This window comes from Oncorhynchus kisutch, linkage group LG17, assembly GCF_002021735.2.
Source record: "Oncorhynchus kisutch isolate 150728-3 linkage group LG17, Okis_V2, whole genome shotgun sequence".
NCBI lineage: Eukaryota > Metazoa > Chordata > Actinopteri > Salmoniformes > Salmonidae > Oncorhynchus > Oncorhynchus kisutch.
In genome coordinates this window covers 22047215-22119303 of record NC_034190.2, presented here as the reverse complement: position 1 = coordinate 22119303, position 72089 = coordinate 22047215, and the positions used below count along the sequence as shown (strand labels likewise).

The 72089-nt window shown below is 43.3% G+C and overlaps 2 protein-coding genes across 3 annotated transcripts; one reads left to right on the top strand and one right to left on the bottom strand.

Moving 5' to 3' along the window:
* Positions 1–19826: 19826 nt before the first annotated feature.
* trak1b (trafficking protein, kinesin binding 1b) lies at positions 19827–58528 on the bottom strand. Of its 2 annotated transcripts, XM_020505243.2 has the most exons (17): positions 58113–58528; positions 47914–48204; positions 47538–47732; positions 34911–35104; positions 34507–34610; positions 33265–33446; positions 32765–32895; positions 32588–32662; positions 32349–32486; positions 32150–32226; positions 31754–32002; positions 31262–31536; positions 30012–30130; positions 29732–29927; positions 29138–29243; positions 23658–23789; positions 19827–23426 (listed from the first exon to the last, which is right to left on the bottom strand). In XM_020505243.2, exons 4-17 carry the CDS (start codon positions 35076–35078, stop codon positions 22727–22729), a joined length of 2652 nt encoding a protein of 883 aa, XP_020360832.1. In that variant the 5' UTR covers positions 35079–35104; positions 47538–47732; positions 47914–48204; positions 58113–58528; the 3' UTR covers positions 19827–22726. The 2 variants fall into 2 exon arrangements, with proteins under 2 accessions (XP_020360832.1, XP_031649147.1); XM_031793287.1 differs by lacking the exons at positions 47538–47732; positions 47914–48204; positions 58113–58528 and adding an exon at positions 39001–39192.
* A 2306-nt stretch (positions 58529–60834) lies between these two features.
* si:dkey-166k12.1 (solute carrier family 22 member 13) lies at positions 60835–69869 on the top strand. The gene is made up of 10 exons (XM_031793286.1): positions 60835–61987; positions 62222–62325; positions 63922–64076; positions 64463–64631; positions 66538–66652; positions 66731–66831; positions 67866–68077; positions 68948–69056; positions 69163–69375; positions 69674–69869. Exons 1-10 carry the CDS (start codon positions 61610–61612, stop codon positions 69765–69767), a joined length of 1650 nt encoding a protein of 549 aa, XP_031649146.1. The 5' UTR covers positions 60835–61609; the 3' UTR covers positions 69768–69869.
* The last annotated feature ends 2220 nt before the right edge of the window (positions 69870–72089 follow it).

Here is a 72089-nt window from a genome sequence, read left to right as displayed (position 1 = left end):
TTGGAGATAGACTGTAACATGACTGGAACGCTGGTGTTCTAACTGGTGGAGATAAAGACTGTTGGAGATAGACTGTAACGTGACTGGAACGCTGGTGTTCTAACTGGTGGAGATAAAGACTGTTGGAGATAGACTGTAAAGTGACTGGAACGCTGGTGTTCTAACTGGTGGAGATAAAGACTGTTGGAGATAGACTGTAAAGTGACTGGAACGCTGGTGTTCTAACTGGTGGAGATAAAGACTGTTGGAGATAGACTGTAAAGTGACTGGAACGCTGGTGTTCTAACTGGTGGAGATAAAGACTGTTGGAGATAGACTGTAACGTGACTGGAACGCTAGTGTTCTAACTGGTGGAGATAAAGACTGTTGGAGATAGACTGTAACTTGACTGGAACGCTGGTGTTCTAACTGGTGGAGATAAAGACTGTTGGAGATAGACTGTAAAGTGACTGGAACGCTGGTGTTCTAACTGGTGGAGATAAAGACTGTTGGAGATAGACTGTAACGTGACTGTAACGCTGGTGTTCTAACTGGTGGAGATAAAGACTGTTGGAGATAGACTGTAAAGTGACTGGAACGCTGGTGTTCTAACTGGTGGAGATAAAGACTGTTGGAGATAGACTGTAACGTGACTGGAACGCTGGTGTTCTAACTGGTGGAGATAAAGACTGTTAGAGATAGACTGTAAAGTGACTGGAATGCTGGTGTTCTAACTGGTGGAGATAAAGACTGTTGGAGATAGACTGTAACATGACTGGAACGCTGGTGTTCTAACTGGTGGAGATAAAGACTGTTGGAGATAGACTGTAACGTGACTGGAACGCTGGTGTTCTAACTGGTGGAGATAAAGACTGTTGGAGATAGACTGTAAAGTGACTGGAACGCTGGTGTTCTAACTGGTGGAGATAAAGACTGTTGGAGATAGACTGTAAAGTGACTGGAACGCTGGTGTTCTAACTGGTGGAGATAAAGACTGTTGGAGATAGACTGTAAAGTGACTGGAACGCTGGTGTTCTAACTGGTGGAGATAAAGACTGTTGGAGATAGACTGTAACGTGACTGGAACGCTAGTGTTCTAACTGGTGGAGATAAAGACTGTTGGAGATAGACTGTAACGTGACTGGAACGCTGGTGTTCTAACTGGTGGAGATAAAGACTGTTGGAGATAGACTGTAAAGTGACTGGAACGCTGGTGTTCTAACTGGTGGAGATAAAGACTGTTGGAGATAGACTGTAACGTGACTGTAACGCTGGTGTTCTAACTGGTGGAGATAAAGACTGTTGGAGATAGACTGTAAAGTGACTGGAACGCTGGTGTTCTAACTGGTGGAGATAAAGACTGTTGGAGATAGACTGTAAAGTGACTGGAACGCTGGTGTTCTAACTGGTGGAGATAAAGACTGTTGGAGATAGACTGTAACGTGACTGTAACGCTGGTGTTCTAACTGGTGGAGATAAAGACTGTTGGAGATAGACTGTAAAGTGACTGGAACGCTGGTGTTCTAACTGGTGGAGATAAAGACTGTTGGAGATAGACTGTAAAGTGACTGGAACGCTGGTGTTCTAACTGGTGGAGATAAAGACTGTTGGAGATAGACTGTAACGTGACTGTAACGCTGGTGTTCTAACTGGTGGAGATAAAGACTGTTGGAGATAGACTGTAACGTGACTGGAACGCTGGTGTTCTAACTGGTGGAGATAAAGACTGTTGGAGATAGACTGTAATGTGACTGTAACGCTGGTGTTCTAACTGGTGGAGATAAAGACTGTTGGAGATAGACTGTAACGTGACTGGAACGCTGGTGTTCTAACTGGTGGAGATAAAGACTGTTGGAGATAGACTGTAACGTGACTGGAACGCTGGTGTTCTAACTGGTGGAGATAAAGACTGTTGGAGATAGACTGTAACGTGACTGGAACGCTGGTGTTCTAACTGGTGGAGATAAAGACTGTTGGAGATAGACTGTAACGTGACTGGAACGCTGGTGTTCTAACTGGTGGAGATAAAGACTGTTGGAGATAGACTGTAACGTGACTGGAACGCTGGTGTTCTAACTGGTGGAAATAAAGACTGTTGGAGATAGACTGTAACGTGACTGGAATGCTGGTGTTCTAACTGGTGGAGATAAAGACTGTTGGAGATAGACTGTAACGTGACTGGAACGCTGGTGTTCTAACTGGTGGAGATAAAGACTGTTGGAGATAGACTGTAACGTGACTGGAACGCTGGTGTTCTAACTGGTGGAGATAAAGACTGTTGGAGATAGACTGTAACGTGACTGGAACTCTGGTGTTCTAACTGGTGGAGATAAAGACTGTTTGAGATAGACTGTAACGTGACTGGAACGCTGGTGTTCTAACTGGTGGAGATAAAGACTGTTGGAGATAGACTGTAACGTGACTGGAACGCTGGTGTTCTAACTGGTGGAGATAAAGACTGTTGGAGATAGACTGGAACGTGACTGGAACGCTGGTGTTCTAACTGGTGGAGATAAAGACTGTTGGAGATAGACTGTAACGTGACTGGAACGCTGGTGTTCTAACTGGTGGAGATAAAGACTGTTGGAGATAGACTGTAACGTGACTGGAACGCTGGTGTTCTAACTGGTGGAGATAAAGACTGTTGGAGATAGACTGTAACGTGACTGGAACGCTGGTGTTCTAACTGGTGGAGATAAAGACTGTTGGAGATAGACTGTAACGTGACTGGAACGCTGGTGTTCTAACTGGTGGAGATAAAGACTGTTGGAGATAGACTGTAACGTGACTGGAACGCTGGTGTTCTAACTGGTGGAGATAAAGACTGTTGGAGATAGACTGTAACGTGACTGGAACGCTGGTGTTCTAACTGGTGGAGATAAAGACTGTTGGAGATAGACTGTAACGTGACTGGAACGCTGGTGTTCTAACTGGTGGAGATAAAGACTGTTGGAGATAGACTGTAACGTGACTGGAACGCTGGTGTTCTAACTGGTGGAGATAAAGACTGTTGGAGATAGACTGGAACGTGACTGGAACGCTGGTGTTCTAACTGGTGGAGATAAAGACTGTTGGAGATAGACTGTAAAGTGACTGGAATGCTGGTGTTCTAACTGGTGGAGATAAAGACTGTTGGAGATAGACTGTAAAGTGACTGGAACGCTGGTGTTCTAACTGGTGGAGATAAAGAAATGGCTGCAGTGTAAACAGATACTGCTCATTCATTTCCTAATAAATAAACCAATTAATAACCAAATCACATCATCAATAAGACAATCTAGAGACAATCTCATGAGCACAGTAAACACAATTTTGACAGAGATGTGACAAAGAATAACCAAATCACATCATCAATAACCAAATCACTTCATCAATAACCCAATCCCATCATCAATAAGACAATCACCATACTATCTCCTGAGCACACTAAACACAGAACGGGTACATACTGACAGAGCTGAGACAGAGAACAGGTAAATATCTGGTAAATATTGACAGAGCTGAGACGGAGAACAGGTACATACTGTATCTAGTAAATATTGACAGAGCTGAGACAGAGAACAGGTAAATATCTGGTAAATATTGACAGAGCTGAGACAGAGAACAGGTACATATCTGGTAAATATTGACAGAGCTGAGACAGAGAACAGGTAAATATCTGGTAAATATTGACAGAGCTGAGACAGAGAACAGGTACATATCTGGTAAATATTGACAGAGCTGAGACAGAGAACAGGTAAATATCTGGTAAATATTGACAGAGCTGAGACAGAGAACAGGTAAATATCTGGTAAATATTGACAGAGCTGAGACAGAGAACAGGTAAATATCTGGTAAATATTGACAGAGCTGAGACAGAGAACAGGTAAATATCTGGTGAATATTGACAGAGCTGAGACAGAGAACAGGTACATATCTGGTAAATATTGACAGAGCTGAGACAGAGAACAGGTAAATATCTGGTAAATATTGACAGAGCTGAGACAGAGAACAGGTAAATATCTGGTAAATATTGACAGAGCTGAGACAGAGAACAGGTAAATATCTGGTAAATATTGACAGAGCTGAGACAGAGAACAGGTAAATATCTGGTAAATATTGACAGAGCTGAGACAGAGAACAGGTAAATATCTGGTAAATATTGACAGAGCTGAGAAGAGAACAGGTACATATCTGGTAAATATTGACAGAGCTGAGACAGAGAACAGTTAAATATCTGGTAAATATTGACAGAGCTGAGGGAATTAAGAGAAATGGACAGAGATGAAATGTGAAGAACATATTCACTTATTCACCTCAGGATAGAGAGTAGTCCATGACAAGTAGAAGAATAGACAGAAGTACAGCACATCACTGCTATAATAGATATTCAGCAATGGGTATTACAGCCCAGACGTTCCCAAACTTTTTTGCTTCCTGACCCACCAATTGAGGTGTCTTTCGAGTCGCAGTCCATCATAAGGGTTGAGAGGTGAAAAAACATACACAGACCAAAGAATAAGTAACAAATATTATCTAGGCAGTGGAGAGAACATTCTGCCCTTTCAGAGCTAATCTCCTGCAATCCTATACATCCTGCCATGTTGCAGATTAAAATATCATTTCATACAATTCTACGGATTGTACATGGCTAATGCTTTGTTCTTATGCTCAAACATAACAAAATCAATGGAGGCCTGATGGTGTAGCTGCAATTTTGTTGATTGTAAATGTTCAAAGATTATAGGCTATTATTGAAAAATACATAGCTCCATTATCTTTTCTACATAGTTTCTATTTGGTTTTAGTCATTTAAGGTTACACTGAAAGGGTTTTTCTATCCTGAAAATGTATATATTAAAACATGTGGTTAATGTCATCCCACAACCCACATGGACACCTTCTGCGAACCACAAGTGGGTCCCGACCCACAGTTTGGGAACCACCGCAATAGGCCTACATTGGTGGTACATGGCATGAGATTAAATGCTTCAGTGATAATTGTTCAGATGTCCAAGAGAGAATTTCAAAGAAGGGCATTTCCATGTAAAGAGCCCTATGAGCAATAACGTGAAGTTCATAAGAGAACATTACATTTGGTTGCAAATTAAAGCTAAGAGTCTGTTTTTTGAATGTTTTATTAAGGCATAGACGCATGTCTACTTTCCACAGAAAGTTAGGAACAGGCAAAGGCTTTGGTTATTGGTCAAAGCGATGGAAAATGGTCTTAGAAAACAGCTAGCAGCAAAAGGTATTAGAAATACCTCCAAACACAATGTTGAAGTAAAAACTCCTGACAACTAACAGCAACACTTTGCAACACAAAAATGATTTGCCTTCTGTAAGTTTAAGAAATATAGCCTAGTGTCTTTTCATTTTCAAAATACAGTATTACTTACTGTATTGTGTACTGTATTGTGCTATACTGTACTCTACTGAACTATACTCTACTATCAAGTCACAAGGCGAGACCCAGATGCAGACACAGGAGACAGATAGTTGGAGTCTTACAAGGTTTATTAATCCAAAGGGGTAGGCAAGAGAATGGTCGTGGACAGGAAAAAAGGTCGAGACCAGATCAGAGTCCAGGTGGTACAGAGTAGCAGACAGGCTCATGGTCAAGCCAGGCAGAATGGTCGGTCAGGCAGGCGGGTACAAAGTCCAGAAACAGGCAATGGTCAAAACCGGGAGGACTAGAAAAAGGAGGATGCAAAAAGCAGGAGAACAGGGAAACCCGCTGTTTGACTTGGATACATACAAGACGAACTGGCACAGAGAGACAGGAAACACAGGGATAAATACACTGGGGAAAATCAGTGACACCTGGACGGGGTGGAGACAATCACAAGGACAGGCGAAACAGATCAGGGCCTGATATTACATTGTACTGTACTGTGATGTCTTAACTTGTTTGGGAGCAGAGCTCCTTACAATAATAGCCAGTGTGTAGAATAATACCCAAACATGCAAAGGAGGATAGGACATATTTCTACCTTTGTGTTGCTATTCAGGATACATCACCATGAAGAGAACGACATGCATAATGATGCATTTCTTTACAGTACAGATCAGAGAATCATGATGTCATTCTGTTACAGCGTTTTAATCCACTTCACTTACTGTAGTTCAATATGTGAGAATGCTATTCATTGACTACAGCTCAGCGTTCAACACCATAGTACCCTCAAAGCTCATCACTATGCTAAGGATCCTGGGACTAAACACCTCCCTCTGCAACTGAATCCTGGACTTCCTGACGGGCCACCCCCAGGTGGTGAGTGTAGGTAGGAACACATCTGCCAGACGACTGATCCTCAACACTGGAGCTCCCCAGGGGTGCGTGCCCAGTCCCCTCCTGTACTCCCTGTTCACCCACGACTGCATTGCCAGGCACGACTCCAACACCATCATTAAGTCTGCAGATGACACAGTGGTGTCACCGACAACGACAAGACAGCTTATAGGGAGGAAGTCAGAGACATGGCCGGGTGGTGCCAGAATAACAACCTATCCCTCAACGTAACCAAGACTAAGGAGATTATTGTGGACTACAGGAAAAGGAGGACCGAGCACGCTCCCATTCTCAACGACGGGGCTGTAGTGGAGCAGGTTGAGAGCTGCTCAACGACAAAGCCTATTTCCCCTCAGGAAACTAAAATGATTTGTCCTGAGATCCTCAAAAGGTTCTACAGCTGCAACACCGAGAGCATCCTGACTGGTTGCATCACTGCCTGGAACGGCAACTGCTCAGTCTCTGACCGCAAGGCACTAGAGGGTAGTGCGTACGGCCCAGTACATCGCTGGGGCTAAGCTGCCTGCCATCCAGGACCTCTACACCAGGCGGTGTCAGAGGAAGGCCCTAATAGGGTCAAATATCATAACTCTAAGACATTAATTGTAGCATGTCTTGGCTGTATGATCTTTGAACCTCTGTAACTTTCTCATTCATCATTATTCACGATTAATTCATGATTATCTGTACTTATGGTAGCATCCACATTAATGTAGAAGTTTTTAGAAACATATCCTATACAATACAAATGACTCCAAAATGACATAATCAGTTATTTATTCGGCACAAAACATTTTAATCTCTTTCTCTGAGCATTTGTGTTAGTATAAAATACATGCAATATAGCTCAGTATTTGAATTATTTATTTTAAACAGTCATTTTATACACTCCCCAAAGCACACATATCATTGGGTCGCTCGTCTTTTCAGTTTGCTGCAGCTAGTGACTGGAATGAGCTGCAACAAACACTCAAACTGGACAGTTTTATCTCTTCATTCAAAGACACAATCATGGACACTGACAGTTGTAGCTGCTTTGTGTAATGTATTGTTGTCTCTACCTTCTTGCCCTTTTTACTGTTGTCTGTGCCCAATTATATATATATATATATATATATATATATATATATATATATTAATTTTTCTTTTCAAGGGGTGGATCAGCTTTAATATTGCGGATATATTGTTGCTTCCATCAATGTAATTATCTGCATAATTTCCAATCCCTCATATATTTTTTGGGTAAATATATATATCTAAATACACATATACATACACATACCCATATACATACAGTGGGGAGAACAAATTAATTACTTAAAAATCATACAATGTGATTTTCTGGATTTTTGTTTTAGATTCCGTCTCTCACAGTTGAAGTGTACCTATGATAAAAAATTACAGACCTCTACATGCTTTGTAAGTAGCAAAACCTGCAAAATTGGTAGTGTATCAAAAACTTGTTCTCCCCACTGTATATATATACACACATAAACATTCATATATATTTATACATACATACACATACATATATACAAACATGCATACATATACACAACTTTTGTTTTAGAATATACCTTTATTGTTCCCTGCGAACCTACCACCCTCCCCCAATTAGAGGAAGGTCAGGACTAAAAACAAACAAAATGTAACTATTGTAAAATGGATTGTGTCTATAAAATGTGTATAGTATTTACAAACTAAAGGTAGAAGCCCATGTGTTATTGTTTATTAGTTTACTCCATTTCTATTTGTGTTATTTCACAAAAGTTCTGAACCTGTATACATGTTACAGACCCCGTATGTTTTAAATGTGTTATCTTGTTATTAGTCCCACCCTTCAGCTCCATTCATCCCCTCCCATCCATCTCTTAACACCATCCATTTTGGATTTCTATTTGCCATATATTGTTCAACTGTGCTGTGATGCTTCACAAAAGTACTGAACCTTTCTATTATCATATCTTCTACAGATTGTAAATTAAAGACAAGCATTTTTGCTAAAATAATGATTATATTATTAATCAATTGACTATGACTTTTCAAATCACCCAGTATTGCTATCTGCAGCGTTAGTTCTAGGTAAATGTTGCAATTCTTCAGCCATTCCTGGACCTGTATAATACCAAAATAGATGATCTAATGACTGCCTCCTCGCAGCAAAATCTGCAGAGCTGGAAAGATTGTATCCCCCATGTGTATAACATTCTATTGGTTGCAAGAATTTTGTATAATAATCTCAATTGAAAAATTTGAAGTTATCTGTGCCCAATAATGTGTGTACCCTGTTTTGTGCTGCTACCATGTTGTGCTACTGACATGTTGTGTTGCTACCATGTTGTTATATGCTGCTACCATGCTGTGTTGTCATGTGTTGCTGCCATGCTGTGTTGTCATGTGTTGCTGCCATGCTGTGTTGTCATGTGTTGCTTCCATGCAATGTTGTTGTCTTAGGACTCTCTTTATGTAGTGTTGTGTTGTCTCTCTTGTGTTTTGTCCTATATTTTTTATTTTAATTTTAATCCCAGCCACCGCCCCACAGGAAGCCTTTTGGTAGGCCATCATTGTAAATAAGAATTTGATCTTAAATGACTTGCCTAGTTAAATAAAATTAAATAAACAATTATTGCTAATATTTATCAAGGGTGTCAACAATTTCAGACCCCACTGTAGTTATTTTGTTTGTTTTTTTGTTTTTACATTTAAAGTGAAAAAGTCTCAGGGTCTTTCTGTTACTGAGGAATTAGTTAGGTCTCCTCTGAATGCAAAGTGCTTTGAGAGCTTTAAAGTGTGATACGGTACTGTACAGCTCAACCAGTCCAGTCAGTATCACATGCTCTGACTGCTGCTGTCAAACCCATATAGCAGAGCAATCTAGACCCTATATCTAATCAAAGGGTTTAAAGACAATTTGAGATGTTTTAGAGAGAATTTCTGATTTGACAGTTTGACATCTCTTTCAGTCATAGGCTAACATATTAAATAATTTAATTGAAGGAAAATATGTGTAGTGTGTGTGTGTGTGTTGGTAAAACTAATGAATTATTTAGGTGGTGTGATGAGGTCTTTACAGAGAGATGTGAGGACTGAGTGTAAACAGAATTCCCTGAGGAGCTGCTAACAACAGATCTAGGATCAGTTTACCCTCCCCAATCCTCACCTCAATCATTAGGAGAGGAAACATAACACACTGATCATCGTCTAGTGGACACTTCATCCTTCTCCCTGAGGAAGTTTGTACTATCACGATTCAGGATAAGACCCAGATGCAGACACAGGAGGCGGATAGTACGATTCACACAATATTTATTATAACAAAGGGGGACGGGAAAAGGCAGGTCGAGACAGTGGTTCATAAACCAGGTCAGAGTCAGGCAGGTACAGGACGGCAGGTAGGCAGGCTCAGGATTGACAGACAGACAGACAGACAGAGGTCAGAACCAGGAACATTAGAAAAGAAAAGCTTGAGAACAGGAAAAACGTGAAACACGCTCGTACGACTTGACAACAGGCAAACTGAAAACCCAGCAGTAAATACACAGGGGATAATGGGAGACACCTGGTGGGGGTGGAGACAAGCATAAGACAGGTGAAACAGCCCAGGGAGTGACAAACTCCTAACATTAGCCCTAACCACTAGAGTTAGCTAACATTAGTGTAACATATTGTACATTTAGCATATTCAGAACATACATTATTTTGCCTTTATTTAAATAGGCATGTCAGTTAAGAACAAACAGCCTAGGTGGGTTAACTGCCTTGTTCAGGGGCAGAAATACATATTTTTACCTTATCAGCTCAGGGATTTGAGCTTGCAACCTTCCAGTTACTAGTCCAACACTCTAACCACTAGGCTACCTGCCGCCCATATCATACGAATTGTAATTCGTAACATATCATACGCAATGGATGATGGAGATCCACAAATTAATATTGTACATACCATACGAAACATGACACATAACATATCATACTAAAGGGAGTGTCTTGGATTGACGTAGAGAAAAATACAAAATGCTCTGAGACCAGGTTGTGAGACCACATTGGCAGGGTATGCCGTGCTTATTTTTATTTTTTAAATGTAATTAAAAAATGTAAATAGAAATAATATTTTTTTATTATCTAAGGTTTTTTCTCAATGATTCTGGTGGCTTTTATGGTCAAAATAAATGTTTAAAAAAATCTAAAACTGCATCAGAACCTCAGGAAATGCGACAATGTATTCATGTCTTCCTTTTCATCCATGCAAATCGTTGACACGCGTGGCCGTTCCTGACTCCAGTCACTGTTAACGGACATGGTCAGCATAGGCATCACTGCTTTGCCTAGCTTGAAGTAGCTTCATTCGTTGCATTGAGCGGTTTTTATATTTTGCGCATGCATGCAGCCTAAACGTGAAGAGGGCACGACAAAGCCTTTTCCCCCTCAGGAAACTAAAAAGATTTGGCATGGGTCCTGACATTCTCAAAAGGTTCTACAGCTGCAACATCGAGAGCATCCTGACTGGTTGCATCACTGCCTGGTACGGCAACTGCTCGGTCAGCAAGGCACTACAGAGGGTAGTGCGTACGGCCCAGTACATCACTGGGGCTAAGCTGCCTGCCATCCAGGACCTCTACACCAGGTGGTGTCAGAGGAAGGCCCTAAAAATTGTCAAAGACCCCAGCCACCCCAGTCATAGACTGTTCTCTCTACTACCGCATGGCAAGCGGTACCGGAGTGCCAAGTCTCGACAAAAAGGCTTCTCAATAGTATTTACCCCAAAGCCATAAGACTCCTGAACAGGTAATCAAATAGCTACTCGGACTATTTGCATTGTGTGCCCCAATCCCTCTTTTATGCTGCTGCTACTCTCTGTCTATCATATATGCACAGTCACCCTAACTATACATTCATGTACATACTACCTCAATTGGCCCGACCAACCAGTGCTCCTGCACATTGGCTATCTGCATTGTGTCCCGCCAACCCCTCTTTTACGCTACTGCTACTCTCTGTTCATCATATATGCATAGTGACTTTAATTATATCTACATGTACATACTACCTCAAGCAGCCTGACTAACCGGTGTCTGTATGTAGCCTCGCTACTTTTATAGACTCGCTAATGTATATAGCCTGTATTTTTACTGTTGTTTTATTTCTTTACTTACCTATTGGTCACCTAATACCTTTTTTTGCACAATTGGTTAAGGCTTGTAAGTAAGCATTTCTACTACACTTGTTATATTCAGCGCACGTGACAAATAAACTTTGATTTGACTTGAACATGTTATGTAGTTAACCTGGGGTAAACTCTGCACACCTGGGGGTGTCTACATAATTTGGCATCCCTTGAAATGAACAAAGGTGAAGCTAGCTAGCTAGGAAAAACAACCTGGCAAAATGAAAACTATACTGCACCACAAACTATAATGTAACATTACATTTAGAGGGTTCGTAGAGTGAAACGTCAACTACACTGAGAATACCAAACATTAGGAACACCTTCCTAATATTGAGTTGCACCCCCCTTTTGCCCTCAGAACAGCATCAATTCTTTGGGGCATGGACTCTACAAGGTATCAAAAGCATTCCGCAGGGATGCAGGCCCATGTTGATTCAATGCTTCCCACAGTTGTGTCAAGTTGGCTGGATGTCCTTTGGGTGGTGGACCATTCTTGATACACATGGGAAACTGTTGAGTGTGAAAAACCAAGCAGCGTTGCAGTTCTTCACACAAACCGGTGCACCTGGCACCTACCATACCCCATTCCTGGATTCACCTGGTCAGTCTATGTCATGGAAAGAGCAGGTGTTCAGAATGTTTTGTACACTCAGTGGATAATGAAAGGGAAGGCCAGACAGGGGCTGCATACAAGAGCTCTACAAGACATTATTATATTTATGACTGGCAACCACCATCTCCCTCACTGCTAGCTGTCGGGCAGGGGAACAATGAGTGCTGGACTGTGCATTTGTCTGAAACGTAATACTTTTTACCCTGACTTTAATACATTGACATTTACTTTTGCTTTGTGGACATTATGGGAATGGGGCTTCTCCCACTACCAAATGCGGCCTTGAGCCTTGGCTTCTACAAAATGGATACGACTAAACATGATTCTATGTGTATTGCTGCATGGGGGCGCACTCGGCGGGAGGATTCTGCTCTCTGACCGGCTGGATGCCCTAATGGAGGTAGCTGCCTATCTGTGTGCTGAGTGGGAGAACTGTGCTACCAGCTACTGTTTGTGTGTGTGACTTGTGTCAGTGTGAAACTGGAACCGAAGGAGGCCTTAGGGATGCATCTCCAGTCCCACATCTCCAGTCCTACACGACTGTTGGCCTGCTCTGTGCATTCCCAATAAAATAATGGAAATAGTGTTTTACTGTGACTTCCACAACGCTGTCCCCGAGAGCTTTACCCTGAAGGACAGATGACTGCACTTAATTTAAGGTAGGCCGAAATGCATTTTTCTTTGCAATTTTCTGGTTACTGAACATGAGAATAGACAACATTTATTTGAATGCATTTAATATAGAAAGCTAGCATTTTGTTTTCATGAGACAGTTTTCATTTACAGCCTTCTTGGGTATAACGCCACAAGCTTGGCACACTGGTATTTGGGGAGTTTCTCACATTCTTCTCTGCAGATCCTCTTAAGCTCTGTCAGGTTGGATGGGGAGCGTCCCAGCAGAGCTATTTTCAGGTCTCTCCAGAGATGTTCGATGGGGTTCAAGTCTGGGCTCTGGCTGGGCCACTCAAGGACATTCACAGACTTGTCCCGAAGCCACTCTTGCATTCTCTTGGCTGTGTGTTTAGGGCTGTTGTGCTGTTAGAAGGTGAACCTCAGTCTGGAGGTCCTGAGCGCTCTGGAGCAGGTTTTCATCAAGGATCTCTCTGTACTTTGTTCATCTTTTCATTGATCCTGACTACTTTCCCAGTCCGTGGTCACTGAAAAACATCCCCACAGCATGATGCTGCCACCACCATGCTTCACCATAGGGATGGTGCCAGGTTTCCTCCAGACTTGATGCTTAGCATTCAGGCCAAAGAGTTCAATCTTGGTTTCATCAAACTAGAGAATCTTGTTTCTCGTGGTCTGAGAGTCTTTAGGTGCCTTAAGACAAACTCCAAGCGGGCTGTCATGTGACTTTTACTGAGGAGTGGCTTCAATCTGGCCTCTCTACCATAAAATCCTGATTGGTGGAGTGCTGCAGAGATGGCTGTCCTTCTGGAAGGTTCTCCCATCTCCACAGAGGAACTCTGGGGATCTGTCAGAGTGACCATCGGGTTCTTGGTCACCTCCCTGGCCCTTCTCTCCCGACTGCTCAGTTTGGCCGGGCGACAGCTCTAGGAAGAGTATTGGTAGTTCCAAACTTCTTCCATTTAAGAATGATGGAGGCCACTGTGATGTGGGGGACTTCAATGCTGGAGAAATGTTTTGGTACCCTTCCCCAGATCTGTGCATCGACACAATCCTGTCTTGGAGCTCTACGGAGAATTCCTTCGACCTCATGACTTGGTTTTTGCTCGGACATGCAGTGTCAACTGTGTGACCTTATGTAGACAGGTGTGTGTCCAATCAATTGCATTGACCACAGGTGGACTCCAATCAAGTTGTAGAAACATCTCAAGGATGATCAATAGAAACAGGATGCACCTGAGCTCAATTTCGAGTCATTATGGGGTATTATGTGTGGATAGATGAGTTTTATTTTTTGGGGTCAATTTTAGAATAAGGCTGTTACTTAACAAAATATGGAAAAAGTGAAGGGGCCTGACTTCTTATGAAATCCCTGTATATGTGTGGGTAATAATATTTCACGTAATAATATTATTGTGTGTGTTTGTACTGTGCGTTTCCCGGCCTCTGCTATTATCCTATTGCTAGTTACCCATTCTAAAACTGGGTATATGTTAAAGGTGTCAGTTATTTATTTTACTGTTGCAGCTGAAGTGTATAGTGTTGAGTTGTCAGCATACATAGACCCACAAGCTTTATTCAAGGTCAGTGGAATATCATTAGTAAAAACAGAAAACAATAATGGCCCTAGTCAGCTGCCCTGCAGTACACCACACTCAACTCAATTTGTATGAGAGGCTTCCATTAATGAAAACCGTCTGTGTTCTATTAGACAGGTAACTCTCAATCCATAATAAGGCAGAGGATGCAAATCCGTAACACCTACGTTTTTTAGCAATAGATTATGATCAATGACATCAAAAGCTGCACTGAAGTCTTACAAATCAGCTCCCACAATTATTATTATGATGGTGGCAGAATCTTTGGATAACATTTTCCACAACACAATCAATTTCTTTCAGACAATTATCAGTCATTTGTGTCAGTGCCGAGCATGTTGAGTGCCCTTTCCTATAAGCATGCTGAAAGTCTTGTTAGTTTTCTGTAAAACACCTTTATATTTGATCAAACACAATTTTTTCCTAAAGTTTGCTAAGCACTTGTAACAGGCTGATTGGTCAACTGTTTGAACCATTAAAGGGTGCTCTGCTATTATTGGGTAGTGGAATGACTTTTCCCTTCCTCCATGTCTGAGGGCACACAGTATTCTAGGCTTAAATTGAAGATGTGGAAACAGGAGGGTACCAACTTCAGCAATTTACCATCCAAGTTGTCGGTACCAGGTGGTTTGTCCTTATTTATAGATAGCAAAAAAAGATATACCTCTTCCACACCCACTTTGTGGAACTCTCCACTACAGTGCTGGTCTTTCATTACTTGGTCCATTATGCATGAACATGAAGGATCAGCATGTTGTTTGCATGTCATGCCCAAATTTGCTAATCCTGTCAACAAAAAAGTTACTAAAGTGGTTGGCAATATCAAAGGGATTTGCTATGAACAAGGCATCTGCCACAATGAAGGATGGAGCTGGGTTGGCTTTTTTTGCCTAGAATTATTTCAATAACTCCAGAGATTTTTTTATTATTTCATTTTTTATATCATTCAACTTTGTTCCATAGTGTAGTTTCTTCTTCTTTTTGTTTATCTATGTTATTTCTCTATTGACTGTATGTGTGCCAGTCTGCTGTGTTTCAGACGTATTTGCTATTCCCTTTGCCTCATCGCTCTCAGCCATACAGTTTTTCAATTCATCATCTATTCCCCAGGCAGTTAACCCACTGTTCCTAGGCCGTCATTGAAAATAAGAATTTGTTCTTAACTGACTTGCCTAGTTAAATAAAGGTACAATTAAAAATATATATATTTTTAAATTCACTGGGATTTGGGCAGTTCTGACAGTCAGTTTCTTGATGAGCGCATGCTTATCCATAACCAGAAGAAGCAGTTTCATATATGCTTCAAGTCTAGCGTCAGGATATTCATCATTACACACATCAGACCAAAAAATATTCTTCACATCTTCGACAGGTAATGGCTCAGGTGTGTTAGGATTGGAGACAGGGGTAAATGTATGACCCGAGGACCCAAACTGCCATCACTTCATCTGGAAGATAGCATAAAGAATACTTAGTGCACCGTTTGGACATCAAATACCTATCTTCGCACAGACACGCACACACACTCACACATACTCACACTCTCTCGCTCTCTGTGGGAGTTAGTCTTCAAAAGCTTAAGAAACATTCAGTCCAGCGTTCAGACTGCTAATACCCTGGAGAATTGCTCATCAATCCAAACTCACTTCAGTCCGATACACGACATCTCTCTGTCTCTGGCAATCACTCTCCCCATCTCTCTTTCTTTTTCTCTCTTTTCTTATTCTCCCTCACTCTCTTTTACTCTTCCTGTATCCCCTTCATCTTTCTATCTTTCTCTCTCCCCCTCCCCATCTCTAACCCCTTTTATCTCTTTCTCTCTCCCCCTCCCCATCTCTAACCCCTTTTCTCTCTTTCTCTCCCCCTCCCCATCTCTAACCCCTTTTCTCTCTTTCTCTCTCCCCCTCCCCATCTCTAACCCCTTTTCTCTCTTTCTCTCTCCCCCTCCCCATCTCTAACCCCTTTTCTCTCCCCCTCCCCATCTCTAACCCCTTTTCTCTCTTTCTCTCTCCCCCTCCCCATCTCTAACCCCTTTTCTCTCTTACTCTCTCCCCCTCCCCATCTCTAACCCCTTGTATCTCTTTCTCTCGCCCCCTCCCCCTCCCCATCTCTAACCCCTTTTATCTCTTTCTCTCTCCCCCTCCCCATCTCTAACCCCTTTTCTCTCTTTCTCTCTCCCCCTCCCCATCTCTAACCCCTTGTATCTCTTTCTCTCGCCCCCTCCCCATCTCTAACCCCTTTTATCTCTTTCTCTCTCCCCCTCCCCATCTCTAACCCCTTTTATCTCTTTCTCTTTTCTTTAAAGGAACTCAAATCTGACACACAATCATTTCCATTCACATTACTGAAAACAATTTTCACCATTTCTCAGGTACAGTTTGATCTCAATGACTTATAGAATGTTATTAAAATATTATGACACTTTACACACATTATCTGAATGATCGACACCAATGGCATTTGAAACGCAATAATCGTCTGTTGACATCTAATTGTGTTGGATTAGAGGCAGCCGCAGTGATATTTGTGGTTATTGAAAGGAGAGCACACACACAGGTATGAAGGTTGAAACGTTCCTGTTCATTTCTCATTTATCCACCAATCATCCTCCATCTTCCTCTCAGCGGCAGTCGCAACACTTATGGAGAGGGAAACATTATATCTGAGTGTGTGCGTGTTCTGAAAACAAGACTTCTTCTAGGAAATAAGCTGTCAAACAGTGCCATCAGCTGGTAGTGGTGTGCAGGCTTTTGCTCACGCCATGCTCTACCGAAATAACTACAAATGATTAGGACCTTGATTAGCTAAATCAGATGTGTTACAGTATGGCTTGAGCAAAAGCCTGCACTCCAAACAATTAATCATTATCAGGAGAAGGGTTGACCACAAACTCTTATAACTCTATACAGTGCCTTGCAAAAGTATTCACCCCCCCCCCCCCCCCCCCCCCTTGGCGTTTTTCCTATTTTGTTGCATTACAATGGATTTTTATTTGGATTTCAAATAACTTGTTTAAAATAAATCTAAAATGGAAAAGTGGTGCGTGTATATGTATTCAGCCGCTTTGCTATGAAGCCCCTAAATAAGATCTGGTGCAACCAATTACCTTCAGAAGTCACATAATTTGTTAAATAAAGTCCACCTTTGTGCAATCTAAGTGTCACATGATCTGTCACATGATATACTCACTCAGTATATATAAACCTGTTCTGAAAGGCCCCCGAGTTTGCAACACCACTAAGCAAGGGGCACCACCAAGCAAGCGGCACCATGAAGACCAAGGAGCTCTCCAAACAGGTCAGAGACAAAGGCAAAGAGGGCATTAATCTGAGACCAAAGAGACCAAAGATAACCTTGAAGGAGCTGCAAAGCTCCACAGCGGAGATTGGAGTATCTGTCCATAGGACCACTTTAAGCTGTACACTCCAGAGAGATGGGCTTTATGGAAGGGTGGCCAGAAAAAATAAGCAAGCATGTTTGGCATGTGGGAGACTCCCCAAACATATGGAAGAAGGTACTCTGGTCAGATGAGACTAAAATTGAGCTTTTTGGCCGACAAGGAAAACACTATGTCTGGCGCAAACCCAACACCTCTCATCACCCCGAGAACACCATCCACAGTGAAACATAGTGGTGGCAGCATCATGCTGTGGGGATGTTTTTCATTGGCAGGAACTGGGAAACTGGTCAGAATTGAAGGAATGATGGATGGTGCTAAATACAGGGAAAGTCTTGAGTGAAACCTGATTTGAGACTGGGACGGAGGTTCACCTTCCAGCAGGACAATGACCCTAAGCATACTGCTAAAGCAGCAATCTAGTGGTTTAAGGGCTAACATGTAAATGTCTTGGAATGACCTAGTCAAAGGCCAGACCTCAATCCAATTCAGAATCTGTGGCATGACTTAAAGATTGCTGTACAACAGCGGAACCCATCCAACTTGAAGGAGCTGGAGTAGTTTTGCCTTGAAGAATGGGCAAACATCCCAGTGGTTAGATGTGTTTATAGAGACATACCCCAAGAGACTTGCAGCTGTAATTGCTGCAAAAGGTGGCTCTACAAAGTATTGACTTTGGGGGGAGGAATAGTTATGCATGCTAAAGTTTTCTGTTTTTTTGGTATTATTTCTGGTTTGTATCACAAGAAAAAATATTTTGCATCTTCATAGTGGTAGGCATGTTGTGTAAATCAAATTATACAAACCCCCCCCCCAAATCTATTTTAATTCCAGGTTGTAAGGCAACAAAATAGGAAAAATGACAAGGGGTGTGAATACTTTCGCAAGCCACTGTAACTGCTGAAACACAACTGTTTAAATATACACTGAATTAAAATATAAACACAACATGCAACAATTTCAAAGATTTTACTGAGTTTCATATAAGGAAATCAGTCAATTGAAATACATTAATTAGGCCCTAATCTATGGATTTCACATGACTGGGAATACAGATACACATCTGTTGGTCACAGATACGTAAAAAAGAATGTAGGAGCGTGGATCAGAAAAACCAGCCAGTATCTGGTGTGACCACACATTTCCTTTCCATGGAGTTGATCAGGCTGTTGTGGCCTGTGGAATGTTGTCCCATTCCTCTTCAAAGGCTGTGCAGAAGTTACTGGATATTGGCGGGAACTGGAACATGTTGTCATACGCATCCCAAACATACTCAATGGTTGACATGTCGGGTGAGTATGCAGGCCATAGAAGAACTCTGACATTTTCAGCTTCCAGGATTTGTGTTCAGATCCGTGCATTATTATGCTGAAACATAAGGTGATGGCGGCAAATGAATGGCACAGCAATGGGCCTCATGATCTCGTCACGGTATCTGTGCATTGAAATTGCCATCGATACAACTTTGACATCCGCAAACAGCTCGCCCACACGACGCCATACACTCTGTAGGCCATCTGCTTCGTACAGTTGAAACCGGGATGCATCCGTGAAAGGCACACTTCTCCAGTGTGCCAGTGGCCATCGAAGGTCAGCATTTTCCAACTGAAGTCAGTTACAACACCGAACTGCAATCAGGTCAAGACCCCGGTGAGGACGATGAGCAGACAGATCAGGTTCCCTGAGACAGTTTCTGACAGTTTGTGCAGAAATTCTTTGGTTGTTCAAATCCACAGTTTCATCAGCTGTCCGGATGTGGAGGTCCAGGGCTGGTGTGGTTACACGTGGTCTGAGGTTGTGAGGCCGATTGGACGTACTGCCAAATTCTCTAAAACGACGTTGGAGGTGGCTTATGGTAGAGAAATTAACATTAAATGATCTGGAAACAGCTCTGGTGGACATTCCTGCAGTCAGCATGCAAATTGCACACTCCCTCAAAACTTGAGACATGTCTGGCATTATGTTGTGTGACAAAACTTCACATTTTAGAGTGGTCTATTATTGTCGCCAGCACAAGGTGCACCTGTGTAATGATCATGCTGTTTAATCAGCTTCTTGATATGCCACACCTATTTGGTGGGTGGATTATCTTGGCAAAGGAGAAATGCTCAATAACAGGGAGGAAAACAAATTTGTGCACCGAATTTGAGAGAAATACAAAAAAAATTGTGGACAATTTCTGGTATATTTTATTTCAGCTCATGAAACCAACACTTTACATGTTGCATTTATATTTTTGTTTAGTATTGAACACCACCACTCTATTTCACCGTGATTGTTGTAAATTAGTTTTCCAGTACTAATAACAATGAATGAATATAGTGTTATATACCGTATATAGTGCATGTGTTTTATGTGTTAAATCTTGTGAATAATAATAGTTTTGCATATTCAATCAAAAGACTGTTTAGTCAATAAATTACATAATTATACATATCAATGTAGGAGCTAACGAGTGTAACTCAGTGGACAATGTTTTTGTTAGAATAAGAACATAAACAACCTGTATGAGCATAGTGATGTAGAAACCATGTTGAGGCACTAATGCTTTTTAAAAATTAATTTAAGCAATTGAAATTCTCTGTGGAGTTCTCTGAAGTAAGAAGCAGGAAACGCTTCTGACCACAAAGACTGTTTAACCTCTATCCCTTCCCCCTGTTCCTCCTTCCCTGTCTCCATTCCAGCAGTGGGTATATTGATCTTTTCAGAATGCCCTCACTCACTGACCACTCTGAAACCACTATCCATTTCCCTTTGTCTATAGTCATTTAGAAAAATAACACTAATGAAACTTTAACACACAGACAAAACATTAACAAGACTCTTAAAAGTGAACTATGACTTATTCTTCTCATTGAGAACAGGGAGAGAGAAAGAGAGAGTGGAAGAGAAAAATAAAGAAGGAGAAAGAGTTGAGCAAAAAAGTTGATCATCTATTTCATGAATTTTGTGGAAAATCTTTAACATTAGAATTGTTATATATTCAACATTATCTCACAATCCATTATTACCTAGGAAGAAAGGTTTAGACTATAGTTAGCGGTGCTACATGATACTAGTAATCTAAATACATGGTGATGAAGAAGCTCCTAATCCAGCTGACATGACAATCACATGACGTGTAAGTTTGATCTAACTTACTCAGCAAATTGTCAAAGACTCCAGCTACCCAAGTCATAGACTGTTGTCTCTGCTAGCGCATGGTAAGGGGTACCAATACACTAAGTCTGAAACCAACAGGATCCTGAACAGATTCTACCCCCAAGCCATAAGACTGGTGAATAGGTAGTTAAATAGTTAACCAATAGCTGCCCAGACTATCTGCATTGACCCTTTTGCATGAACTCTTTTGACTCGTCACATACTCTGATGCTACTATTTATTATTTAGTTTCCTAGTCACTTTATCCCTACCTATATGTATATGTCTATCTCAGTTTAGTGGTGTGGGGGCTGTGCTTTGGCAAAGTGGGTGGGGTTATATCCTTCCTGTTTGGCCCTGTCCGGGGGTGTCCTCGGATGGGGCCACAGTGTCTCCTGACCCCTCCTGTCTCAGCCTCCAGTATTTATGCTGCAGTAGTTTATGTGTCGGGGGGCTGGGGTCAGTTTGTTATATCTGGAGTACTTCTCCTGTCCTATTCGGTGTCCTGTGTGAATCTAAGTGTGCGTTCTCTAATTCTCTCCTTCTCTCTTTCTTTCTCTCTCTCGGAGGACCTGAGCCCTAGGACCATGCCCCAGGACTACCTGACATGATGACTCCTTGCTGTCCCCAGTCCACCTGGCCATGCTGCTGTTCCAGTTTCAACTGACCTGAGCCCTAGGACCATGCCCCAGGACTACCTGACATGATGACTCCTTGCTGTCCCCAGTCCACCTGGCCATGCTGCTGCTCCAGTTTCAACTTCCACCTGACTGTGCTGCTGCTCCAGTTTCAACTGTTCTGCCTTATTATTATTCGACCATGCTGGTCATTTATGAACATTTGAACATCTTGGCCATGTTCTGTTATAATCTCCACCCGGCACAGCCAGAAGAGGACTGGCCACCCCACATAGCCTGGTTCCTCTCTAGGTTTCTTCCTAGGTATTGGCCTTTCTAGGGAGTTTTTCCTAGCCACCGTGCTTCTACACCTGCATTGCTTGCTGTTTGGGGTTTTTAGGCTGGGTTTCTGTACAGCACTTTGAGATATCAGCTGATGTACGAAGGGCTATATAAATAAATTTGATTTGATTTGATTTGAGTTACCTCGTACCCCTGCACATCCACTCCGTACTGCTACCCCGTGTATGTAGCCAAGTTATCGTTACTCATTGTGCATTTATTCCATGTGTTATTATGACTTGTTTTCTCTCTGCATTGTTGGGAAGGGCCCTTTAGTAACACTTTCACTGTTAGTCTAGTAGCCTAGTGGTTAGAGCGTTGGACTAGTAACCGGAAGGTTGCAAGTTCAAATCCCCGAGCTGACAAAGTACAAATCTGTCGTTCTGCCCCTGATCAGGCAGTTAACCCACTGTTCCAAGGCCATCATTTAAAATAAGAATTTGTTCTTAACTGACTTGCCTAGTTAAATAAAGGTTAAAGAAAATGTGACAAATACAATTAGATTTGAACTACATACATTATGCTTAGTCTACATGTGAGGAGCTACCCCTCTCTGGGCGCAGACATCGGTTCAATGTCATTTCATTGACTTACATCAGGGAGAAATAGCTGTGTTCAAGGGCTAGAGAGGAAAAGTTTTAGCTATTATGGAAGATCATTGTTCATTGTTAGTACTAGTTTGGTAGCTGGTTAAACAGTAGCAGACAGCAGGGTAGCCATTTGGTTTTGGAGCTGGAAGAATAAGCATCGGACAGAACTAGAAGACTAATTCATTGTCAGTAGCTGAGAAAGGTGACTAGTTGTCATTTGTCAATAGCTAGACCAGGAGTACCAATAGTTTGTAGGATTTTGAAAAACTAGCTATAGTACCAGAGGTCTAACAGGTAAGTAACAAGTTCAGTCTCCTGAGGAAACTAGTTGGTTAGGGTTAATATTAGGGGTCAGCGGTTAGAGGCCAGAGGTCCCAGCCTCTACTTGAGGCTCTTCTCTTTAGGCATTTTGTTAGGAGGCAGGAATAGTTCTGAGTCCTCCTGGGGCCCCGGGCCCTTCATCGCCATACTGGCCCCTACCATAGCTGGATAACTCCTGTTCCTCCTCATCCCCTCTGGTCCAAAGGGCGACCCGGGCCTCCGTAGCCCACCCAGAGGCCCCAGGATGGAACTTGGTCCCCCGGTTACACCCCCTGGTCCTGGAGGACACCCAGCCACACCCAGGCGCCTCACCTTGTCCACCAGGTTGAGGTTATGAACTGTGACGCTAACATCTGTCTGGCTCTCACAATCTCTCCCCCTCTGCTGCCTCCTGCTCCGGCTGCTCCCCACCCCCCCCGCTACTTCCTTCAGAATGGACCGTGCCGGCTTGGAGGCCAGGAAGTTGTCATAGGAAGGAGACTTGAAGTCGAAGCCCGCGGGGGTGTTGGTCCCCGAGGATGGGGGGTCGTGTCCTGTGGGGGAGTTGGGGGGAGTGGAGGGGCGGAGGGAGTCGGGGTGGGGGGCTGGGTGGAGGTTAGGGGTGATAGAGGTACTGAACAGCACCCCTCCGCTCCCCACCCCGGGCCCGCCAGCCCTGTCCCAGCCCTGGGTCTGGTGGTGGTACATGGCTGCAGAGATGCCTCTCTCCTGCAGAAGGCGCACTAATCCCAGAGAGGTACTGGTGGTACGTGTGGCTTCCCTGAAGAAGGGGAAATCATATACACACACGGGCAGGTGCACACACACACACACACACACACACACATACACACACAGACAAAGTCCTGGGAATGAGACGTAGTAGCTAGAGTCAATCTATCAAGTTTTATATGTATTGTGTGTGTGTGTGTGTGTGTGTGTGTGTGTGTGTGTGTGTGTGTGTGTGTGTGTGTGTGTGTGTGTGTGTGTGTGTGTGTGTGTGTGTGTGTACCTGAGGTTGGTAGAGGACTCAGAGGGTCGTAGTAGACTCATCCTGCGGGGTGTATGACAGGGCGTGGCAGCGGGAGTGGCCAGGATAGATGATGTCATCACACAGGATGACGAGGACATGCCGGGGTTAACACTGGAGAGGAGGGAAGGGATAACAACACCATTTGAAAAAGACGGGCAGAGAAAGAACAGAGAACATTGAGACTGCACACTGCAACAATTGTGATCTATGAGATAACGTGTGGACAGAGAACAAGTGTACACTTTAGAGAGAAGAGGGAGAAGAAGGAGTATGGTGGTAGAGAAGGAGGAGAGGGAGGTGTATGGTGGTAGAGAAGGAGGAGAGGGAGGTGTATGGTGGTATAGAAGGAGGAGAGGGAGGTGTATGGTGGTAGAGTAGGAGGAGAGGGAGGTGTATGGTGGTATAGAAGGAGGAGAGGGAGGTGTATGGTGGTAGAGAAGGAGGTGTATGGTGGTATAGAAGGAGGAGAGGGAGGTGTATGGTGGTAGAGAAGGAGGAGAGGGAGGTGTATGGTGGTAGAGAAGGAGGAGAGGGAGGTGTATGGTGGTATAGAAGGAGGAGAGGGAGGTGTATGGTGGTAGAGAAGGAGGTGTATGGTGGTATAGAAGGAGGAGAGGGAGGTGTAGGGTGGTAGAGAAGGAGGAGAGGGAGCTGTAGGGTGGTAGAGAAGGAGGAGAGGGAGCTGTAGGGTGGTAGAGAAGGAGGAGAGGGAGCTGTAGGGTGGTAGAGAAGGAGGAGAGGGAGGTGTATGGTGGTATAGAAGGAGGAGAGGGAGGTGTATGGTGGTATAGAAGGAGGAGAGGGAGGTGTATGGTGGTATAGGAGGAGGAGAGGGAGGTGTATGGTGGTAGAGAAGGAGGAGAGGGAGGTGTATGGTGGTATAGAAGGAGGAGAGGGAGGTGTATGGTGGTATAGAAGGAGGAGAGGGAGGTGTATGGTGGTATAGAAGGAGGAGAGGGAGGTGTATGGTGGTATAGGAGGAGGAGAGGGAGGTGTATGGTGGTAGAGAAGGAGGAGAGGGAGGTGTAGGGTGGTAAAGAAGGAGGAGAGGGAGGTGTATGGTGGTAGAGAAGGAGGAGAGGGAGGTGTATGGTGGTAGATAAGGAGGAGAGGGAGGTGCATGGTGGTAGAGAAGGAGGAGAGGGAGGTGTATGGTGGTAGAGAAGCAGGAGAGGGAGGTGCATGGTGGTAGAGAAGGAGGAGAGGGAGGTGTAGGGTGGTAGAGAAGGAGGAGAGGGAGGTGTAGGGTGGTATAGAAGGAGGAGAGGGAGGTGTATGGTGGTAGAGAAGGAGGAGAGGGAGGTGCATGGTGGTAGAGAAGGAGGAGAGGGAGGTGTATGGTGGTAGAGAAGGAGGAGAGGGAGGTGTATGGTGGTAGAGAAGGAGGAGAGGGAGGTGTATGGTGGTAGAGAAGGAGGAGAGGGAGGTGCATGGTGGTAGAGAAGGAGGAGAGGGAGGTGTAGGGTGGTAGAGAAGGAGGAGAGGGAGGTATAGGGTGGTATAGAAGGAGGAGAGGGAGGTGTATGGTGGTAGAGAAGGAGGAGAGGGAGGTGTATGGTGGCAAAGAAGGAGGAGAGGGAGGTGCATGGTGGTAGAGAAGGAGGAGAGGGAGGTGTAGGGTGGTAGAGAAGGAGGAGAGGGAGGTGTAGGGTGGTAGAGAAGGAGGAGAGGGAGGTGTAGGGTGGTAGAGAAGGAGGAGAGGGAGGTATAGGGTGGTATAGAAGGAGGAGAGGGAGGTGTATGGTGGTAGAGAAGGAGGAGAGGGAGGTGTATGGTGGCAAAGAAGGAGGAGAGGGAGGTGCATGGTGGTAGAGAAGGAGGAGAGGGAGGTGTAGGGTGGTAGAGAAGGAGGAGAGGGAGGTGTAGGGTGGTAGAGAAGGAGGAGAGGGAGCTGTAGGGTGGTAGAGAAGGAGGAAAGGGAGGTGTAGGGTGGTAGAGAAGGAGGAGAGGGAGCTGTAGGGTGGTAGAGAAGGAGGAGAGGGAGGTGTAGGGTGGTAGAGAAGGAGGGGAGGGAGGTGTATGGTGGTAAAGAAGGAGGAGAGGGAGGTGTAGGGTGGTAGAGAAGGAGGAGAGGGAGGTGTAGGATGGTAGAGAAGGAGGAGAGGGAGGTGTAGGGTGGTAAAGAAGGAGGAGAGGGAGGTGTATGGTGGTAGAGAAGGAGGAGAGGGAGGTGTATGGTGGTAGAGAAGGAGGAGAGGGAGGTGTAGGGTGGTAGAGAAGGAGGAGAGGGAGGTGTAGGGTGGTATAGAAGGAGGAGAGGGAGGTGTATGGTGGTAGAGAAGGAGGAGAGGGAGGTGCATGGTGGTAGAGAAGGAGGAGAGGGAGGTGTATGGTGGTAGAGAAGGAGGAGAGGGAGGTGTAGGGTGGTAGAGAAGGAGGAGAGGGAGGTGTAGGGTGGTAGAGAAGGAGGAGAGGGAGGTGCATGGTGGTAGAGAAGGAGGAGAGGGAGGTGTAGGGTGGTAGAGAAGGAGGAGAGGGAGGTATAGGGTGGTATAGAAGGAGGAGAGGGAGGTGTATGGTGGTAGAGAAGGAGGAGAGGGAGGTGTATGGTGGCAAAGAAGGAGGAGAGGGAGGTGCATGGTGGTAGAGAAGGAGGAGAGGGAGGTGTAGGGTGGTAGAGAAGGAGGAGAGGGAGGTGTAGGGTGGTAGAGAAGGAGGAGAGGGAGGTGTAGGGTGGTAGAGAAGGAGGAGAGGGAGGTATAGGGTGGTATAGAAGGAGGAGAGGGAGGTGTATGGTGGTAGAGAAGGAGGAGAGGGAGGTGTATGGTGGCAAAGAAGGAGGAGAGGGAGGTGCATGGTGGTAGAGAAGGAGGAGAGGGAGGTGTAGGGTGGTAGAGAAGGAGGAGAGGGAGGTGTAGGGTGGTAGAGAAGGAGGAGAGGGAGCTGTAGGGTGGTAGAGAAGGAGGAAAGGGAGGTGTAGGGTGGTAGAGAAGGAGGAGAGGGAGCTGTAGGGTGGTAGAGAAGGAGGAGAGGGAGGTGTAGGGTGGTAGAGAAGGAGGAGAGGGAGGTGTATGGTGGTAAAGAAGGAGGAGAGGGAGGTGTAGGGTGGTAGAGAAGGAGGAGAGGGAGGTGTAGGATGGTAGAGAAGGAGGAGAGGGAGGTGTAGGGTGGTAAAGAAGGAGGAGAGGGAGGTGTATGGTGGTAGAGAAGGAGGAGAGGGAGCTGTAGGGTGGTAGAGAAGGAGGAAAGGGAGGTGTAGGGTGGTAGAGAAGGAGGAGAGGGAGCTGTAGGGTGGTAGAGAAGGAGGAGAGGGAGGTGTAGGGTGGTAGAGAAGGAGGGGAGGGAGGTGTATGGTGGTAAAGAAGGAGGAGAGGGAGGTGTAGGGTGGTAGAGAAGGAGGAGAGGGAGGTGTAGGATGGTAGAGAAGGAGGAGAGGGAGGTGTAGGGTGGTAAAGAAGGAGGAGAGGGAGGTGTATGGTGGTAGAGAAGGAGGAGAGGGAGGTGTATGGTGGTAGAGAAGGAGGAGAGGGAGGTGTAGGGTGGTAGAGAAGGAGGAGAGGGAGGTGTAGGGTGGTATAGAAGGAGGAGAGGGAGGTGTATGGTGGTAGAGAAGGAGGAGAGGGAGGTGCATGGTGGTAGAGAAGGAGGAGAGGGAGGTGTATGGTGGTAGAGAAGGAGGAGAGGGAGGTGTAGGGTGGTAGAGAAGGAGGAGAGGGAGGTGTAGGGTGGTAGAGAAGGAGGAGAGGGAGGTGCATGGTGGTAGAGAAGGAGGAGAGGGAGGTGTAGGGTGGTAGAGAAGGAGGAGAGGGAGGTATAGGGTGGTATAGAAGGAGGAGAGGGAGGTGTATGGTGGTAGAGAAGGAGGAGAGGGAGGTGTATGGTGGCAAAGAAGGAGGAGAGGGAGGTGCATGGTGGTAGAGAAGGAGGAGAGGGAGGTGTAGGGTGGTAGAGAAGGAGGAGAGGGAGGTGTAGGGTGGTAGAGAAGGAGGAGAGGGAGGTGTAGGGTGGTAGAGAAGGAGGAGAGGGAGGTATAGGGTGGTATAGAAGGAGGAGAGGGAGGTGTATGGTGGTAGAGAAGGAGGAGAGGGAGGTGTATGGTGGCAAAGAAGGAGGAGAGGGAGGTGCATGGTGGTAGAGAAGGAGGAGAGGGAGGTGTAGGGTGGTAGAGAAGGAGGAGAGGGAGGTGTAGGGTGGTAGAGAAGGAGGAGAGGGAGCTGTAGGGTGGTAGAGAAGGAGGAAAGGGAGGTGTAGGGTGGTAGAGAAGGAGGAGAGGGAGCTGTAGGGTGGTAGAGAAGGAGGAGAGGGAGGTGTAGGGTGGTAGAGAAGGAGGAGAGGGAGGTGTATGGTGGTAAAGAAGGAGGAGAGGGAGGTGTAGGGTGGTAGAGAAGGAGGAGAGGGAGGTGTAGGATGGTAGAGAAGGAGGAGAGGGAGGTGTAGGGTGGTAAAGAAGGAGGAGAGGGAGGTGTATGGTGGTAGAGAAGGAGGAGAGGGAGGTGTATGGTGGTAGAGAAGGAGGAGAGGGAGGTGTATGGTGGTAGAGAAGGAGGAGAGGGAGGTGTATGATGGTAAAGAAGGAGGAGAGGGAGGTGTATGGTGGTAGAGAAGGAGGAGAGGGAGGTGTATGGTGGTAAAGGAGGAGGAGAGGGAGGTGTATGGTGGTAGAGAAGGAGGAGAGGGAGGTATATGGTGGTAAAGAAGGAGGAGAGGGAGGTGTATGGTGGTAAAGAAGGAGGATATGTAGGTGTATGGTGGTAGAGAAGGAGGAGAGGGAGGTGTATGGTGGTAGAGAAGGAGGAGAGGGAGGTGTATGGTGGTAGAGAAGGAGGTGTATGGTGGTAAAGAAGGAGGAGAGGGAGGTGTATGGTGGTAGAGAAGGAGGAGAGGGAGGTGTATGGTGGTAGAGAAGGAGGAGAGGGAGGTGTATGGTGGTAGAGAAGGAGGTGTATGGTGGTAAAGAAGGAGGAGAGGGAGGTGTATGGTGGTAGAGAAGGAGGAGAGGGAGGTGTATGGTGGTAAAGGAGGAGGAGAGGGAGGTGTATAGTGGTAGAGAAGGAGGAGAAGGAGGTGTATGGTGGTAGAGAAGGAGAAGAGGGAGGTGCATGGTGGTAGAGAAGGAGGAGAGGGAGGTGTATGGTGGTTGAGAAGGAGGAGAGGGAGGTGTATGGTGGTAGAGAAGGAGGAGAGGGAGGTGTATGGTGGTAGAGAAGGAGGAGAGGGAGGTGTATGGTGGTAGAGAAGGAGGAGAGGGAGGAGCATGGTGATAGAGAAGGAGGAGAGGGAGGTGTATGGTGGTAGAGAAGGAGGAGAGGGAGGTGTATGGTGGTAGAGAAGGAGGAGAGGGAGGAGCATGGTGGTAGAGAAGGAGGAGAGGAAGGTGTAGGGTGGTAAAGAAGGAGGAGAGGAAGGTGTAGGGTGGTAGAGAAGGAGAAGAGGGAGGTGTAGGGTGGTAGAGAAGGAGAAGAGGGAGGTGTATGGTGGTAGAGAAGGAGGAGATGTAGGTGTATGGTGTGTCTCTGTACCTGGGTGTGACGCGGGTCAGCTCATCAGTTGGGTGTAGGATACGACAGGTAGTAAAGGTGTAGGTAGAGCTGGTATGGGCCATGCATTTACCTGGGTAGTACACCGCTGAAAACACAAAGACACAAACACACAGAATAGTCTATCTGTTCTCCTCTACCTTTCCTGGCTGGAAAAGTGGCAGTGAACCACTGAACCACTTAGTGAACCACTCAGTGAACCACTGAACCAGTGTGTATATGATTGAACCAGTCAACCACTTAGTTAACCACTAAAACACTTTCTCTTTCTGTTTATCTATTTCTATCGCTCTCTCTGTCTTTTGAATCGCTCTCTCGCTGTCTTTTGAATCGCTCTCTCTCTGTCTTTTGAATCGCTCTCTCTCTGTCTTTTGAATCGCTCTCTCTCTGTCTTTTGAATCGCTCTCTCTCTGTCTTTTGAATCGCTCTCTCTCTGTCTTTTGAATCGCTCTCTCTCTGTCTTTTGAATCGCTCTCTCTCTCTATCACTTTGAATATAAATGGTTAAGTATTCTTAGTATCTCACATGTTGATGTAGCATCTATCATAGTATCTGTATGTGCATATAGAAACATACCTGCAGGATCAGTGTTGCTTAGGTGAGGGGAGGGAGAGGGGGCTGAGGGTGAGGCGAGGTGGCTGGGGGGAGTAGAGGGGTAAGGAGGGTGAGGCTGAGGGGGGAGGGCGGGGGAGGCAGAGGCTGAGGAGGTGGGGAGACTCTGGAAGTACTGCTCTCCTGGTTCATCCTCCTCGAAACCACCCCATGGATACACCTGCAACACCCAAACATACACACAAACACACAGGTTATTCCATATACACACACACCCATGGGAAACACACACACACACACTTACCTGTTCCAGCTCTAGTTCCAGAGGCCTGAAGCCTTTAGGTACAACCCCAGGTCTAGCATCCAGGATCACTCCTAAGTGGGGCTGAGCCAACTGCTGCCAGTGGTGAAGGGTCGCAGAGCCTGGAGACGACAGGACCAAGAGAGAAATGCAAAGGGTGAGAGAAACATATTACATACAAGCACAGGCACACACACACACACACACACACACATTTTCACAATTTGCTATATATGGTTAAACATTTGAGAGAAGTGAGGAAAGTGGGTGTGTTTTATTGTATTGCATGAAAACATCTCAACTGTAGACAATGGTTAAAGCCATAACAGTAAAGCCCAACACAAAGCTAGGGAGGCTGCAGAGAAAGTTGAGATTGCAGAGAAAATGAAAAAACACACACAGGCAACAGAAGTGAAAGAATGAAGAGAGCAAAAGAAGAGAATGAGGTCAGGTTTTTATTGAAGATGCAGAGTAAAAGTTTAGTTAAACAGAAGATGAAAAATTAACAAAGGATTTCATTAAAATGAGTAAATGAGATGAAAGAAATTAAAGTATTATAACAAGAAAGAAAGTAGGAGAGGGGGGGGGGAGTACACCAAAAATGATGGAATAGTGAACTAAAGAGAAAATAAAGAGTTAGACTCAGACATCTCACATATTTAATGTTACATCAAAATGTTATCATGTTGTATGTTTCTCCCCTCACCAGCAGAGGGTAGCAGCAGCACAACAAAACACCACACTGCTCATGATTAAACTTATATTTTAGTTGATCCCCAGCCAACCTCTAGGCTGAGGGTCTCTATAGTAGGAGTGTTGTGAGGTGGAGAGGCCTGACTTACGATGGTGATGCATCAGAGACCAGAAGGAGTTAAACAACATTAAAGATACAGGACGCTCTCCTCTTTCTATTCCTTCTTCTGTTTCTCTCCCCTGTTCTACCTCTCTAGCCCATCTCCTCCCTCGCTCCCTCTCTCTATCTAGCCCCCTCTTTTTGCTCCAACTTCTTCTCTCCCTCTCTCCTCCACTCTTTTCCCCATCCCTTCCCTCTCCCTCTCCCTCTCCTTCTCTCTCTACCTCGCTCCCTCCTTCCACATCTCGCTGCCATTCCCTACCTCTCTCCCACGGCTTGGCCAGCCCCTCCCTCTCTTCCCTTTCTCTCTCTCTCCTCCACCCCATCCTTCTCTCCTCTCCCCTCATCCCCACCTTTCTCTTCTCCTCTTTCCTCGTCCGCCTCTCCTTCTCTCCCTCACCTTCCAGGGGTTTAACGATCTGTAGTTTGTCGGGGAGGTATGGTCGGGAGGCCCACAGGTGTAATGACCCCAGAGACATGATGCTATCTGAGGGTGTCATCCCACCCCCCTGCCCCCCCCCATCCTGCGCAACTCCTCCTCCACCTCTCCTCCTCCCTCTCTCCTCCTCAAAGAAGCGTCTCTCGCTCAGGTTGTTCTGGCGGCGCAGGGACAGGCGGCGTAACGCCAGCCTCAGGTCCTCAACACCAGCTGCTTTCTTAGCACGGGCGTCCACACTAAAGCCCAAACAGAAATAGATAAATATTACTAGACTGATGCACATAAATAGACTATTTAAAAAATGAACCTGGTGAATATGAAAAGCTTGTTCTAATTTCATTTTAATATGGTTCGTTAGATTTTAAACATTTCTTCAGGCGAGATCTGGTAAACTGTACAACTATACTGTGTCAAAGACAGGGTGGTTCACAGGTTCAGGTATGCACGACTTACCTGTCCTGATTGTCTGCTGCTGACTCCATGAGCATGCTCTGTTGTCGGTTGTCAAGGGTGACACCGTCACCTCTGACATCCCAGCTAATGCTACCAGTCATGGGTGTGGTCCTGCCACTAGAGTGAGCGGAGCTAAGAGACGACGCCTGATTGGATCCCGGGATGTTGACGTTGGACGGGATTGGAGAACGCTGCCGGACCATCTGGTTGATGTTCTTCACTGTCTCAAACACACGCTTGTGGTGCACCCTGTTCACAAACATAACATGAAATAGACATGAGTGTAGGCAAGTATGGTAGCTATGGGTATATATTATGAGTATAGGTGAGTTTATGTTACTATACAGTATTGAGAAAGATTAGAAGAGTGTTATAAACTAATAGAAGCATGTGTACTTCTGTTCCTCGCACTCAGGGTCATCCAGACTCATCTCCTTCCTCATCGTCCCCTCTATCTCTGCTGCCAGGGAGTCCTGCCGTACACACACACACCATAGACACACACACCATCAGCTCTATGATATACAACTACACTCTCAAAAGGAGATCGCTCTTTTGAGAGTGTACGTTCTGATAACCCCTACCACACACATACCATAGGGTAGAGACCCAGAGGATGGAATCTGCGTGGTGTTCCAGCAGGATGGTTTCTGTTCCTCAAGTACTTCAGCTCTTCCTGAGCCTCATGGAGCATCTCTATACACTCTGAATATTTATCATCCAAATCTGTTAGCTAGAGAGAAGGAACAAAAGAGAGCAGGCTTGATTACTTTTTCTCATTGGCAAAGTATTCATGAGGTGTAGGTTGGCAAAGGGGTAGGGTGTGAGTCTAACCTCGACTGTGAGTTGTCTCTGGGCATCTTTAGCTGCCCCTAGGTGCTGAGAGAGCTCCTCGTTCTCCACTGCGAACTGAAGAAACACACACACACTCACAAAGAGTATTGTACTGAGTATATACCACATTGCATGCAGTGTATTACTGAGGGTAAAGCATGGGTATGCGTGTCTCACCGACTTGGCTTTCTTCTGTAGGTCAACTATTTGAGAGAGCAGGTGTGTGATCTCCTCCTGCTGTCGCATGGCGTCCTCTGTCTTCCGAGCCAACTCCTCCGCTATGGTGTTTATCTGCAGACTGGACTGTCCTGGAGAGGGGAGAGGGGGGATTCATTAGGTGTTTATCTACAGACTGGACTGTCCTGGAGACAGGAGAGGGGAGAGGGGGGATTCATTAGGTGTTTATCTACAGACTGGACTGTCCTGGAGACAGGAGAGAGGAGAGGGGGGATTCATTAGCTGCTCTGGCAACATTATTTTAAATTCATGCCAAAAGTGGCATTCAATACCAGTGAAGTATATTTTAATTGATAGAAAATGATGGAGAGCATAGAGAGTGCGAGAGAGCGAGAAAGAGCTAAAGAGGAAGAGAGAGAGAGAGAGGAAGAGAGGCAAGCTCAGGAGGTATGGGTCATGAGGAAAGAAAGAGTATAAGAGTATAATACTCCTCCACTCACTGAGTTCTTTAACACAGTCGTTGACCAGCTGTTGTTCCTTCTCCTCATAGGTCTCAGTCTCAGTCTTCAGATTACAGGCCTCTGAGCGGAGAGATAGGTTCTCTTCCTCCAGCTCTCTGAGTTTCCTCTGCATAGAGTCAGCTCCAAATCCTGACACACCCAGCAGCTTACTTCGCTTACTCCTAGATGGAGAGAGAGAGAGAGAGAGAGAGAGCAGGAGAGAGAGAGAGCGGGAGAGAGAGAGAGAGAGAGCGGGAGAGAGAGAGAGAGAGCGGGAGAGAGAGAGAGAGCGGGAGAGAGAGAGAGAGAGAGAGAGGCTGGGAGAGAGAGAGAGAGAGCGGGGGAGAGAGAGAGAGCGGGGAGAGAGAGAGAGAGCGGGAGAGAGAGAGAGAGAGAGAGAGAGAGAGAGAGAGAGAGAGAGAGAGAGAGATGAGAGAGAGAGTGGGGAGAGAGAGAGAGAGTGGGAGAGAGAGAGAGAGAGAGGGAGAGAGCGGGAGAGAGCGGGAGAGAGAGAGAGAGCGGGAGAGAGCGGGGAGAGAGAGAGAGAGAGACATTGGAAAGAATTAACAAAAAAACAGAGCAAACTAGAATGCTATTTGGCCCTACACAGAGAGTACACAGCGGCAGAATACCTGACCACTGTGACTGACCCAAAATTAAGGAAAGCTTTGACTATGTACAGACTCAGTGAGCATAGCCTTGCTATTGAGAAAGGCCGCCGTAGGCAGACAAGGCTCTCAAGAGAAGACAGGCTATGTGCTCACTGCCCACAAAATGAGGTGGAAACTGAGCTGCACTTCCTAACCACCTGCCCAATGTATGACCATATTAGAGACATACCTATATTTCTCAGATTAAACAGACCCACAAAGAATTAAAAACAAATCCAATTTTGATAAACTCGAAATATCTATTGGGTGAAATACCACAGTGTGCCATCACAGCAGCAAGATGTGTGACCTGTTGCCACAAGAAAAGGGCAACCAGTGAAGAACAAACACCATTGTAAATACAAACCATATCTATTTATTTTCCCTTTTGTACTTTAACTAATTGCATATCGCTAAAACACTATATAGACATAATATGACATGTCTATTATTTTGGAACTTGTGTGAGTGTAATATTTACTGTTCACTTCTTTGTGGTTATTTCCCATTTGTTTATCATTTTCACTTGCTTTGGCGATGAGATAGAGAGAGAAAGACAGTCAGGAATAGTAAACACACAGACAATACTAACGTGGGTGAGCCAGTAGTAGTGTCCTCTTCACTCTCCTCTGATGCATTGGTGTAGAACTGCAGCAACTCATCCTTCAGGTTCAACTCATGATGCAGCTGGGCCACCTGAGAACACACAGATCACTGAGCTGGTGATGCAGCACTAGCACCCAGTGTTGTTTACTGATATCAAAAACAAAATACCTATAACAGTGGATCTTTAAAAGTCACGTTTATACTACTGAAAAAATATAGCCAAAATGTATTTTAAAAACCTGACCAATGACACCTAACTTTGCAACATTGGCAAAAAAACAGAGCTGGGTTTATGCATGAGGAACTAGTGCCCTTGTAACTCAGTTATTGTAAATGCATGTGTGCGTACATGCACTTGTGTGCTCTTCTGTGACCCAATGTCTCTCTCACCTCCTCTGTGATGTGTCCCACTTGTACCTCCAGGTAGTCATTCTGCTCTGTGAGCGTTCTGTTCTTCTTGAGCAGTGATTGGCCGATCCGAGCAGCCAACTCCAGGTCCCTCTCTTTCTCCTCCAGCAGACGTGTGACAGCATCGATGTCATTGTAGGTCTTCGTCATCTGGCCCACTCTGTCTGCACATAGCACTGTGGATGGAGAGAGGAGCTAGAATACACACACAACTGACTTGACACACACTGTTTATAGAGAAGAGTAAGAACACATTGATCTCTGATTTTAACCAATAGCCATAACCTCAACATATCCTTAACCATACCCCTAACCCAAACCCTAAATTTCACTAATTTACTTGCTAATCAATTCGAATGATATTGTCCATTTCATCCTTTACAGCATGGCCATCTAGTGAGAACCGGGGAATAGTGGTGCACGGGTCAGCTGTTTGTTTACCCGCACCCGCCCGCAATTGCTAATAATCAATCCGCAAGCACCCAACTATCAGAGACTATATGTGATAAAGTGAAAATCTGATGCCCGATCCCGAGACTAACCTGCAGAACAGAACAGTCAGACACGTAAGAATTTGTTTTTTAACAGGAGTGCAGGATTTTTGTTTGCCTAATGTAGATATAGTGCCTTCCGAAAATATTCACACCCCTTGACATTTTCCTATTTTTGTTGTGTTACAGCCTGCATTTAAAATGGATTACATTGAGATGTTGTGTCACAGATCTACACACAATACCACATAATGTTAGTGGCATAATGTTTTTAGAAACGTTTACAAATGTATAAAAAATGAAAAGCTGAAATGTCTTCAGTCAATAAGTATTCAACCCCTTTGTTATGGTGTGCCTAATTAAGTTTAGGAATAAAGATTTGCTTTAAAAGTTACATAATGAGTTGCATGGACTCTGTGTGCAATAACAGTGTTTAACATGATTTTTTTTCATCTCTGTACCCCACACATAATTATCTGTAAGGTCCCTCAGACGAGCAGTGAATTTCAAACACAGATTCAACCACCAAGTCCAGGGAGGTTTTCCAATGCCTCGCAAAGAAGGGACTACTATTGGGGAACTGTGGTGGGGATCTTGGAGGTCTGGTGGCCTGGCGGTTGGGAGGTTGAGCCGGTGGCTGGTGGGTCGCTGGTTCGGGAGTCTGTTAGACTAATGTCTAATGTGATGTAGATGTTGAGCGGCTTCATTGCAAGTAGATTGTATGTTTTAAATATTCAATAGAAATCCATTCTTTAAAAGGACAGGCAACGTCATCCGTGAAAACCTGGTTCATTCTGCTTTCCACCAGACAATGGGATATTAATTCACCTTTCAGCAGGACAATAACCTAAAACACAACGCCTAATCTACACTGGAGTTGCTTACCAAGTAGACAGTAAATGTTCCTGAGTGGTCGAGTAACAGTTTTGACTTAAATCTACTTGCAAATCTATGGCAAGACCTGAAAATGGTGATCAATGATCAACAACCAATTTGACAGAGCTTGAAGAATTTAGAAAATAATATTGGGCAAATGTTGCACAATCCAGGTGAGGAAAGCTCTTAGAGACTCACCCAGAAACACACACAGCTGTAATCACTGCCAATGGTGCTTATAACATGTATTGACTCAGTAGTGTGAATACTTCATTTTTAATAAATATGAAAACATTTCTACAAACATGTTTTCACTTTGTCATTATGGGGTATTGGGGCTGTAACACAACCAAATATGGAAAAGGTCAAGGGGTATGAATACTTTCTGAAGGCTGTACATGTACGTTTCTGCTCATCATTTCCAACATTTTGGTAGACTATTTGATAGTCAACTTGTCTATAATTAGATACATGCAGCTTCTCTTCTGTCATTATATGTTGCCCTAGAACACTAATGCTCACCAGAATAATGTCAGAAATCAATAGAATGAATGCTTTAATGTAGCTGCCATGGGTAAAATGTTCTCTGTCATCTCTGCTTCTTTCGCAGAGCAAAGACGATTAGGGACCTGGGAGAATAATTCAATAACAAAACAAAAAATTGAAAGATTCTCTGTGCAAAACCTCGAAATGACATCAGTTTGACCAGTTGTAAGGAAATAGAAAGCTGTGAAAACGACCCAACATGTTTCTGATAAGATTTCAGTTTGGATGTATATTTTATGTGGTTGAAATAATATCATCTTTTATGATGTTGATAAAGAGGCCCCTCTACAGATTTGCATTCACATTCTCTTAAGATGCTGAAAGAAATCAGATTTCTCCACTCATGTTCCCAGTCTAAATGTTGCATATAGGTGGTGTATAATTTTACTGAAAGAAATGCTTAATTCTGCAGGAGTTAATATTAAGGCTATGTGAGAGGTTACAGACCTACAGTCAGTGTCCAGATTTCAGTTTCCATTTAACCCATCTGAACAGTAGACTACAGTTCCCTTGATGTGACATAGGCCTATTTGAAGACCCCATCTTGTGACTGTCAAATTTGTATTGCGCCTCACACTCATCACACATAACATAATCACCAAATCTTCCTCAAACATGACTTTTCTGGCCCTCCCTTGTCTTTATTTTCAACTCTCCATTGTGCAGCTTTTCTCGTATTGAATTAAACTCAACACCACAGACACATTGTCCTTTTTGCCTCCATGGATCGACGGTAACTTTTTTTGCCCATTACCAAAAATATTTTCCGATTGCCGTGTAGGCTATTTTGCGCATGTAAGCTTAGGCTTCAGCACTAATGCCAGATAGCCTAAAACAAGAAGAACAAAAACTCAATGTGTAGCCTATAAATATATTATTGCACAACAATGATACCTTTATGGATTTAAGGTATTGTTTTCTCTTTATTCAGACCGCCCACAAGCCACCCGCCCTTCATCCACACAATATTTCATTACCCTAAACCTGCCCCAGATGATGAGTCAACCCGTGCATCACTACTGGGGAATACTTTTCCTGGAACACCCTGAGGGTTCAGACAAGGGGACTATTTTCCATGCCGCACACGGCTGATGTGCTCAATAGGCCTGAAGCTGATATTGATCAGAACTATAATTATCAATTTAATTAGTAATGACCTAGAAACTCACTAAAACATAACATAGACTCTTCTAAATCAACCATCTTTACAATAAACTTCTAACTAAATTACAGTTAAAGAGAGCTAGAGCATCCATAAAATACAATGCTTCTTTAGCTTCCTCAACCTCCAATAGACAGACACTTCCTAAAACCTGACATTCTGTCATTAAACCAAGTACCAAAACAAAAACAAACATGAATTGAGACGCTGAGAAACTGAGACATATGATGTAAGGGAGTGTTTGTGAGCCTGAGGGTAGACAGGTCACACTGAACCAGCTCGACATCACACAGCTCCATCAGTTCCTCTTTAAACCTATTATAACACATTATTAAACATTATTATAAACTGGGTGGTTCGAGCCCTGAATGCTGATTGGCTGAAAGCCGTGGTATATCAGACCGTATACCACGGGTATGACAAAACATTTATTTTTACTGTTCTCATTATGTTGGTAACCAGTTTATAATAGCAATAAGACACCTCAGGGGTTTGTGGTATATGTCCAATATATCACGGCTAAGGGCTGTATCCAGGCACTTAGCGTTGTGTCATGCATAAGAATAGGCCTTAGCCGTGGTATATTGGCCATATACCACACCCCCTTGGGCCTCATTGCTTTATTATACACATACTAACCTTTACTTCTCTGGAGCCACAACATGAGAGTCAACTATGAGCGGGAAACAAGCTACACTTAAACACATTACAGACAAATCTCAAATATGAGCCTGAAGCACCATTCTCTCTACACAATACAGAACTAAATCCCTTAATGATAGGGTCTTACGATCTCTCTACAACAAACTGAAAAACAGGTTTACACTTAACACAACTCTCACCCTCTTTCTCTCTCTCTCAGAAAAACAAAGACACCCACAGACACAGACACACACACACACACACACACACACACACACACACACACACACACACACACACACACACACACACACACACACACACACACACACACACAAACACACACCAGTGTTACCCTCAGTTCCCTCCTCATAGCGCCAGTCGTCCAGCTCACATCCATCCCCTGTAATTCTCTCCATCCTCCTCATCCTTCTTTCCTCTCATTCCCTCCCTCTTCTCCTTTCCACAGTGACAGTACTTAGGTAAGAAAGTCACACACACACACACTCTAGTGTACTGCTGAGTGAGAGCTGTAGCTGAGATAGCATCCTGATTGGAGGGGAGGAAGACAGAGGGAACCAATCAGAGATTGTAAAATCAGGGACAGACCCTCCTCCATTCCCAGTCACACCCACTGTCATGCCCACAGGCCATCTCAATAGAGTAAACACAAACACACACACACACACACACACACACACACACACACACACACACACACACACGTATTCCCCCTCTGTCCAAGGACAAAGAGCATCCATCCACCTATATAATCACAGTTAAGCTTCCATCAACACACACACACACACACCTCATCCCACAAGACCAAAACAAGGCTGAGAACGATTGATTGGACTTCCCCCTGGTGGTGTAGACCATGCCTGGGCAATTATTTCCCATGGAGGGCCACATTAGGATATATTTTTGCCATAGCAGGCCAGAATCATATTACAGGATCATACATCATGTGTATGACTGTGTTGACAGATATTGTAAATCTACTGTAAATCACATCCAGATATGATACTTATTTTACTTTTTTAACATGCACAGAAATAAACCACATCCATGTTCTCCTTTTGGTAGGTATTTTCATTTTTAAACATGCAATGAACTACACAGAGGGAAAAGCACACTGTGCATTCAGCACCATGGACAGAACTCCTGTTAATAACGGCTATGCACAAAAGCACAAGAAAGAGAGAACTCAACATTACATTTAAACTACTCAATCAGTGTGAGGAGTGAAGTCTCTAATGGGCATTGACTAGAGGAGTGAAGTCAGGTAGATCCTGACGTCACTACGAACAGGACTGCTGAGAGGTGAGAGTCGGTAAGAGATGATCTGTGTCTTGACTTGTTATATTTCATCACTGAAAATGTCTGTTCACATACATAGGTTGACCCAAACAGTACAAACATCTTCTGAGCATGACTACAAATCTTTGGAAAGTTTTGTTCATCGAGAGATGCATGTGCCTACACCAGGCCTGGGCAAAGTCCGGCCCGGGGGCCGTATGCGGCCAGCGACTGATTCAGCACGGCCCGCTTAATCTTGCTCAGATCACATAATTCATGTCATTTTCCAACAATTTGAAATCTTCAAAACGACGGGAAAACTCCCCGTTCAAAGCACGCAGCAGTGATGTATACTTCTCCCTCTGGTCATCTGATAGGGAACAGACTAGTAGTGATGTATACTTCTCCCTCTGGTCATCCGAGAGGGAACAGACTAGTAGTGATGTATACTTCTCCCTCTGGTCATCTGATAGGGAACAGACTAGTAGTGATGTATACTTCTCCCTCTGGTCATCTGATGGGGAACAGACTAGTAGTGATGTATACTTCTCCCTCTGGTCATCCGAGAGGGAACAGACTAGTAGTGATGTATACTTCTCCCTCTGGTCATCCGAGAGGGAACAGACTAGTAGTGATGTATACTTCTCCCTCTGGTCATCCGAGAGGGAACAGACTAGTAGTGATGTATACTTCTCCCTCTGGTCATCCGAGAGGGAACAGACTAGTAGTGATGTATACTTCTCCCTCTGGTCATCTGATAGGGAACAGACTAGTAGTGATGTATACTTCTCCCTCTGGTCATCTGATAGGGAACAGACTAGTAGTGATGTATACTTCTCCCTCTGGTCATCCGAGAGGGAACAGACTAGTAGTGATGTATACTTCTCCCTCTGGTCATCCGAGAGGGAACAGACTAGTAGTGATGTATACTTCTCCCTCTGGTCATCTGATAGGGAACAGACTAGTAGTGATGTATACTTCTCCCTCTGGTCATCCGAGAGGGAACAGACTAGTAGTGATGTATACTTCTCCCTCTGGTCATCTGATAGGGAACAGACTAGTAGCGATGTATACTTCTCCCTCTGGTCATCTGATAGGGAACAGACTAGTAGTGATGTATACTTCTCCCTCTGGTCATCCGAGAGGGAACAGACTAGTAGTGTCAGAAGGTGGGTGAGATTGTTGGCTTCTATTTGGTGGGTCAGTAGGAGTAATTTTCTCTTGAAGGCTTTGACAAGGCTGTACATCTGATGTACAAAAAGGCACTTCCATTGTTGTTTGGAATTCAGTTCATTCATGAGGTCCATGATGTCCACGGTGGAGGCAAAATCAGCCAACCATTCTTTATTCTTTTTTCATTTGCAAAAACTCAGCAATCTCCGACTTCAGGTCCCACACCCTTTTAAGCACCTTCTCCAAACTCAGCCATCTCACATTTGTGTGGTATGGGAGATCTGTACCTTCCCCAAACTCAGCCATCTCACGTTTGTGTGGTATGGGAGATCTGCACCTTCTCCAAACTCAGCCATCTCATGTTTGTGTGGTAGGGGAGATCTGCACCTTCCCCAAACTCAGCCATCTCACGTTTGTGTGGTATGGTAGATCTGCACCTTCCCCAAACTCAGCCATCTCATGTTTGTGTGGTAGGGGAGATCCGCACCTTCCCCAAACTCAGCCATCTCACGTTTGTATGGTATGGGAGATCTGCACCTTCCCCAAACTCAGCCATCTCACGTTTGTGTGGTAGGGGAGATCCGCACCTTCCCCAAACTCAGCCATCTCACATTTCTGTGGTATGGGAGATCTGCACCTTCCCAAAACTCAGCCATCTCACGTTTGTGTGGTAGGGGAGATCCGCACCTTCCCCAAACTCAGCCATCTCACATTTCTGTGGTATGGGAGATCTGCACCTTCCCAAAACTCAGCCATCTCACGTTTGTGTGGTAGGGGAGATCCGCACCTTCCCCAAACTCAGCCATATCATGTTTGTGTGGTAGGGGAGATCTGCACCTTCCCCAAACTCAGACATCTCACGTTTGTGTGGTATGGGAGATCTGCACCTTCCCCAAACTCAGCCATCTCACGTTTGTGTGGTATGGGAGATCTGCACCTTCCCCAAACTCAGCCATCTCACGTTTGAATGGTATGGGAGATCTGCATGACCCGACTGTCTCTTCCAACAGTGAAACAAACTGCCTGTGGTTTAAAGATGTTGCTCTTATGAAGTTTACCACTTTAGTGACTGTATCCACAACATGGCTCATTTTCAGAACACATTTACAGCGCACCTACTGATGAATAATGCAATGCAGGAAATAATTTTCTGACCTGGGTTCACCTCAGCTACTTGATCTTGTATCCTTTCAAAAGGTCAACGTTTTTTCCTGTCAAATTTGGACAGCCATCAGTGGTCACACTGGAAAACTTCCCAAAACACTGTCCCAGCTTTGCCACACACTTCCGAACCTCCTCCAATAAATATTTCACTGTGGTTGTGCTCTTCATTGACTGCACGCTCCTCTGTAATTTCAAAGTCTGGGGTTTTGCCTCGCAAGAATATCAACAACTGTTCCGTGATACGTGCATCACTGCTCTCATCCAGGGCCCAGGAGAAATAGGTGAAATCCTTTGTCTTTCAACTGTTGTTCCATATTCTCTGCGATGTCCTCAACACGCCGTATCAATGTTCGTCTTGATAGGGAAACATTTTCAAACAGCTCTTTCTTGTCGGGGCAAAGTATTGCTGTAGAGTCAATTAAAAATGATTTAATGAAATCGCCCAAGCGAATGGCTTGCTACATTTAGCAATTTTGTGGAACAGTACATAGCTAGCTCTCGCAATTCAGTTGTTTGTTGAATGCAGTTTTGTGAAAAGTCCTTGCTGCTTTTGCATCTGAGAAAGCAATTATTTCGATGCACTTGCCCTCTGCTCTGAAGACATATTCCTATAATAATCTGCATGCTTTCTACTGTGTTATTGACTTGTTAATTGTTTACTCCATGTGTAACTCTGTGTTGTCTGTTCACACTGCTATGCTTTATCTTGGCCAGGTCGCAGTTGCAAATGAGAACTTGTTCTCAACTAGCCTACCTGGTTAAATAAAGGTGAAATAAAAATAATAAAAAATTTAAAAAGTGTCGGGACAAGTTGTAGTCTTTCAAGACAGCGATTGTCACGTCCTGACCTTAGTTCCTTTTTTATGTCTCTGTTTTAGTTTGGTCAGGGCGTGAGTTGGGGTGGGCATTCTATGTGTTCTATGTTTTTGTATTTCTGTGTTTGGCCTGGTAGAGGCAGCTGTTTATCGTTGTCTCTGATTGAGAACCATACTTAGGCAGCCTGTTTTCCCACTATGATATGTGGGTAGTTGTTTTCTGTGTCTGTGTTTTATCATACAGAACTGTTTTGGTTTTCATTTATTTCTCTTGTTCTTTTCTATTCAGTGTTCGGGTATATTTCATTAAAATATGGACACTTACCACGCTGCGCATTGGTCCGATCTTTCCTACTCCTCAGAAGAGGAGGAAAACCGTTACAGTGATGCTCTCTTTGCACACTAAACACACAGCTTTCCCTGATACCTCAATAAATCAATATTTAGATGTCCACTCTTGCTGGAACACCCTACATTCATTGTCTACTTTCCTTTTACTTGAAATCTATGGAAAACTGCCATTTCTAGCTAACTACTATTTGTAACTGTGATGTGTTTGTCAGCCTGTCAGTCACTGTCTCCTCGTGCTGTTGTTATTTATACATGCTTTCAAAATAAATGTCCCACAAGCGGTGGGAGTTAAATTAAATCATTACACAAAGGCAAGTATTCATTGGGCTTTTAATTTGAATAACAAATACGTTTTTCTAAACTTTACAATCGCAAATTCTTTATGTGATCTGAGCAAGATTCCGCGGGCCATACTAAATCAGTCGCGGGCATTTGCCCAGGCCTGGTGTAGACCCATTTCATATCTCTTCAGGAATACACAATACACCAGGGATGGGAAACTGTGATGGGGGTGGAGCAATAACAATAAACAGAACTTATCAGGGGCTGCAGAGGCTCCTCGGTCTGCGTACCCACTACCATATCCCCACCTTGTGAGCAAAACATTTTAGCTGGCCCCCTCGTGACAGCGAAGAGAAAAATAAATCATTTAAAAGCTAATTTCCTGCAACTCTACACATCTTCCCATACGGTGGAGGCACATTTTTGCAGTTTTTATATGATAACTGAGGATCGGTGGGCCCCAGCCCGGTTAGTAATACGACCATGTTTAGATAGCTGGCCGCTAGACAAACTTGCCAATGTAAAAAATGTTAGCTGACATAGGCTAATTAAGTTACTGCTGATGCACAACTAAATTTCGAAATTGCACCTTGTGTATTCTATTATTGTAACTCTCAACAGTAAGTTGAGACCCTGACTGAGTTCCAAAATAAATAAATAAATATATTATTACTATTATTATATATTATATTATTTATTTTTTACATTTAATTGGTCCGCCGGTCTACAAAAGGGCCAGCCAGTTGCCCATCTTCAACACTGACGGGTTTTTACACTCAACAGCTTCCTGTGTGTATCAAGAATTATCCATCTGTTGCCCTCCTCTTGCCACCGCTGGAAGTTCGTCGCACGGCCCATCTTGCGGTTGTTGGTACCTGGATACCAACAACTGAGCCAGGCTGCCAAGAGCTCAACTTATACAACGCTCTCTATAGAACTACTAAAGGAAAGTCAAACAGCGTGTGAGTGCGACTCCAGTTGTTGGCCAGTACATGCTGTAACCGTATGTTTTGTATTCCCCAGGACTACAGACACTGGGGACACGCCCGACACAGCTCTGAGAGACTACACCAAACGCTAACACACAGCCGGACCGGTGCGCACCAAGAAACAACCTGCGACCTGCCACTGACAACCGACCCAGCCATCACCCTCCCCCCTGCAATTCTCTTTTGCTCTTCACATTCAACAAGAGTCAGACAACAACACAGTTACGCGAGGCACTGGTGCCTGGCGTCCACAGCCATGGAGGGAGCATATAAGTCCCCAGCGCCGCCGGGAAATGTTTGTTCCCTTGGACTGTTGGCGTTCAACAGTGAAAACGCCATTGAATCTGCTGGGGACTGGCATGCTATCAAGTGTATAATCTGCGACATGTTCATAGTTGTCACGGGGAAAGGTTCGATGGATACCTTCATTTGTAAAGAAAGGATTATTACTCTTCATGAAGAAATAAAACATTTGACCAAGTGCCTTGAACTGAATAAGAATTCCATGAGACCATCTGCATCTTTAAATGCTTGTATTATAATCATTTGGGTCCCTCAACCCAGCCTTATAAGGCTGCATTGAGACATTGTGTCGCTGAGTTGTCATGCTTCGCCAAATGTACAGTTGTGGACTTTCAGACTTTCAGCACGCTTATAGGGAAGGACATTCAACAAGCACAGCACTTACACAAATGTCTGATGATTGGCTGAGAGAAATTGATGCTAAACAAATTGTTGGGGCTGTTATGTTAGACTTCAGTGCGGCGATTGACATTATCGATCATAGTCTGTTGCTGGAAAACGTATGTGTTATGGCTTTACACCCCCTGCTATACTGTGGATGACGAGTTACCTGTCTAACAGTGTTTTTTAATGGAAGCCTCTCCAACGAAATCCAGATAGAATCAGGAATTCCCCAGGGCAGCTGTCTTGGCCCCTTACTTTTTCAATCTTTACTAATGACATTCCACTGGCTTTGATTAAAGGCAGTGTAGTATGTATATGGTGATGACTCAACACTATACACGTCAGCTACCACATCGACTGAAATGACTACAACACTTAACAAAGAGCTGCAGTTAGTTACAGAATGGGTGGCAAGGAATAAGTTAGTCGTAAATATTTCAAAAACTAAAAGCATTGTATTTGGGACAAATCGTTCACTAAACCCTAAACCAACTAAAACTTGTAATGAATAATGTGGTAATTGAGCAAGTTGAGGTGACTAAACTGCTTGGTGTAACCCTGGATTGTAACTGTCATGGTCAAAACATATTGATACAACAGTAGCTAGGATGGGAAGAAGTCTGTCCATAATAAAGTGCTGTTCTGCATTCTTAAGAGCACTATCAACAAGGCAGGTCCTACAGGCCATAGTTTTGTCGCACATGGACTACTGTTCATTCGTGTGGTCAGGTGGAACAAAGAGGGACTTAGGAAAATTGCAATTGGCTCAGAAAAAGGAAGCACAGCAGGCCCTTCGATGTACAGAGAGCTAACATTAATAACATGCATCTCAATCTCTCCTGGCTCAAAGTGGAGGAGAGATTGACTAAATCACTACTTGCATTTGTGAGAGGTATTGACATGTTGAATGACCAAGCTGTCTGTTTTAACTACTGGCACACAGATCGGACACCCATGCATATGCCACAAGACATGCCACCAGAGGTCTCTTCACAGTCCCCAAGTCCAGAACAGACTATGGGAGGCACACAGTACTACATAGAGCCATGACTACATAGAACTCTACTCCACATGTAAGAATATTTTAAGATAATCCACAACGCAGAGGACTAGAGGTCAATAGGGAATTAACAATCAATGGAAATAGTTGTTTTCCAGTTCAACATCTGGTTAGAATCTGTGTAGGGGCTTCAGTCCTGGACTCATAGCTACATGTGGCAGGATCTCATTGGTCTGAATAGTCTATACATTGAGCCTGAAACAGGACACTTGTTATTTGGCCATTGGCCCAATTTTACTGCAAGGAATTCTAATTGGTCAACAACAGGCTAGGGTTGGGGGCTATAAATTACATCCTGTCACTTTGTTCTGTGGAGAATCACTGAGGACAGGGAAGAATGAACATCTACTTCTCAGAATAACAGCTATGATCCGTTCCCTTTGAATAAACCTATTTTTCTCCCCCTGATTTGCCTTGGGGTCTGTGTTAACAATAACATCAACTGCTAACACACATCAACTAACTCATGCAAGCAGTTAAATTAGATTTTTTTTAAACAGATAAAAATGCACCTTATGGAACAGCGGGGACTGTGAAGCAACACAAACATCGGCACAGACATATGCATACAAACACACAATAGCATACGCACTATACACACACGTACACATGGGTTTTGGGTTGTGGATATGTGGTAGTAGAGTAGGGGCCTGAGGGAACACACTTAATATGTTGTGAAATCTGTTATGCAAAACTGAAAGCGCGAACCACCGCATTTAACCATGGCAAGGTGGCAGATGCGCAATTGAGAGCCTCCTGTCGGGCTGTATCACTGCCTGGTATGGCAACTGCACCGCCCGCAACCACAGGGCTTTCCAAAGGGTGGTGCGGTCTGCCCAACCCATCCCCGGGAGCAAACTACCTGCCCTCCAGGACATCAACCACCCGAGCCACGGCCTATACATTATACATTATACATTATACACACAGAGATCTAATATACTTGCTGGGTTATGTAACAGAGAAGATCTAGAACCTGTGTGGAAACTGTCTGTCATCTCCCCAAGCATTAGAACAGCAAAAGCCCTACACTATACTGCACACATAACCGCCCTCACACACAAACACTTACAGAAGTATTTGAGCGTCTCCTCGATCTGTTCTGTGGTCAGGTCGATGCGTGCGTCTGGTGACAGTAGCGGTGTGTGTAGCCAGTCGTCATGGTCGTAACCGAAGACGGTGTCGGCACGTAACCGATACACCGGCAGCTGCTCCTCCAACAGACTGATGATCTCAACTTCCGGTAGGTCAGCAGTGTTACACACATCTAGAGGGGGGGGGGGGGTTAAATCTGTGCACTTATTTATGAATGAGAAAAGTATCACAGCCAGAAACAGGAGACACATCACATCCTATAATTATTTTCTCACTCTTGTTAGTAGATGCACACACACATTCATACGCACTCACACAGACTTACAAACGTACTCACACACACACACACCTACCAGTGAGGGTCTCAGCGTCCCTGCATGGTGGTGGTGGGGTGGGTGGCTCAGGCAGGCTCACATACTGCTCCTCCTCTCGGCTGGCCGGGCCGGGCTCTGGCTCTGGCTCTGGGTCCGGGGGCAGGGCGGGGGCTGGGGAGGCCAGCGTGGCTCACCTCTCACTGGGGGAGAGAATGGAGGGCCATGTGCCTACAGACCTGGAGTTCTATCTGGGTTACCAGGTACCTGCGGAGGAAGGAGAGGTGCAGAGGTCTAAACCTGAGAAAGAGAGAGGGGAAGAGCGAGAGGGGGCTGAGAGAGAGTGAGAGAGAGAGAGAGAGAGAGAGAGAGAGAGAGAGAGAGAGAAGGGGGGTTGGAAAGAGAAAGTGAAAGGGTGAAGAAGAGAGATTAGATAAATGTTGGGGAAAGAGACAGACAGAAGACACTTTAGAAATCAGTAGACCACTAGAACATTCTGACAGTGCACTTGGCCTCCTGCCAACCAAACATGCAATGGACAGAGCATGGGCACATAGCAACTCACAACTACTAACTACTGCAGTGACACTGCTTCTACTCTGGATACTATTTACTTCAAAAAAATGTTTTTAAATATATATATATATTTTTTTTTAAATTTTTACCCCCTTTTTCTCCCCAATTTCGTGGTATCCAATTGTTAGTAGCTATGGTGGGCTCGGGAGAGACGAAGGTCGAAAGCCATGCGTCCCCCGAAACACAACTCAACCAAGCTGCACTGCTTCTTAACACAGCGAGCATCCAACGCAGAAGCCAGCCACACCAATGCGTCGGAGGAAACACCGTGCACCTAGCGACCTGGTCAGCGTGCACTGCGCCCGGCCCGCCACAGGAGTCGCTAGTGCGCGATGAGACAAGGATATCCCTACCAGCCAAACCCTCCCTAACCCGGACGACGCTAGGCCAATTGCCTGGGCTCGAACCCAGAGTGCGATGCAGTGCCTTAGACCACTGCGCCACCCGGGAGGCCCCCTATTTACTTCTATTTGTACTTTCATACGTGAGGAGATGGCAAGACAGCACAAACAGATCTAGGACCAGGTTAGTACAGTACTTTGCTGATGTACTAGAATATCCATGTCTGCCTACCACTCTATTTTAGACTGCAGATGGAGAGAGTAGAGAGGTGAGCAGAGGTTTCATCTGAACAGCTGGCTGCAGTCACACCACACACACCACACACAGTTACACACACACACACACTCACACACCTCGCAGCATCTAACATTCTCATTAAAAACTACATCACATCCCTCAAGTCATATCATTCAACTAACTAACAATCAATCAATTCAGAAGTCAATCACTCAGTACATTTCAAACAATGTCATTCCAAAGATGTTACATTTCCTCGATTAACCCCTGGTTCCTATTTCCTCTAGGTGAAATATGTTCTAATGTAATTAATGCAGCAGCTGGCAGAGGGGTCGTCACCATAAAGTCTCTGTAATGTTTTTACTATACAAGGCTCTGTAATGTGGTTATTATTTGTATTTATATCACCTTTATTTAACCAGGTAGGCAAGTTGAGAACAAGTTCTCATTTGAAACTGTGACCTGGCCAAGATAAAGCATAACAATTCGACACATATAACAACACAGAGTTACACATGGAATAAACAAAACATACAGTCAATAATACAGTAGAAAAAAAGAAAACACAAAAGTCTATATACGATGTGAGCAAATGAGGTAAGATAAGGGGGTTTAGGCAATAAATAGGCCATGGTGGCGAAGTAATTATAATATAGCAATTAAACACTGGAATGGTAGATGTGCAGAAGATGAATGTGCAAGAAGAGAAACTGGGGTGCAAAGGAGCAAGATAAATAAATAAATACAGTATGGGGATGAGGTAGATAGATGGGCTGTTTACAGATGGGCTATGTACAGGTGCAGTGATCTGTGAGCTGTTCTGACAGCTGGTGCTTAAAGCTAGTGAGGGAGATATGAGTCTCCAGCTTCAGTGATATTTGCATTTCGTTCCAGTCATTGGCAGCAGAGAACTGGAAGGAAAGGCGACCAAATTAGGAATTGGCTTTGGGGGTGACCAGTGAGATATACCTGCTGGAGCGCGTGCTTCGAGTGGGTGCTGCTATGGTGACCAGTGAGCTGAGACAAGGCGGGGCTTTACCTAGCAGAGACTTGTAGATAACCTGTAGCCAGTGGGTTGGGCGACGAGTATGAAGCGAGGGCCAACCAACGAGAGCGTACAGGTCGCAGTGGTGGGTAGTGTATGGGGCTTTGGTGACAAAACGGATGGCACTGTGATAGACTGCATCCAATTTGTTGAGTAGAGTGTTGGAGGCTATTTTATAGATGACATCGCCGAAGTCGAGGATCGGTAGGATGGTCAGTTTTACGAGGGTATGTTTGGCAGCATGAGTGAAGGAAGCTTTGTTGCGATATAGGAAGCCGATTCTAGATGTAATTTTGGATTGGAGATGCTTGATTTGAGTCTGGAAGGAGAGTTTACAGTCTAACCAGACACCTAGGTATTTGTAGTTGTCCACGTATTCTAAGTCAGAGCCGTCCAGAGTAGTGATGCTGGATGGGCAGGCAGGTGCGGGCAGTGATCGATTGAATAGCATGCATTTAGTTTTACTTGCATTTAAGAGCAGTTGGGGGCCACGGAAGGAGAGTTGCATGGCATTGAAGCCCATCTGGAGGTTAGTTAAAAAAGTGTCCAAAGAAGGGCCAGAAGTATACAGAATGGTGTCGTCTGCGTAGAGGTGGATCAGAGAATCATCAGCAGCAAGAACGACATCATTGATGTATACAGAGAAGAGAGTCGGCCCAAAAATTGAACCCTGTGGCACCCCCATAGAGACTGCCAGAGGTCCGGACAACAGGCCCTCCGATTTGACACACTGAACTCTATCAGAGAAGTAGTTGGTAAACCAGGTGAGGCAATAATTTGAGAAACCAAGGCTGTCGAGTCTGCCAATAAGAATGTGGTGATTGACAGAGTCGCAAGCCTTGGCCAGGTCGATGAATACAGCTGCACAGTAATGTCTCTTATCGATGGTGGTTATGATGTCGTTTAGGACCTTGAGAGTGGCTGAGGTGCACCCATGACCAGCTCTGAAACCAGATTGCATAGCGGAGAAGGTACGGTGGGATTCAAAATGGTCGGAAATCTGTTTGTTAACTTGGCTTTCGAAGACCTTAGAAAGACAGGGTAGGATAGATATAGGTCTGTAGCAGTTTGGGTCTAGAGTGTCACCCCCTTCAAAGAGGGGGATGACCGCGGTAGCTTTCCAATCTTTCGGAATCTCAGACGATGCGAAAGAGAGGTTGAACAAGCTAGTAATAGAGGTTGCAACAATTTCGGCAGATAATTTTAGAAAGAGAGGGTCCAGATTGTCTAGCCCGGCTGATTTGTAGGGGACCAGATTTTGCAGCTCTTTCAGAACATCAGCTATCTGGACATGGGTGAAGGAGAAATGGTGGGGGCTTTGGAGGGTTGCTGTGGAGGGTGCCGGGCAGTTGACTGGCTCTGTAATGTTGTTACTATAAAGGCTCTCTTATGTTGTTACTATAAAGGCTCTCTAATGTTGTTACTATAAAGGCTCTTAAATGTTGACATTATAAAGGGCTCTGTGATGATGTTACCATAAAGGCTCTGCAATGTTGTTACTTACAATAATGGCACTTCATTGTTGTTACTTACTATAAAGGGCTCTGTGATGATGTCACTGTAAAAGGCTCTGTAACCTTGTTACTTCAATTCTCTGTAATGTTGTTACATAAAGGCTCTGTGATGTTGTTACATAAAGGCTCTGTAATGTTGCTACATAAAAGCTCTGTAATGTTGTTATATAAAGGCTCTGTAATGTTGTCACTATAAAGGCTCTGTAATGTTGTTACTATAAAGTCTCTGTAATGTTGTTACTATAAAGTCTCTGTAATGTTGTTACTATAAAGTCTCTGTAATGTTGTTACTATAAAGTCTCTGTAATGTTGTTACTATAAAGTCTCTGTAATGTTGTTACTATAAAGTATCTGTAATACTGTTACTATAAAGGGCTCTGTAATGTTGTTACTATAAAGGGCTCTGTGATGTTGTTACTATAAAGTCTCTGTAATAATGTTACGATAAAGTCTCTGTAATGGTGTTACTATAACGTCTCTGTGATGTTGTTACTATAAAGGGCTCTGTAATGTTGTTACTATAAAGGACACTGTAATGTTGTTACTATAATGTCTCTGTAATAATGTTACTATAAAGTCTCTGTAATGTTGTTACTATAAAGTCTCTGTGATGTTGTTACTATAAAGTCTCTGTAATGTTGTTACTATAAAGGCTCTGTAATGTTGTTACTATAAAGGACTCTGTAATGTTGTTACTATAAAGTCTCTGTAATGTTGTTACTATAAAGGACTCTGTAATGTTGTTACTATAAAGTCTCTGTAATGTTGTTACTATAAAGGCTCTGTAATGTTGTCACTATAAAGGCTCTGTAATGTTGTTACTATAAAGGCTCTGTAATGTTGTTACTATAAAGGCTCTGTAATGTTGTTACTATAAAGGACTCAGTAATGTTGTTACTGTAAAGTCTCTGTAATGTTGTTACTATAAAGGACTCTGTAATGTTGTTTCTTACTATAAAATGTCTGTAATGTTGTTACTATAAAGGCTCTGTAATGTTGTTACTATAAAGGCTCTGTAATGTTGTTACTATAAAGGCTCTGTAATGTTGTTACTATAAAGGACTCTGTAATGTTGTTACTATAAAGGCTCTGTAATGTTGTTTCTTACTATAAAGTGTCTGTAATATTGTTACTATAAAGGGCTCTGTAATGTTGTTACTATAAAGGGCTCTGTAATGTTGTTACTATAAAGGACTATGTAATGTTGTTACTATAAAGTCTCCGTAATAATGTTAGTATAAAGGCTCTGTAATGTGGTTACTATAAAGTCTCCGTAATAATGTTACTATAAAGGCTCTGTAATGTTGTTACTATAAAGTCTCCGTAATAATGTTACTATAAAGGCTCTGTAATGTTGTTACTATAAAGGTTCTGTAATGTTGTTACTATAAAGGACTCTGTAATGTTGTTTCTTACTATAAAATGTCTGTAATGTTGTTACTATAAAGGCTCTGTAATGTTGTTACTATAAAGGCTCTGTAATGTTGTTACTACAAAGGCTCTGTAATGTTGTTACTATAAAGGCTCTGTAATGTTGTTACTATAAAGGCTCTGTAATGTTGTTACTATAAAGGCTCTGTAATGTTGTTACTATAAAGGCTCTGTAATGTTGTTACTATAAAGGACTCTGTAATGTTGTTACTATAAAGGCTCTGTAATGTTGTTTCTTACTATAAAATGTCTGTAATGTTGTTACTATAAAGGGCTCTGTAATGTTGTTACTATAAAGGACTATGTAATGTTGTTACTATAAAGTCTCTGTAATGTTGTTACTATAAAGGACTCTGTAATGTTGTTACTATAAAGTCTCCGTAATAATGTTACTATAAAGGCTCTGTAATGTTGTTACTATAAAGTCTCCGTAATAATGTTACTATAAAGGCTCTGTAATGTTGTTACTATAAAGGCTCTGTAATGTTGTTACTATAAAGGCTCTGTAATGTTGTTACTATAAAGGCTCTGTAATGTTGTTACTATAAAGGGCTCTGTAATGTTACTATAAAGGCTCTGTAATGTTGTTACTATAAAGGCTATGTAATGTTGTTTCTATAAAGGCTCTGTAATTTTGTTACTATAAAGGCTCTGTAATGTTGTTACTATAAAGGACTCTGTAATGTTGTTACTATAAAGGCTCTGTAATGTTGTTACTATAAAGTCTCCGTAATAATGTTACTATAAAGGCTCTGTAATGTTGTTACTATAAAGTCTCCGTAATAATGTTACTATAAAGGCTCTGTAATGTTGTTACTATAAAGGCTCTGTAATGTTGTTACTATAAAGGACTCTGTAATGTTGTTTCTTACTATAAAATGTCTGTAATGTTGTTACTATAAAGGCTCTGTAATGTTGTTACTATAAAGGCTCTGTAATGTTGTTACTATAAAGGACTCTGTAATGTTGTTACTATAAAGTCTCCGTAATAATGTTACTATAAAGGCTCTGTAATGTTGTTACTATAAAGTCTCCGTAATAATGTTACTATAAAGGCTCTGTAATGTTGTTACTATAAAGGCTCTGTAATGTTGTTACTATAAAGGGCTCTGTAATGTTGTTACTATAAAGGACTATGTAATGTTGTTACTTAAAGGCTCTGTAATGTTGTTACTATAAAGTCTCCGTAATACTGTTACTATAAAGGCTCTGTAATGTTGTTACTATAAAGTCTCCGTAATAATGTTACTATAAAGGCTCTGTAATGTTGTTACTATAAAGGCTCTGTAATGTTGTTACTATAAAGGCTCTGTAATGTTGTTACTATAAAGTCTCCGTAATAATGTTACTATAAAGGCTCTGTAATGTTGTTACTATAAAGGACTCTGTAATGTTGTTACTATAATGTCTCTGTAATGTTGTTACTATAAAGGACTCTGTAATGTTGTTACTATAAAGTCTCTATAATGTTGTTACTATAAAGGACTCTCTAATGTTGTTACTATAAAGTCTCCGTAATAATGTTACTATAAAGGCTCTGTAATGTTGTTACTATAAAGTCTCCGTAATAATGTTACTATAAAGGCTCTGTAATGTTGTTACTATAAAGGCTCTGTAATGTTGTTACTATAAAGGCTCTGTAATGTTGTTACTATAAAGGCTATGTAATGTTGTTACTATAAAGGACTCTGTAATGTTGTTACTATAAAGGCTCTGTAATGTTGTTACTATAAAGGCTCTGTAATGTTGTTACTATAAAGGCTCTGTAATGTTGTTACTATAAAGGCTCTGTAATGTTGTTACTATAAAGGCTCTGTAATGTTGTTACTATAAAGGCTCTGTAATGTTGTTTCTTACTATAAAATGTCTGTAATGTTGTTACTATAAAGTCTCTGTAATGTTGTTACTATAAAGGCTCTGTAATGTTGTTACTATAAAGGCTCTGTAATGTTGTTACTATAAAGGCTCTGTAATGTTGTTACTATAAAGGCTCTGTAATGTTGTTACTATAAAGGCTCTGTAATGTTGTTACTATAAAGGACTCTGTAATGTTGTTACTATAAAGGCTCTGTAATGTTGTTACTATAAAGGGCTCTGTAATGTTGTTACTATAAAGTCTCTGTAATGTTGTTACTATAAAGGACTCTGTAATGTTGTTACTATAAAGTCTCCGTAATAATGTTACTATAAAGACCCTGTAATGTTGTTACTATAAAGTCTCCGTAATAATGTTACTATAAAGGCTCTGTAATGTTGTTACTATAAAGGCTCTGTAATGTTGTTACTATAAAGGACTCTGTAATGTTGTTTCTTACTATAAAATGTCTGTAATGTTGTTACTATAAAGGGCTCTGTAATGTTGTTATATAAAGGCTCTGTAATGTTGTTACTATAAAGGACTCTGTAATGTTGTTACTATAAAGGCTCTGTAATATTGTTACTATAAAGGCTCTGTAATGTTGTTACTATAAAGGCTCTGTAATGTTGTTACTATAAAGGCTCTGTAATGTTGTTTCTTACTATAAAATGTCTGTAATGTTGTTACTATAAAGGGCTCTGTAATGTTGTTACTATAAAGTCTCCGTAATAATGTTACTATAAAGGCTCTGTAATGTTGTTACTATAAAGTCTCCGTAATAATGTTACTGTAAAGGACTCTGTAAAGTTGTTACATACATTTTCTGTAATGTTGTTACTATAAAGGCTCTGTAATGTTGTTACTATAAAGGCTCTGTAAAGTTGTTACTATAAAGGCTCTGTAATGTTGTTACTATAAAGGCTCTGTAAAGTTGTTACATAAATTATCTGTAATTTTGTTACTATAAAGTCTCTGTAATGTTGTTACTATAATGGACTATGTAATGTTGTTACTATAAAGGCTCTGTAATGTTGTTACTATAAAGGCTCTGTAAAGTTGTTACATAAATTATCTGTAATTTTGTTACTATAAAGTCTCTGTAATGTTGTTACTATAATGGACTATGTAATGTTGTTACTATAAAAGGGCTCTGTAATGTTGTTACTATAAAGGACTATGTAATGTTGTTACTATAAAGTCTCTGTAATGTTGTTACTATAAAGGACTCTGTAATGTTGTTACTATAAAGTCTCCGTAATAATGTTACTATAAAGGCTCTGTAATGTTGTTACTATAAAGTCTCCGTAATAATGTTACTATAAAGGCTCTGTAATGTTGTTACTATAAAGGACTTTGTAATGTTGTTACTATAAAGTCTCTGTAATGTTACTATAAAGTCTCTGTAATGTTGTTACTATAAAGGCTATGTAATGTTGTTACTATAAAGGGCACTGTAATGTTGTTACTATAAAGGGCACTGTAATGTTGTTACTATAATGGACTATGTAATGTTGTTACTATAAAAGGGCTCTGTAATGTTGTTACTATAAAGGACTATGTAATGTTGTTACTATAAAGTCTCTGTAATGTTGTTACTATAAAGGACTCTGTAATGTTGTTACTATAAAGTCTCCGTAATAATGTTACTATAAAGGCTCTGTAATGTTGTTACTATAAAGTCTCCGTAATAATGTTACTATAAAGGCTCTGTAATGTTGTTACTATAAAGGACTCTGTAATGTTGTTACTATAAAGTCTCTGTAATGTTACTATAAAGTCTCTGTAATGTTGTTACTATAAAGGCTATGTAATGTTGTTACTATAAAGGGCACTGTAATGTTGTTACTATAAAGGGCACTGTAATGTTGTTACTATAAAGACTCTGTAATGTTGTTACTATAAAGACTCTGTAATGTTGTTACTATAAAGGGCTCTGTAATAATGTTACTATAAAGGCTCTGTAATGTTGTTACTATAAAGGCTCTGTAATGTTGTTACTATAAAGGACTCTGTAATAATGTTACTATAAAGGACTATGTAGTGTTGTTACTATAAAGGCTCTGTAATGTTGTTACTATAAAGGACTCTGTAATAATGTTACTATAAAGGCTCTGTAATAATGTTACTATAAAGGCTCTGTGGTGCTCCTATATTATAAAGGCTGACGCATAGAGACACTGCAACCTTGGGATGTCTCTCTCTCTATGCAGTAAACCTATACACTACAGGTAGATCCTGCAGTCACATTACAGCTTCCAGCTTTGCTCAAACACACACGTGCACAAGAACTCACGCATAAACAAACGCACACACCACAATACTAACGTATGGTATGAATGTGGCTGTAATTTCCCTGGTAATAGCCATGTCCATGTTTACGTAAGCTGATGTGAGCTTGGGCAGGGGGATAAATATGAAAAATGCTTTGGGCCAAGCTAAGGAGAGATGGGGGAATAAAGAGATGGAGAGAGGGGGGATTACAAGTCACAGATTTTATCACACTCTCACTGACCCTGTCTCCCCTGATTTACTAACACTCAGTCTGCCCTACAGGTTTTTCTTCTCCATATTGCTAGTAATGATAGACCTACCTATCTAATCCTTTGTATGTTTAATGGATCCAGTTCCCTAGGGGTAGGAGCAAGGAGTTCAAGTGGCATTGGTCAGAAAAGCTTCTCGAATCACTGCTCTGTAATCAGTCAGTTCTCTCCACTAGAGAATTAATCGGCTGACCCTATGACTGTTCCATAGACCCACAGGCATCAGGAGGATGGGACATAGTGTTCAGGTAGAAATACCTAGTATAGAACACACATGATCATTCTCTGTCATATCAAATTAATTGTAGCAGTTCTATCGAATACATCTCTGTCTACATCATTGATCCACAAAAGGCCGCTCCATAGGCCAACATTTACCTCATATACTATCCACTGCCTATTATAAACACGCTATGATTTACATCCCGCTTTACATCCGCACTGTACCCACGCTGGGTGTGGCCACTGCCCGGATACATCATGACGTTACGTGCGCGGATGCAGTGTGCTCTCTCCCCTCTCATTGCATAAACAAAGACAACGATGTGTAGGTGACATGTTATCACAAAAACCCAGTTGACAACAAAAATACAACGTCTCTTAGAATACCTTAACCGTTATTGTACCCCACAATGCCACGTTGTACGTTGTTAGTAAACAAAGATGCTTCGTTAGGAAGTATAAAAACGCTTACTCACGCACAATCAGGATTCAAGAAATCCAGTCGATTATAGCCGATTTCCCCTCGTATATCAAGATCAACCGGGTGGGGAACTATTGTAGTAAATGTGGAATGTGGGATTTTATTATATGTGCCGCAAGGGCACGCGGTAAAATCCCGGGTACGGTGTGGAGAAGAAGCGTAAAACGGTAACGTCAAACACTGGAACTTTTCCCACCGGAAAAACGGCCGTTATGTCAGTTGATCAAGATGATGGGATATGTCTGTCGAGTCAAGGTCATCTCAGATTTACTCGTTTCTTCTATTTCCGTTCGTTTTCCTATGCCAATAGCCATCTCTCTCTATCTCTCTTTCTCTCTCTCTTGCTCTCCGTCCAGCTCTTACCGAAAAACACCGACCGCACTGTACCGACTGTGACGTCACGAACGTCCACAGCTGCTGCAGGATGATAAATGTATATTAAAGCCTATCGTTTAAATAAGCAGAAATACTACCACCTTGTTATCAAATTAGTACTACCACTATGAACAAAAATCGTATACATGGTTATGGATGGATAAAATTTTAAAAACGAGGCTAACTCTGGCTTTTGAAAAAAAAAGAAAATGGCATCATAAAATGAGCTTGGATGTTTAATATGAGCTCGAAATAGCCCATTTTGAAATAGCCCACATTCTGTTTGCAATGAGTGAATGTTGAGGGGAAATAGACAAATGCCTAAAGGATTGTAGATAGCCCAAGCATGCTTCATGAAAATCTAAGTCCTCATTTTGGCAATATCCTATGTCCTATGCCACAGTCAAAAATAGGCCGAACTGATTTTCAACCCACTGACAGGCACATGACGTGCCCACTTGTACACTCTTCTAACTGACGAAGCTGTGTGTGTGTTTTATTTCATGTAACCAATGTATTTTAATAGGTAAATTGACTGAAAACGTATTTTCATTTAAAGCAACGAACTGGGGGATAGTTACAAGGGAGAGGAATGAGCCATTTGGAAACTGGGGATGATTAGGTGGCCATGATGGTATTAGTGCCAGTTTAGGAATTTAGCCAGGACACCAGGGTTAACACCCCTACTCTTACAATAAGTGCCATGGGATCTTTAGTGACCACAGAGAGCCAGGACACTCATTTAACATCCCATCTGAAAGACAGCACCTTACACAGGGCAATGTCCCAATCACTGCCCTGGGGTAAAAATAAAATAAAAATAGAGCAGATGAAAGAGTGCCTCCTACAAGCCCTCTAACACCACTTCCAGCAGCATCTGGTCTCCCATCCAGGGACCAACCAGAACCAACCCTGCTTAGCTTCAGAGGAAAGTCAGCAGTGGGATGTAGGGTGGTATGCTGCTGCTGCTGCTGTTGGTCCGTGTGTGTGTGTGTGTGTGTGTGTTTGATGAACTGTGAGTTGGGGACACAGAGGCCCCATTGTCTCTAGGGAAAAATTAACAGCTATTGGCTGAGTTTCAATCCAGAACGTTGATCCCTCCCCTCTGCCCTCATTTCCTGTCCTTCACAACAGCTGAGATAACAGTGTGTCCCAATAGTCGGAAGTGGTTTCCTTTCCCCACCTCTCCTTCATCTGAACTCAATTTAACATCTTATCTGGAGAATGGTACACTTTGGAGGGCAGTGTCCCCATCACTGTTCAGGGTCCTTGGAGTCTCCACTTTCAGCAGGACCTGGTCTCCCAGTCTTATCCAAGGATTGACTAGGACCACTCTGCTTAGCTTCATAGGCATCCCTGTATACATAGTAGTATTCATGGCTACTATGTTGATGACTCTATCTTGACCTCTGATTGGCTAGGTGGTTTCCACCATATTGTTAGAATCCATTCCGTTTTGGGATTGTTTTGGGTCTTGGCTTATGTGTGGTTTTTTGGACTACATCAAGGATCAAGTCCCCGTCTTAAGAGAAAGGAGGATCCTGCAGTACCACATGTGAACACAGAGCGTCAGTATAGCGCCACTGTCTAGGCTTTCACAGAGGAGAGGTTTTCCTGAATGTGACACCAACGTCCATCATGAGTGCAGTGTGCGGACTTTGGCAACAGAGTGAAAGGCCCGATAGTTCTAATGTAAAGTAGCCTAAACAAAGAAGCTAATAATAACAGCGATTCAGCACAACTGAAGCGGAAAGAGGCAGAATCAGAATTACGAAGTTCACCACTAAATGTAGCACCACCAAACAGTGGACGGTCACAGGTGCAGCATCTAGGGCTGCGTTTAGACAGGCAACCCAATTCTTATCTTTATGTCACTAATTTATATTTTGACCAATTACATAAGATATTTTCACATCTGATCTTTTTCAAGCTGATCTGATCGTTCAAAAGACCAAATAGTTTAAAAAAATATCAGGATTGGGCTGCCTGTCTAAACGCAGCCTATTAGGCCTAGGCCTATACTCTCGATTGTTAGCATATTTATTTCCTAACAAATAGTAAATTAAGTGAAATTAAAGAAGACAGACTAGACTACATCCAAACACAAACAAACCACTCGGATGATGATAAATAAATCATGCTCCAGCGGTCATTGTTCAGAGACTACCTATCTATAAAGTGCGCGTTCATGTCTCTCCGCGCTCTGCTATTGTTCCGCTCGCGCGTTTCCCTTGGTTCAACAGTTCTGTAGCAACAACACCAACCCCAACCCCCACCCCCACCTCCACAAAAACACGGTGTTTATAACATCCACCCTCGGGGACGCGCACTGGACACTGGCTTTCACTGATGCATATTATTTTGTTGGACAATGTTCTTGCGTAATTTGTGCGTTTGGTAGACTGTTTATCTGATTTCCAGTTGACTTATGATTTGTGGTGCATGTCAATACAGAAGATTGTTGTGCGGTTCTGGGTTTCGGAAGGGCTTGTTCAGAGGGACTCTGCCCGAAGCGCGATTCTGACGATTTATTTTATTGACGATTTTCTGAGAGATTGTAATATACAACTGTGCACACTTGGATGTGAGAAACTATTATGTATAGTTGTCTACCATATGCATTGTAAGGGAAGGGAAGATAGTCTACTGCAACTGATTTTCGACAGAGGAGGAGGTGGGGTGGATTGTTAGATAAGAGGGATTTTTAAGTGGGGTTTTTTAAGGGGCTCAGCCAGGACATGTGAGAAGAACAAAACTATGCCCCTCACTGACGGACGAGAGCGGACAACGGACACACGCACCTGTCTGTCCACTGTCACACCGTGGCACATGGTGGTGTGTTTTTGTCTGGTTTTCTCTCTAGGAGACATATAATTTACAGCCTTTTGCTGGCTTTAGTGATTCGGTTTATTTTTGTCCAACCTATAGCCTAGGATACAATAGGAGATACTTGGACCCAAATATATTCAATTTTTAAATTTGTATCTATTCAGATCACTTTAGTCTCAGATAAAATCTATTTTGCAAACGAGACTTGGTCGAATAGCAGCAATAGGCCTAATGTCTCATTGAGATTTAAATAATCCCTTCTTCAAAGGAGCATTGAATTAATTGAAAATGAATTTCGAACAGATTCTAACAGCTGTAGGAGGGTTTGGAAAGTACCAGAAGATTTTGTATGTGTGGATCTGTCTGCCTCAGATACTACTGGGTTTTCATATGATGGCCAGCATCTTTACCGGGGCTACACCAGGACATCGCTGCCGGGACAGCCCGAGCTCAGGCCCCGGTAATAACGTTCATAATGGTAGCCTGGCTTTGACTTCAGCCGTTACTGTTACTGCAAAGCTGAACCTCAGCATCCCGGTGGATCCACAGGTGGACGACTCCTGCGTCCTCGTGGACATTCTAACAGAGAACGGGACTGCGCGCGCGCCTTGTGAGAACGGATGGGTGTACAGCCAGGAGATTTATCAAAGCACTACCATCACTGAGGTAAATAATGCCTTTCCCTTAAATTGTGTTCAGATTAATGGGGTTAATAGGAAAATGTTAGTTTCATCTGTTCACTTCCCTACTACAGTGCCATGGTCAACAGGGTACCATGGATGGAGACTAGGTGGAACCTCAGCTGTGCTAGGGGAAGATGTTATGAACAGTTCTCTCATCAAACCTGTTGTTCCCTGTCTCACTACACTCACTCACACACTCTCTCTCTCTCTCCTACAGTGGGACTTGGTGTGTGACAAGGCATGGCTCAACAGTCTGGGGTCTTCTGTCTACATGTTGGGTCTGCTGGTGGGAGCAGTCATCTTTGGAGCTATGGCAGACAGGTACATAACATAACCCTTGGCCCCAAACCTCTAACCTCTGACCCTCTCTACATGTTGGGTCTGCTAGTGGGAGCAGTCATCTTTGGAGCTATGGCAGACAGGTACATAATAACATAACCCTTGGCCCCAAACCTCTAACCTCTGACCCTCTCTACATGTTGGGTCTGCTGGTGGGAGCAGTCATCTTTGGAGCTATGGCAGACAGGTACATAACATAACCCTTGGCCCCAAACCTCTAACCTCTGACCCTCTCTACATGTTGGGTCTGCTGGTGGGAGCAGTCATCTTTGGAGCTATGGCAGACAGGTACATAACATAACCCTTGGCCCCAAACCTCTAACCTCTGACCCTCTCTACATGTTGGGTCTGCTGGTGGGAGCAGTCATCTTTGGAGCTATGGCAGACAGGTACATAACATAACCCTTGGCCCCAAACCTCTAACCTCTGACCCTCTCTACATGTTGGGTCTGCTGGTGGGAGCAGTCATTTTTGGAGCTATGGCAGACAGGTACATAACATAACCCTTGGCCCCAAACCTCTAACCTCTGACCCTCTCTACATGTTGGTTCTGCTGGAGGAAACTGTCGTCTTTGAAGCTATGACAGACAGGTATAGTATTAATTTGAGACAGTTTACTACAGCAGGGGGGAAAAATCCTATAGCAACAGGAATTTGAATTATTATGTGGATTATCAAAGCACTACCATCACTGAGGTAAATAATGCCTTTCCCTTTTTGTATGGGTTGATACATTTTTTGTGGAAAATACAAACGTTAGAATCATTTTTAAACATCAAATGCACTACAAGTCTTTCTTCATTGCAGGAATGTTCTCTGGCAACAGGGTGATCAGATTAAGATCCTACATCTGTAGAATCTTCAATAAACCTTGACCCCTACCACCAGACCCTAAACTTGCCATACTCCCAGAACGGGGTCAAAAGGACCACAGGTCCTGACTTAAAGGAACTAAGTCGGACTTTCAATTTAATGCTGTTATGAGTTGTAATAGTAAAATGCACAAGGTGCAAATTCAAAATGTGGTAATGTATGGGCAGTTTTCCTCTTGTTATGTCATTCACTAACAGACCTTAGAGAGAGATATTTATAACCTGTCAGGAATTTACAGTTTATTAAGTACCAGCCCATGTTAGCTAGGTAGGATGTTAGCTAGGTAGGATGTTAGCTAGGTAGGTAAGTCAGGCTAACTAAGCAGCTATCTAAATCTTGTAGTTACCATGGCCAGATTATGTGCCCATGGGGGCCTCCATGCCCCATGGCAAAATGTGTATAATTGCAGGAACTTATCTTTAAAACTGCAAAATGTTCTCTCAACCAAAAAGAGGGGTGTGAACAGTTTGGGGTCGCATGGGTCGCGAGGTGGGGGTTTGTTACTACGCCGATAAATTACAATATCCATCCGGACCTTAGTCACCTAGGAAATTTCAGTGGCTCTGACCCCTACCTAAAACCTAACCCATGGTCAACAGGTACAATACTGAATTTATAACTTCAATGTCATACATTTTGATAAATACTCACAGTCTCCCTCCCTTCCCTCTCTCCCTCTCTGTCCCCCTCTCCCTCTCTCTGTAGGATTGGTAGGAGGAATGCCCTGCTCCTCTCCCTAGCACTACAGACAGTGTTTGGAGTGGCTGGGGCTTTCGCTCCAAACTTCCCTGTGTATGTCCTGCTGCGATTTATTCTGGGGACTACTATCTCTGGAGTCATCATCAACGCCTTTGTACTGGGTACACACACACACATGTATACCCCCCCCCAAAATGTTAACTGTAATCTATATGACTGCTATTTACACAGGACTGTAATTTACATGAGACCATTCTGCCAAACATTCAATCCATTATTAGAATTTAAACAGTACCACAATGACATCACCTATATTCCTTCTTTCCAACCCCAGAACACACATTATTCCTAACCCCTGACCCCTAGCTCTATTCTCAGAAACCTAAACCCCTTAGTTCCACACCACCCGATCCACTCAAACCTTAATCTCCCCTTCCCCTTCCCCTTCCCCTTAACCTAACCCTTATTATACCTCTCCTTCCTTTCTCCTCTGCTTTCCTTCTACCCTCTTCTCCCCCTCTCCTTCCATCCCTCATTCTCTCCACAGGTACAGAGTGGACGTGTGCCCAGCGTCGCATGTTAGCTGGTGTCTTCACTGACTACTTCTTTGGCCTGGGCTACATGCTAATAGCTGGACTAGCCTACCTCATACGAGACTGGAGAAAACTACAGCTGGCTATATCTGTTCCTGGCTTTCTGTTCATCTTCTATATATGGTGAGGACACACACACACACTAATGCTTGGCCGGGTGCTCTTCACTATTCATGTCTCTTTCTCTCTCCCAGAAGAAAAAAGTAATGTCCGCAACTCTGGTATTCTCCCATGGTGATTTAATCAGACGCACAAAATAAAGACGTTTCGTTCCGAGTTGGATCTTCGTCAGGTCATCATACACCACTGTGAAACACACCTACCTAAAAAACCTCTAGATGCATTAACATCTGGTCACTTGAATACATATAATACTTTAACCTCACAATAAATATTACACAGTAGACATGATGGAAAAACGTAAATACATTTTGTCTTGTATCCATGTAAATATACAGTGCCTTTGAAAAGTATTCAGACCCCTTGACTTTTCCACATTTTGTTACTTTACAGGCTTGTTCTAAAATTGATTAAATAAAAAAAATCCTCAGCAATCTACACACAATACGCCATATTGACAAAGAAAAAAACAGAAATACCTTATTTACATAAGAATTCAGCACCTTTGCTATTAGACTCTAAATTGAGCTCAGCTGCATCCTGTTTCCATTGATCATCCTTGAGATGTTTCTTCAACTTGATTGGACCTGTTGTAAATTCCAGCTGTTGTAAATTCAATTGATTGGACATGATTTGGAAAGGCACACACCTGTCTCTATAAGGTCCCACAGTTTGACCATGCATGTCAGAGCAAAAACCAAGCCATGACATCAAAGGAATTGTCCGTAGAGCTCAGAGACAGGATTGTGTCGAGGCACAGATCTGGGGTAACAAAACATTTCTGCAGCATTGAAGGTCCCCAAAGAACACAGTGGTCTCCATCATTCTTAAATGGAAGATTTTTGGAACCACCAAGACTCTTCCTAGAGCTGGCTGCCCGGCCAAACTGAGCAATCTGGGGAGAAGGGCCTTGGTCCGGGAGGTAACCAATAACCTGATGGTCACTCTGACAGAGCTCTAGAGTTCCTCTTTGGAGATGGGAGAACCTTCCAGAAGGACAACCATCTTTGCAGCACTACATCAATCAAGCCTTTATGATAGAGTGGCCAGATGGAAGCCACTCATCAGTAAAAGGCACGACACCCCTCTTGGAGTTTGCCAAAAGGCAACTAAAGATTCACAGACCACGAGAAACAAAATTCTCTGGTCTGATGAAACCAAGATTTAATTATTTGGCCTGAATGCCAAGTGTCATGTATGGCGGAAACCTGGCATCATCCCTACAGCATTATGCCGTGGGGATGTTTTTCAGTGGAAGGGTCTGGGAGACTAGTCAGGATCGAGACAAAGATGAGCAGAGCAAAGAACAGAGAGACACTTGATGAAAACCTGCTCCAGAGCACTGGGAACCTCAGACATGGGCAAAGGTTCACCTTCCAATAGGACAACGACCCTAAGCACACAGCCAAGACAATGCAGGAGTGGCTTCGGGACAAGTCTCTGAATGTCCTTGAGTGTCCTTGAGAGACCTGAAAATAGCTGTGCAGCGACGCTCCCCATCTAATCTGACAGAGCTTGAGAGGATCTGCAGAGAAGAATGGGAGAAACTACCCAAATACAGGTGTGCCAAGCTTGTAGCGTAATACCCAAGAAAACTCTGCTGTAATCGCTGCCAAAGGTGCTTCAACAAGGTACTTAGTAAAGGGTCTGAATAATTATATAAATGTGATATTTCTTTTTTTTTAAATAAAAACCTATTTTTGCTTTGTCATTATGGGGTATTGTGTGAAGATTGATGAGGGATTTGTTAAAAAAAAAAACATTTTAGAATAAGGCTGGACAAAGTCAAGGGGTCTGAATACTTTCCGAAGGCACTGTAGGTGTGCAATAGAATAAAAAAATGGGTGAGACAAATGCGTCAATCATTTTGTATAAAGTATGATATTATATACTCTCTCTCTACCCTCAGGGTGCTTCCTCAGTCAGCTAGGTGGTTGCTAGCCAATGACAGGAGAGAGGAGGCCATTGTTCTACTACGCAAAGCTGCTACAGTCAACGGACGTGTATTACCACCTACTATACAGGTACCACACAGACACATCTTATGTTTTTCACAGTGTTTGAGCATGCAAATAAAATATTTTATGTGTGTGTATGTTTAGGTGGACTGGTGTGACATGGAAGGTAGAAGGAGTCACTCAGCTGCAGATCTTGTTAGAACACCCCAGATGAGGAAAAGAGCTCTTATCCTTTTCTATGTCTGGTAACTAAGAAGTGTGTGTGTGTGTGGACGTGTTTAACTATACATGTGGGGACCAGAAGTTCACACAAGAATAGTAAACAAACAAAAATTTGAAACTGGGGACATTTTAGTCCCCACAAGGTCAAATGCTATTTCTAGGGGGTTTCTGGTTAAGGTTAGAATTAGTGTTAGGGTTATAATTAGGTTTAGGTTTAGGAGCTAGGGTTAGTTTTTCGGGTTACAGGCTCACTACACAGCTCGCATCGCAAAATAAATTTAGAAATCTATACTATTCAATTATTGCACCCACACTGCTCGCGTGTGCCAACGAGCGTCTGCGTTGAAAGGGCTAAAATAAAAGTCAGTTCTATTTCTGACGCAGATCGAGCTGCAAGTCCTGCCTCTCCCATCTCCTCATTGGTTTATAGAAGCAGATACCCACGTGCCATCTCCTCATTGGTTATACCCACGTGGGTGACTGAAAGACGAACGAGGTCGGTGGCGGTAATGCACCTAATTTATGAAAGTTGCCAATCGCAATATAAAATCAAGAGAAGAAAAAGCCTAGAAGGAGGAGAGATGACTAGAAACAATTCGTTTGACCGTTTTATGTGTGGATTAATTGTCGGAGTAGAGGACCTTGTGCATTTCAGGTAAAATAACTCAATGTTTATATCCCAGGACAAATTAGCTAGCAACAGCAAGCTAGCTAAATAGGACAAATTAGTTAGCAAGTGCAAGCTAACTAGCTAAATTGCCATAAAGGTTTAATGCTTTTCGACCTGTCCCCAAATTAATGTAATTGGTTCAGAGTTTTTTAAAATATTTTAACCTGTGTTTGGTGTGGGGGGACAAAATGCATTTATGCACGATGGCGCACGTGCGCAGCCAGTTTGGGTTACGTGTTAGGGTTTGAATAAGGATATAAGGTTAGGGTTAGGTTTATGGTTAGGGAAAATTGGATTTTGAATGGGACTGAATTGTGTGTCCCCAGGAGATTAGTGATACAAGACTGTGTGTATGTGTGTGTCTAACCCTGCTCTTTCTCTCTCTAGGTTTGTGAATGTATTGGTATATTATGGACTGTCTCTAGGTGTATCTAAACTGGGCTCAGACCTCTACCTGACTCAGTTCATCTTTGGATTGGTGGAGATCCCTGCCAGGTCATTGGTTCTCCTGTTCCTCCCTTGGAGCAGACGCCTATCCCAGAGTGTCTTTCTGGCCCTGGGGGGCGTGGCCTGTCTGCTCACTCTAACTGTACCTACAGGTGTGTGTGTGTGTGTGTGTGTGTGTGTGTGTGTGTGTGTGTGTGTGTGTGTGTGTGTGTGTGTGTGTGTCAGTGGAGACTCCTCATAGGAGGAAGGTTATCCTTTTTAGATAAAACTATACTAAATATAATCACGTCACCAAATAATTGATTAAAACACACTATTTTGCAAAGAAGGTCTACTGTAGCCTCAACAGCACTCTGTGGGGTAGCACCATGGTGTAGCCGGAGGACAGCTAGCTTCCATCCTCCTCTGAGTACAATGATTTCAATACAAAACCTAAGAGGCTCATGGTTCTCACCCCCTTCCTCCAACATATAATCCAATCAAAGGATCAGAGAATTAATCTAGTATTGAAAGCTTAAGCTACAGCTAGCTAGCACTGCAGTGCATAAAATGTGGTGAGTAGTTGACTCGAAGCGAGAGAAAGAAAATAGTTGAACATTTATTCCTAAATGAAGGAGAAGCAAGAGAAATAGAGAGATTATCATTTTTTTCAGTTTCACTTATTTAGCTAGTAAATGCAGCGAGCTAGTTTAGCCTACCGAAACACACTGCTCAAACAGAGGGATGCTATGTTAGCTAGCTGGCTATGACTATCCAACACAACTGAAACTCCTAAAGTCAAGGTAAGCTTTTGGTTTTACTAATTTATTGCCACTGGGGCCCACTGGTGTAACTGCTTACTGGCTGTACACTGTAGCGTTACTGCATGATTGTAGCGAATTGGGTCCACATATTGGGTCCACAAAACAGCTGCTAGTCTGTCTACAAAACACCACGGCAGGTAGCCTAGCGGTTAGGAGCGTTGTGCTAAATGACAAAATCATGTAATAAACATTCTCTCTCCATCCCTCTCTCTCTCTCAGACCATCCCAACCTGATAACAGGTCTAGCCATGGTAGGAAAGTTTGGTATCACTGCTTCCTTCGCCGTTATCTATGTTTATACTGCTGAGATCTTCCCAACTGTACTACGGTAAGAAGTGTGTGTGTGTGTGTGTGTGTGTGTGTGTGTGTGTGTGTGTGTGCACATTCATTTGTGTGATTGCCAACTTCAATTACCAGTGTGTGTGTGTCTACAGGCAGACAGGAATAGGTGTGTCCAGTATGTTTGCCCGTGTAGGGGGTGTGTTAGCCCCCCTTATCAACATGCTCCATACCAGAAGCCCCTCTCTACCCATGCTCATCTTTGGCTGCACCCCCCTGCTTGGCGCAGTTCTCGCCCTGGCACTGCCAGAGACTGCCAACAGACCACTACCGGATACCGTAGAAGATGCAGAGAACTGGGATACTAGGTACTATATCTACTGACAGACAGACACACAAACACACATCAGGGTTGGGTTCAATTCCATTTCAATTCCAGTCAATTCAATTCAGGAAGTACAATGAAATTTAAACTTTTCAATGAGGAAAATGTGGAATTGGAATTTGGTTAACATTCTGAATGAACTGGAATTGACCCCAACCCTGACACACACACACGCGCACACACATAATCAAGTCCACAAACTAACCCCTATTGCCAACCATAACCTGTGTTTCTTGACTGTTTTTGTTTAAAACGTTTTATGAGTTTGTTTTCTACTTCAGGTTTCCTCCAAAGAAGGGCCAAGGAGAGGACATTATCCAATCAGCAAGCAGCACAGAGGGGCAGGAACTACAGTGCCTAGCAACGGAGTCTTGACCACTCACACACATCCCAGCAATCCACACACAAACACACATATGGTTCAAGTCAGAAGTTTACATACACCTTAGCCAAATACATTTAAACTCAGTTTTTCACAATTCCTTACATTTAATCCTAGTAAATATTCCCTGTTTTAAGTCAGTTAGGATCACCACTTTATTTTAAGAATGTGAAATGTCAGAATAATAGTAGAGAGAATGATTTATTTCAGCTTTTATTTCTTTCATCACATTCTCAGTGGGTCAGAAGTTTACATACACTCAATTAGTATTTGGTAGCATTGCCTTTAATTTGTTTAACTTGGGTCAAACGTTTCGGGTAGCCTTCCACAAGCTTCCCACAATAAGTTGGGTGAATTTTGTCCCATTCCTCCTGACAGAGCTGGTGTAACTGAGTCAGATTTGTAGGCCTCCTTGTTCACACACACTTTTTCAGTTCTGCCCACAAATTTTCTATAGGATTGAGGTCAGGGCTTTGTGATGGCCACTCCAATACCTTGACTTTGTTGTTCTTAAGCCATTTTGCCACAACCTTGTAAGTATGCTTGGGGTCATTGTCCATTTGGAAGACCCATTTGCGACCAAGCTTTAACTTCCTGACTGATGTCTTGAGATGTTGTTTCAATATATCCACATAATTTTCCTGCCTCTTGATGCCTTCTATTTTGTGAAGTGCACCAGTCACTCCTGCAGCTAGCACCCCCACAACATGATGCTTCCACTCCCATGCTTCACGGTTGGGATGGTGTTCATCGGCTTGCAAGCCTCCCCCTTTGTCCTCCAAACATAATGATGGTCCTTATGGCCACCAGTTCTATTTTTGTTTCATCAGACCAGAGGACATTCCTCCAAAAAGTACAATCTTTGTCCCCATGTGCAGTTGCAAACCGTAGTCTGACCTTTTTTATGGCGGTTTTGGAGCAGTGGCTTCTTCCTTGCTGAGCGGCCTTTCAGGTGATGGCGATATAGGACTCGTTTTATTGTGGTTATAGATAATTTTGTACCTGTTTCTTCCAGCATCTTCACAAGGTCTTTTGCTGTTGTTCTGGGATTGATTTTCACTTTTCGCACCAAAGTACATTCATGTCTTGGAGACAGAACCCGTCTCCTTCCTGAGCAGTATGACGGCTGCGTGGTCCCATGGTGTTTATACCTGCGTACTATTGTTTGTACAGATGAACGTGGTACCTTCAGGCATTTGGAATTTTTTTCTGAGGTCTTGACTGATATCTTTTGATTTTCCCATGATGTCAAGCAAAGAGGCACTGTGTTTGAAGGTAGGCCTTGAAATACATCCACAGGTACACCTCCAATTGACTCAAATGATGTCAATTAGCCTATCAGAAGTTTCTAAAGCCATGACAAACTTCTGACCCACTGGAATTATGATACAGTGAATTTATAAGTTAAATAATCTGTCTGTAAACAATTGTTGGAAAAATTACTTGTGTCATGCACAAAGTAGATCCTAACCGACTTGCCAAAACTATAGGTTGTTAACAAGAAATTTGTGGAGTGTTTGAAAAACGAGTTTTAATGACTCCAACCTAAGTGTATGTAAACTTCTGAGGCAACCTCTCACTCGTTACAAGATTCAAAACCACATACCATACAGAAGGTCTGTATAGAAGCACTATGCCATGCAAGTAGCAGACCAACATGTGCGCACACACACACACACTCATATACACTTGCACACATACAATACAGGGGTCATTCATAAATCCTACAGTGAATGAGTCGCCCATGTTTTCCTATCCATAAAAAACAACTTTTTAGCACTCTTCATTCAAACATGTAATATTGGTTTTGGTTTTCAGAAATTTGATAACATTAGCGGGGTGGTAAAAACAAATGAATAACCCCAAAACACACAAGATTGCCAACAAGATTTTAGGTTGTTTGGTGAAACATGCTCATGTGATGAGTAACCTTGTCTGAGACCTGAAGATTTGCATCAACTCCCTGAGCAAATGCCTTTAGTTCAATAGGCTATACTTTTTATTGCGCACTGATGACCTGTCAACCTCCTAAAACATGTTTGAGAACCAATTAACTATTTTCATGGTACTGTACATCTATCATTACATCTAAATCGTATGTGGTATATCTATGCAATATGTCTATGCCGTTTTGTTACGATCTTACTGCCTTATCTTTTCCAGATAACTATTACTCGAGAATGCTAGCTTCAGAGTACATCAGAATATTGTTCATAAATGTGAACACATGCACTAGCTTTTTAAAATACCCATTATTTAGCTCTTATAGTCTATTATGCAGGTATAATTCAGAGGTTTGCAAGCATTTTGGTTGA

Bases quoted from the DNA above. Each gene is read 5' to 3' on its own strand.
- trak1b (XM_031793287.1), bottom strand. From the start codon at position 39,073: ATGAGGAGGATGGAGAGAATTACAGGGGATGGATGTGAGCTGGACGAC. The intron at 33,447-34,506 runs GTTAGTATTGTC...CTCTCCATCTAG, and splicing joins ACTACTACTGGCTCACCCAC to GAGTAAGCGAAGTAAGCTGC. The intron at 23,790-29,137 runs GTACAGAGACAC...CCTCCTCTCCAG, and splicing joins CTGACCCGCGTCACACCCAG to TGTTAACCCCGGCATGTCCT.
- si:dkey-166k12.1 (XM_031793286.1), top strand. From the start codon at position 61,610: ATGAATTTCGAACAGATTCTAACAGCTGTAGGAGGGTTTGGAAAGTAC. The intron at 61,988-62,221 runs GTAAATAATGCC...TCTCTCCTACAG, and splicing joins AAAGCACTACCATCACTGAG to TGGGACTTGGTGTGTGACAA. The intron at 64,632-66,537 runs GTGAGGACACAC...CTCTACCCTCAG, and splicing joins CTGTTCATCTTCTATATATG to GGTGCTTCCTCAGTCAGCTA.